The sequence below is a fragment of the Amborella trichopoda genome, chromosome 8 (assembly GCF_054954075.1).
Source record: "Amborella trichopoda isolate Santa Cruz 75 chromosome 8, AtrichopodaSantaCruz75HAP2 v2.0, whole genome shotgun sequence".
In the NCBI taxonomy this organism is placed as follows: domain Eukaryota; kingdom Viridiplantae; phylum Streptophyta; class Magnoliopsida; order Amborellales; family Amborellaceae; genus Amborella; species Amborella trichopoda.
In genome coordinates, this window is record NC_142343.1 from 44,689,199 (window position 1) to 44,745,126 (window position 55,928).

The 55,928-nt window shown below is 35.1% G+C and overlaps 3 protein-coding genes, 1 non-coding gene and 1 pseudogene across 8 annotated transcripts; 2 read left to right on the forward strand and 3 right to left on the reverse strand.

Annotated features, from left to right (window-relative positions):
• The first annotated feature begins 534 nt into the window (after positions 1–534).
• RPT3 (regulatory particle triple-A ATPase 3) lies at positions 535–12,201 on the forward strand. Its single transcript, XM_006842523.4, has 6 exons — positions 535–1,259; positions 8,951–9,181; positions 9,377–9,535; positions 9,731–9,883; positions 10,569–10,652; positions 12,051–12,201. Exons 1-6 carry the CDS (start codon positions 771–773, stop codon positions 12,183–12,185), a joined length of 1,251 nt encoding a protein of 416 aa, XP_006842586.1. The 5' UTR covers positions 535–770; the 3' UTR covers positions 12,186–12,201.
• Positions 12,202–17,753: 5,552 nt separating this feature from the next.
• Positions 17,754–17,825, reverse strand: TRNAM-CAU (transfer RNA methionine (anticodon CAU)). Its single transcript has one exon. It is a non-coding gene; the product is annotated as a tRNA-Met (tRNA).
• A 4,236-nt stretch (positions 17,826–22,061) lies between these two features.
• On the forward strand, positions 22,062–24,227 carry LOC105420516 (putative pentatricopeptide repeat-containing protein At3g08820 pseudogene; annotated as a pseudogene).
• A 944-nt stretch (positions 24,228–25,171) lies between these two features.
• LOC18432419 (uncharacterized) lies at positions 25,172–28,517 on the reverse strand. 3 transcript variants are annotated; one of them, XM_020666044.2, is made up of 3 exons: positions 27,935–28,508; positions 27,295–27,411; positions 25,172–26,487 (listed from the first exon to the last, which is right to left on the reverse strand). In XM_020666044.2, exon 3 carries the CDS (start codon positions 26,415–26,417, stop codon positions 25,449–25,451), a length of 969 nt encoding a protein of 322 aa, XP_020521703.1. In that variant the 5' UTR covers positions 26,418–26,487; positions 27,295–27,411; positions 27,935–28,508; the 3' UTR covers positions 25,172–25,448. The 3 variants fall into 3 exon arrangements, with proteins under 3 accessions (XP_020521703.1, XP_006842588.1, XP_088730177.1); XM_006842525.3 differs by lacking the exon at positions 27,295–27,411 and having other exon boundaries at positions 27,935–28,517; XM_088874051.1 differs by lacking the exon at positions 27,935–28,508 and having other exon boundaries at positions 27,295–27,419.
• Positions 28,518–30,245: 1,728 nt separating this feature from the next.
• On the reverse strand, positions 30,246–44,659 carry LOC18432421 (RING/U-box superfamily protein). Of its 3 annotated transcripts, none has more exons than XR_016060890.1 (9): positions 44,146–44,659; positions 43,180–43,832; positions 42,031–42,107; positions 36,818–36,986; positions 34,084–34,285; positions 32,768–32,932; positions 31,856–31,933; positions 31,018–31,121; positions 30,246–30,697 (listed from the first exon to the last, which is right to left on the reverse strand). XR_016060890.1 is itself a non-coding variant. In XM_088874050.1 (9 exons), exons 3-9 carry the CDS (start codon positions 42,073–42,075, stop codon positions 30,592–30,594), a joined length of 756 nt encoding a protein of 251 aa, XP_088730176.1. In that variant the 5' UTR covers positions 42,076–42,107; positions 43,180–43,638; positions 44,146–44,659; the 3' UTR covers positions 30,246–30,591. The 3 variants fall into 3 exon arrangements, 2 of the variants coding, with proteins under 2 accessions (XP_088730176.1, XP_088730175.1); XM_088874050.1 differs by having other exon boundaries at positions 34,084–34,172; positions 43,180–43,638; XM_088874049.1 differs by having other exon boundaries at positions 34,084–34,172.
• Between the last annotated feature and the right edge of the window lie 11,269 nt (positions 44,660–55,928).

Sequence of the window (55,928 nt, forward strand, 5' to 3'; positions counted from 1 at the left end):
TGTCGTTTTGAAAATTGGTTTTAAAGTCATTATAGAGATTTCCGTAAAGTTACTTGTAGATGAGGATTTGAGGCGAAGCTTTATTTTGCTTTCATATACAAAAAAAAAAAAAAATTATATAGAGCCAAGGCTCTAAACAATCTAATTAGAGTCTACCTCAAAATTTTTACTAGAAAAAGGTGTTTTGATGCTCAAATATCATCAAACTGATCATCTCGGCATCAACGTGCGTGGATATGAGAAAAAATGGGTTTCAAGTTTTGAAAATTGTGCCTCTTGTAATACATTTTGAGACCATCAATTTTTAAGATTTTTAAGTTTTCATAGATTTGTTCGATCTACACTCTTATTGAAATTTTAAAATTTATAATTAAATATAAAAATACATTTTAAAGTTACCACAAAAATTTTCAATATCAAAACTACATTTCTCGACACGGTTTGAAAGTGCAGTTTACTTTAATTGTTTAGGGCCTCGGCTCTATACAAACCGCACCCTTATTTAATAGGAATCTGTCTCTGCACCCAATTTCTGTCCATGCTTCTCCTCTCTCTCCTAGGCATAGTTTCTCTCTCTAGTTTTTTTCTCCACCTCTCTCGCTCTCTCTCTACAATATAATGGCACCGACTCTTCACCCTATTCCCTCTCAATCAAGAAACCGACTGTTTCTCTCGCTTTTTCTCTGACACCGGGAAACTCGAAAACCCAAAATTCGACGGCGTTTTTCAACCGGGAAAACCTAGGTCTTCCTCTTACTCTTTTCTCAATCATGGCGGTCTCTGTAATGGTGGAACCTAAAACCCTAGACCTGCGATCTGAGCCTCCTCCAGTTCTCTCTAAATCTGAACCCCATCTTCACTCTGATTCAGAGGAAGACGATCTTTATAGTCGCCTCAAGTCGCTGCAACGCCAGCTCGAATTCATCGATATTCAAGAAGAGTATGTGAAAGATGAGCAGAAGAACCTCAAGAGAGAGCTTTTGAGGGCTCAGGAAGAGGTAAAGAGGATACAGTCTGTTCCCTTGGTTATAGGCCAATTCATGGAGATGGTGGACCAGAACAATGGAATTGTTGGTTCAACTACTGGTTCTAATTATTATGTAAGGATACTGAGCACCATTAATCGCGAGCTTTTAAAGCCTTCAGCCTCTGTGGCTTTGCATAGGCATTCAAATGCTCTCGTTGATGTGCTTCCTCCTGAGGCTGATTCAAGTATCTCTCTTCTAGGGCAGTCTGAGAAGCCTGATGTCACGTATAATGTGAGTTTTTTGTCTTAATTGTTTGGTTTTTCTTCTGTATTTTGACCCCTAGGATTTCCATATTTATCGGGAAGGAATTGTCTGTATATTGATTGTCTTCATTGATGTGATCAATTCTAGGGTTGCAATTGTTTTTCTCAATATGTAATTTTTTTTGTTCTTGTTGTTTGTGTATGAAGATTGGCATTTTCTAGGAGGAATTTCTTTATTCGTATGTTGTTTTTGTGTATTTTTGATCTCTAGGGTTTGCATTTTTCTGGTTAACTAGTTTAGTTCTTGTTTTTAATGTGTATATTAACTCCCAGGGTTCTCAGTTCTTCTTTTGATAAGTAATAATTTCATTGAACTAAGAGCAATTCATGAGCTACAAATAGGTGACCAAAGCCCCTTCATGGCTTTCAAGACTTTTCTCAGTTACATGGATATTATGTAAAGTTGTAAACTATCAGCCTAGGGCTTCATCGGAAAAGAATAAAGAACAGGGTTTGCAATGCTCCTGTTTATTCTGTTACATTTTGATTTTTTGTTAGTTTCTAATTTTTAGTTTTAACACTCAGATAGGGTTTGTAGTGATGATGTACAATAGCCTTACATTGGAATGTAATTGTGGTTTAGGTTTTAATTTATGGGTTTTGTATATCGGAGATGCTAGGGCATTGAGATTTCCCATCTAGCTTCTCTAAAACCCATTGAGCGTTTCTGTGGAAGTTTTTTGTGTGATTACACTTGCCTCTGATGTACCTTTTAATATGGTCTTTAGGGAAATGTCACATGCAGTATGATCTTTAAGGAAATGTCAGTATTCCCAATATTTAGATTCTATCTAAATTTGCCCTCTCTGGTCAGGAAAAGATATGTGATCAAATCTCTTGGGCTATGATGGAGTTGTTGGATGGATCAGGATTACTTATATCATAAATCTCTTATCCCCAAACCATACTGCTTTTGTCACTATCGGGTAGATTCTTGATGATGTCCTCATTGTGCATGAAGTGTCTAGAGAAAAGCTCCCTCTCTAAGCTGAATCTAGAGAAAGCCTTTGACCATGTCGACAGGTGGGGGGTGCAGTAGAATTTTGCATCTAATGGGCTTCAGATCCAAATACAGGAAGTGGCTTCCAGGTCCTAGGCGCATTTCTCAATCCTAATTAATGGCTCCCGATAAGGATTTTTGCCATCCTCTTGGAGCCTCAGGCAAGGGAACCTTCTATCCCCTCTTCTCTTTGCAATAGTGGTTGAAGTCTTCAATAGATCCATAGTCGTCGAAGTCTTCACTAGGGAGGGATGTTTTTGGGCTTCTTCTCCTCTCATCATGGTCTCACCACCATATCCCACCTCTTTATATGCAGATGATACTCTGGTTTTCCTAGATGCATCCCTACAGGAGGTCGACTCTTCTTTCACTGTCTGATCTAGCTACAGTTCTCAGGTTTAATATGCAAAAACTAAACTCATGGGGCAGGCTTGGACCATGAGAAATTGCAAGTGTTACCACAAAGGTTGGGAGTGGTACAGGACCATTCCAAGCAAATTCCTGGCATACTCTTATCAAGTCCTCATTGTTAATATAAACTAGTGTTTCAGATGCCCATGCCCCTCTTCCACATGACTGTAATGGTGTCCGAAAAACTAGAATAGCTCATGATTTGGAATGGTAGCTCAGCGACAAACAAATTCCATTTGATTAAATGGGACCAAGTCTGCTTGCTTAAGTCCGTTGGCGAGTTGGGGTTTTGAAATGTACAATTATCAATACTGCTTTTCTTGGCAAATTGTGGTCATGGTTTGCCACCAATCAAGACCACCTCTGGGGAGCAGTGATTGAAACAGATATGGAACCGATGGATCTGGTTGGCTTCTCAAGGGTATCGGGTGCTTGGAGTGCGATTAGACAGCTTAATTTCAGTTTTTCAGCTTTTTCACATTGGGATTCCACTGTGAAAAAATTGAAAAGAAGCTCACCATTTGGATGCATCACTTACTGTCTTTTAGGGGTCATATTACTCTTATCAAGTCCACATTGTTAATATAAACTAGCGTTTCAGATGTCCTTCGTCCACATGACTGTAATGGTGTCCCAAAAACTAGAACAACTCATTATTAAACATGGTAGCTCTGCAACAAACAAATTCCATGTGATTAAATGGGACCAGGTCTGCTTATGCAAGTTGGTTGGCGAGTTGGGATTTTGATATCTACACATTACCAATACTTCTCATCTTGGCATTTTGTGGTCGTCTTTTGCCACCAATCAAGAGCACCTGTGGGGAGCAATGATTGAAAACAGATATGGAACTGGTGGATCTGGTTGGCTTCTCAAGGGTATGGTGCTTGGAGTGCGATTAGGCAGCTTAATTTTAGTTTTTCAGTTTTTTCACAATGGGATTCCATTGTGAAAAATTTGAAAAGGAGCTCACCACTTGGATGCGTCACATACTTTCTTTTATTACGCTTATCAAGTCCACATTGTTAATTTAAACTAGTGTTTCAGATGTCCCTCTTACACATGGCTGTAATGGTGGCCCAAAAACTCGAACAACTCATGATTTGAAATGGTAGCTCTGCGACAAACAAATTCCATGTGATTAAATGGGACCAGGTTTGCTTACGCAAGTTGGCTGGCTGGTTGGGGTTTTGAAATCTACAAATTACCAATGCTGCTCTTCTCGGTAAATTGTGGTCGTGTTTTGCCACCAATCAAGAGCACATGAGGGGAGAAGTGATTGAAAAAGATATGGAAAGATCTGGTGGGCTCCTCAAGGGTATTGGGTGCTTGGAGTGCGATTAGGCAGCTTAATTTCAGTTTTTCAGACTGCACGTCCTCCAAATCTGGGAATTGTACTAGGTTATGGAGAGACCTTTGGCTTGGCAATCAACCCCTAGGCCTTACATTCTCAGCCCTCTTCTGTACTGCCATAAACAGCGATGCTACCATTGCTTATCATGTGCGCAGCAAACTGGTCTGGACTCTTATTTGACCAGGCCTCACCTGGATTGAGGAATCTCAACTTGTCTCCCTTCTGACCCACCTCATTCCTTCTTACCCCTCTGGGATCTAGACAAAACCATCTTAAATCTGGACTCACTCCTAAAATTGTATGTTCTCCATTTATTCGTTCTTTAAGACGTTGTCCAGAAGAGCTAGATACCAGTTACAGCAAATAGAGCATGGCTTTCTCGGCCCCACCCAAGATTTAAGCCTTCACTTAGTTTGCCTTCCTGCAATAGGCTCTCATTGTTGACAAGATCAAACGACGAGAGATGCCACTTGCAAATAGGTGCATCATGTGTGGGCCTGATGAGGAGTCTAATCTTCATCACTTGCTGCTTTGCCCACAAATCGCCTTAATTTGGACTCGTTTCCTTCACCTCTTTTGACTGAGCGGGGTTTCGCCATCATTGGTCGTGGAACCCTGTATTAGGTACCCCTCGCAGCACCCAGGCGATTGCTATGGTGCATTTCAGGCGATAAACTGATCCATTTGGCTTGAAAGAAACTGATGGGTATTTGATAATTCTTCCTGCATTTCCGTCATCATCCAATCGCACCTAAACTATCATACCTTGGGTTTCCTCAAACAAACTATTTTTAGCAGTTTCTTGTCCTTGGACTTCCGTACTCATTGGCAGCCCTTCAGCATATCATTTGTTCTTCATTATTGTCATCTCCAGATCCTCTGTTTGCCTTTTCTTTGGTCGTAGAAGTCTGTAAATAGCACTATTTGATTCACTACCACGTCAGATGCCAGGCGATTTCTATGGCACATTTATATTCAGGTGATAATGTAGTCCATTTGGCTTGAAAGAAACTGATGGGTACTTGATAGTTCCTCCTCTCGCATTCCCGTCATCATCCAACTGATTATTTTTATTATTGTATTTTGGGCTTCCTCGAACAAATCATTCGGTAGCTTCTAGTCCTCGGACTTTTGTAATCATTTCCCACTCCTTTTTCCAACTCTAGGTCCTCTGTGTGGATGGCCCCTAGCCAAGGTGGCATAAAATTAAACTTTGATGGAAGCGCCTATTGAAACCCTGTCCTGGCAGGCTTCGGCAGTTTATTTCATACCCACAATGGGGATGCCATTCTCTCCTCCTGTCCAGTTTACTCTGCGGTGCCTCACCCATTGAGTCCCTAGGGTTTCTGCACAGCCTTTCCCTCTTCAACAGAGACTGGGGGTCTTTGATATTCATTGAAGGCGATCCTCCTATCTTTATTTCATGGGCCAGCAAGGGCTGCCCTGTGCTACAGGAGACTAGAGAACATCTTAGAGCAGATCTGTCATTTGAGCCAAGGTCTCTACGTCACCTTTCAGCACACTTGGCGTGAAACGAACTCCGTGGCTGACACCCTTGTCCTCTGAGGGGTCTCCCTGCCCTCTATCCATTACCACCCATCCCCTTTCGACTAGATGCTTCCAACTTGGCCCCTGTTGCATACACCTGGTGCCATTTTGTACTTGTGTTCACCCTGGTGCCACATTTTTGTAGCCCTTTCTATAATTCCATGTGCTAGGTGGTGTCATCCACCCTGCCAAATTGCACAAGTTTACAGTTTTAATGCGATTCAGTTACTCATCAAAAAAACTAATGTCATCCGCATATCCTCGATCCCTCATATTGCTCTATTCTCCTGTATTTCTCCTAACTTATCGCATTCATTTACTTCCCCTCCACTATTAGAGTTGTAAGCATAAACTACTTACTTTTTGTCTTGGTGGAGTCAGAAATCCTGAAGGTCCAAGGGAGACCTTCAGGAACTAATCCATCTCCATCCATACCAAGATAACCTACATCAGAAGGTCCAGGATTCTTATGATATGTACATCAAGTTGAGCTTTAATTCTATAGTTGGGTATTGTAATTTTGTTTAGTGCAATCTTCCTCATCATTTGAAAAAATAGTAGTCAAACATGGTCCATGTTTTGAGTGGATGCCGAGGTACAGTCTTAAGGGGCATGCGGAAGTGCTTCATGTGGGATTTCCTAGGTACGTGTATACGTGTTTGTGTGTCTATCATTCCAAACCTTGCCTTTTCATTTTTTTTATTTTTTTTTATTTTTTTATTCTTAACTGCTCTTGTTGCGTAGTGTTCATGAGATTGTGGATACATAATCCTTTGATTGAACATGTGTTTCCTCACATCCATGATAATTTTCTACTTTCTTGATGATATTCCTCAAAATATTGCTAAAGTGCAAATCCTCTAAATTACACACTTTTGTTTTTGGAAGGTCCAGGGAACCATCCACAAAATAATTCTAGGAAGGAAGAGATTCCAGATCGTCTTGCATAGGCATTTTTATAAATTGAGGCACAACTTTTTTCATTCACTAGATGTTTATCTTTGTGCTGCTGCTAACAGTTAGTAAATATGCCCTATATAGTATTTCTTAGCTGTTGGGCATAGGGTTGTGATTGGGGTCACTGAGTTCATTGGTATATATGTATGGTCTAAATTCTAATCAATAAAGTCCATAACTAAGGAACACATGGAGATGCACTCAAGAACTTGTAAAGATACAGGAAGTGTAGAAATTCGTGAAGTAAGAAATTTTGTACTATCAATAAAGAATAAGTTTGTTCCATGGAGGAGTTTCTAAGGGTTATGGAATATTTTAGAAAATATAGAATAGAAGAGGCCTTTAGGACTGGGTGGTCAGGATTTATTTTTTTTTGGGGGGTTGGCGTGGGGTTGCAACATCGTGTTTTTCTGTTTCCTACCTAAAGTATGTCATAAAAGGACTTGCTACAGACTGTTTTGGGTTTCTGAAGAAGTCTAAAAGATGAGTAAGTTTTTGGATGAAAATATTCTGGGAGGAATAATTTGGAAGTTAGATCTGGTTTCTGATTGTCAAACCTTAGAGTTCCTTTATGCTGTGGTTGATAATGGGAAGGCGTGGTTTTGGAAACTGCATTTTCCCAAAGAATGGAAATGGCCTCTTCCATGGCCCTTCATGGAAGCTGCCATTTCCTCCTTTCAACGTTGTTTTGCTTGCCATGGGATACTGTGGCTTTCAAAAAACATGTAGTACTTCCCATAATCAAACTGGGACGTAATACAGTTTTAGGATGTGGCAGTTTCCAAAACTGCTGCTTCCAGAAATTGAAACGCCCCCTTAGGGATTCCAAACAACGGAAGAGCTTCTCCAATCGAGACTCGAGAGAATTTCTCATTTCGGTGGCCTATAATGTTTGGTTTGAGTGAAAAGAAATCCAAGAGAGCTGCTAATGTTTGCTATTACTTGAATAAATATTGTGAGCTAAATGGGTTGTGAAAGAAAGCCAGTGGAGATAAGTCTATTTTGGAGATTTTATAGGTTTTTTTACGGGCGAGTTTTGATCAAGGCCTTATTGCATGCCGTTCTATCAATATGGCATTCTGTTACTGGTACTCTTAAGCGTACACTATTATCTGGGTATTAAGTAATCGTTATAGGCATTCTTGATTTTCTTGTTGCTGTCAGCTCCATTTAAACCACTTGCTACAAATTTGATAGCACTTTTTTCAGAAGGTGATATGTGGCCCACCTTATACAATGACCTGCTATTTTTGCATATACCATTTCTTCCAACCCATCACTGGCATTGTTCCCCTGTAATCCAATTTATGATTGGTGTTTCAGTTCATGCCAAGTTTTTCTGGTAATGTATCTTGTTTATATTTAGTTTTAGTTTTATTTTAATTTTAAATGCCTGAAGTATGGCCGATCTTTAACATTTTCAATGTGGGCATGATATTTTTCAGAAGTTTGCAACTTATTGTGATGTATTACGGTCAGGGTTTGGGTACTTGCTCCTGATGTTTCTTTTATTTGGATTATGAATGTGATTAGGGTGTTATGTGTTTGACATTATGATTTTGTTTGACATTATGAGATATTACTTGTTTTACAATTTTGGGGTTTGGAGAGTTTTGAGCTTTGAACTAAGGGAGAATTTAATTCTCGTCTTTAAGAGACTTGTATAATGAAATTTGTGGTTGCCTTATTTTGTCTGCCAGTGCCAAATATTTTTAAACCTTCTTGAAAACCATGGGTTTTTCTTTTTCCTGGGAAGCTGTTGACTTGTAGTAAGAAAATAAAAGGAATTACAAGGTAAGAATTTTCACCCATAGCGTGGGTGAAGTGTACATGAACCCCTAAAGGGGCGCTTTACATTAAAAGGCTAAGAAGAAATGCATGTACAATATAAAAAACAGGTGGTGTGCAAGCCCCCAAGGGCTGTGTGAATTATAGCCATTAGGATGGGTGACTATGCTTGAGTGAGGGCTTGAAAACTGTGGTATTTTGGATATAGTAATGATCGAAGCACATCAAGATGTTATTGTTTGAAACTTCGAACTCAAAGATGATATGCTATGTTTCCTGGAGTTTTCAAAGTCAAATAAAAATGTGCTTGGAACTTACTATAATTAGATTTGGTGGACTCTTTTTCAGCAAAAAAATGTGCTTGCAACAATTGCAGTTCATGTAGTGCAAATGTCTGAAACACATCCTGAATCCTTTTAAACCACCAATTTTGGAAGAGAAAAAAAACTCTGTTATTTTTAAACTTGAAGAGCTAGTTGGATTTTGATGTTTCGATAATATATGCCTGTCTGTTGTGTAAATGTTCCTGCTATTGTTTGATTTGTGTGACAGATTTTGCAAAATAAATTGGTTGCAATTTAATTTTTTCGTGATGGTGTAGGATATTGGAGGCTGTGACATACAAAAGCAAGAAATTCGTGAGGCTGTCGAGTTACCATTGACACATCATGAGTTATATAAACAAATTGGTATCGACCCGCCTCGTGGTGTTTTGCTCTATGGCCCCCCTGGTACTGGGAAAACCATGCTTGCCAAGGCTGTGGCCAATCACACAACAGCAGCTTTTATTCGTGTCGTTGGTTCTGAGTTTGTTCAGAAGTATCTTGGTGAGGTAAGTTGAACTTTTATTGTTCTCCTTTGTTAAATAAAAAGAATGTTATTCAAGAGTGAATTAAGCAGAACATTTGTCCGAAACCTAAAATTCAGTTTTGATCCACAGTTGATATCAAATCATATTTTAAATGTTGAAGCTTGCATTTTTTTCCTTACTCTTCCTTAATTAAGTTGGATTGGTCTTTATATTTAGGGTCCAAGGATGGTCCGTGATGTTTTCCGTTTGGCCAAAGAAAATGCACCTGCCATTATATTTATTGATGAAGTGGATGCCATAGCAACTGCACGTTTTGATGCACAAACTGGAGCTGACAGGGAAGTGCAACGTATTCTCATGGAGCTTTTGAATCAGGTGGGCTGATAGAAATAGGGTGGTAGAAAAAACACTTGAAAAATGACCGGAGAAATCCTGATTTTCATGTGTTTGTCACCATCTCTCTCTCTCTCTCTCTCTCTCTCTCTTTTATCAAGTTGTCGAATTATCTCTCTCTCTCTCTCATTTATCAAGTTGTGGAATTATGTGTATTTGATTGAATGCAATATGCAGATGGACGGTTTTGATCAGACGGTGAATGTGAAGGTGATAATGGCAACCAATAGGGCAGACACCCTGGACCCTGCTCTTCTAAGGCCTGGCAGGCTTGACCGAAAAATTGAATTCCCACTGCCAGATAGGCGCCAAAAGAGGCTTGTCTTTCAGGTGAATTTGGTTTCCCTAGTCTCTGTGCCTCTAATTCCTGTCAATTTACCTGCTCAATGTGTTTTGTCTTTTTTAATTTTATTTCCGTTCTGTACATAAAGATTTTTTATTGTATGAATGAAGAAGTTTACCAACTTTCAATGTGGATTATGGAAAACCATCGTCCATTGGAATGATGGATTGTGATGGAGAGAGTGAGATCGACCATTGGAATTATGTCTTCTGCTGTGTTGTGTCTTCTCCATCCACCATTTCCATAGGAGTTACTGAATGGGCAGTGGTCTTTCTGTTGTCCTCATTGTATGAAACCAAACTAGGGATATAAGGACTGGGCTCTATGTGCTAGGTTTGTAAATTTAGTGTCACTTAGGATGGATTACCAATCTCGAGTTGTTCTCATGAGTTTATTCAGAATCTCTTCATCATCTTAGGAAACTTAGGGGTATCTTTGCCTTTTTAACTGTTGGGAACAGTGAGTGTTTGCATTTTACTGTAACTGGGAGTTTTAAGTGTGTTTCGCCAGCTAGTTTTCCATTTATCGATGTATTTTATATGTGATGGTGCTGATTTATCAGGACTCATTATATTTGGCAATTTAAGGGGATAGTGGGTAGCCAAAGCTGAGTTCTGGCTGGTATAATCTGTATTTCTTTTTTCCAAAAAGTTAACCCTTCTTTATTTTCAGGTGTGCACTGCAAAAATGAACCTAGGTGATGAAGTCGACTTGGAAGATTATGTTTCTCGACCAGACAAAATCAGTGCTGCTGAGGTAATTTCTACTCTAAATAGCTAACTGGATATGCTCTTTCTTTGACTCTGTTTTCGATTTTATATTTATATATATATGTATATGGGAAAGGCTAGCGATAGCCCACCACCTTCAGCTACAGTGTTAGCTAACGGCTTAGACTGAATTCTGGACCCGATCCAATCGTCACGATTGTATTTCGTATTTGAATTTTCATTTTTTTTCTACAAATCCAAATAACTTAAAATTTTGAGCGTCTATTCTTTAAAAATAGGATAATCTAATAAAAATATAAAAAATAATTCATAAAATATAAATTGATCAAAATACCTTTAGAAAGTTATTTTTTTAATATTTTTATTAGGGGTGCTTTGATGTGAAGAATGAATTTTTAAAATTTCAAGTCATTTGGATTTGTAGAAAAAAAATGAAAATTCAAATACGAAACGAGATCGTGACCATCAACTCATCTGGGTCGTTGGCTAACACTATAGTGGTTAGCCCATGGACTGACGCCAGCCTTTCCCCCTATATATGTATGTATATATATATAATCCAAGCCATTTCCAGGATAGTCCGCACTAGCATGTTTGATTTTGGAGTTTAAAGTGGGAACTGATCTCATCTCCTCGCGCACACACAAACTCTAGATAGACATGATAATTGTAAAACTTGTGATCACACTTCACAAACAAATGGAGATGGGCATTTTAGGGGAGATATATGAGCATAAGAACCGTTAAAATGGAATAATCCTACCGATCTCTGAGAATCAAATGGAAAAAATGAAACATAATCCTGATCCCTATAGGGCTTTCCCTGGCCCTAAACGGGCCGGGCCGGGCCAGACCAGGCCAAATGAAAAAACTGAAAAATTAAAAAGAAAATCTAAAGAACAAAAGTGAAGGGCCACCCAGGCCCTGCCCTCAAGCCAAGGAGGCTGGCCCTTGGGCCACATTTTGTGGCCCAAGCCGTATTTTTTTGGGTCCGAGCCAGGCTACAGGGCCGATTGCCACCTTTAGATTTAGCTATTACTCTAGCTAGAATCTATTATGGGGATCATAACACAATTTGTGACGTATGCTCTACTGAAACATTTACATAGGAATTGCAATGTATAAACTGCAGTATATCATGACAATGAAATTCTGAAGAAAGAGGAAGGGGAAAGAGCGTGAGGAAAATATAAGGTCAATGAATTATGAGTCGGTTTCTGAATGAACCAACGTCGCCCAATCCCCTTTGACAATTATGTGAATTTAATGTAGTATGGTGCTTTGTCATGGAAGAGGCTAAATTTAAAATTTATGAGAAGATTCATTGCTTTTCTTAAGACTACTTGGGATAAATTGAATCTCAAGAAAAAAAAAGCTGGTGAAATTTGGTTGTGGAATTTCATGTCTTCATGAACTTGTACAGATTGCTGCAATTTGTCAAGAGGCTGGGATGCATGCCGTGCGGAAGAACCGTTATGTAATATTGCCGAAGGACTTTGAGAAGGGTTATCGAACAAATGTCAAGAAACCGGATACCGATTTCGACTTTTATAGATAGGCTTGAATTCTGTGTCTTCCTTCACGGTGCTATGTTGTTTTGTTACAGTGAGCATTGAACTTTAAGTTACCTGAATGGTAAGATCTATTTGGTTATCTTTTTGTCTTCCGTTTCCAAGTTTTTCGTTGTTACAATGGTAGTTGGCAATATGTATAGCAAAACGGATGCTTATTTTTGTTAGAATTTTCTTGTGGGATAATGGTAAGCCTCTCTTTGTGTGCGCATGTGTAAAAAATGCAGTTTCGGTGCCGTAAAGCCTTGCGATAACATAAAAATATATTATTGTTCCTAATTATGAAATTTAAAAATCCAGTAAAGTGATGATCAAGCAGATCCATACACACTTGAAAGTCTTGAAAAATGGGTGGTTTAAATAATGTGCTAGAAGATAAACTATTTGTAGGACTAAAAACTTTTTCTTTTTTAATCTTTTTTTTCATGTCTATGAATCTCGAGGTCGAGATGATTGATTTGAGGGTTTTTTAGTGTGGGAGCAACCTTCTCTTAAGGGTTTTTTAGGTGCACTTTACCCATACAGCATAAGTTGATACTTTATATAAACTTTTTTCGAAAGCTTTTCTTAGTCATATTGTTATAAGGGAAAATTATTTAATACAGAGTAAGTGTAGAACTAGGTACTAAGGCTGAACATATAAGAAAATATTATGTTTTTGGTTTTTTAAAAATAAAAAATATCAAACTTTCGGTTCTTGAAAATATTGGTTCTTGAAAAATCAAAAATTTAAAAGTTTCGGCTTTTCAAAAACTGATATTGCTTGATTTCGATTTTTTAAAAACTGAAAATGAGTTTAGTATTTTTTAAAAAAATTGTTATGAAGTCCAAAAAAATAGATATCAGTAATAATCGAAAGTATTCGATATTTTGGTAATAACAGGAACTAAAACGGATATTTATGTAAATTTCTTTAAAAGTTATTTATTGTTCGGAAAATGTTTATATAGAGTCGAGGCTCTAAACAATCAAATTATAGCCCATCTAAAAATTTGCACCTTAAGAGGTTGTGTTGATGCCCAAATATATTCAAAGTGATGATCTCGACATCCAGATGCATGGACATGAAAAAAAAAGGATTTCAAGTTTTAGAAATAGTGCATCTTGTAACGGATTTTTGGACCGCTAATTTGCAAGACTTTTATAGATTTGCTCGATCTACTCTATTTTTTAAGCTTTAAATTTATAAATAAAAATAAAAATATATTTTAGGCCTATCACAAAGATTTTTAGTATTGAAACTACATTTCTCGACACTATTTGAAGGAGCGCTTTGATTGTTTTAAGGCTTTCACAAAGATTTCTAGTATTGAAACTTTATTTCTCGATACTATTTGAAGCGACACTATTTGAAGGAGGGTTTTACTTTGATTGTTTAGAGCCTCGGCTTTATACAAATTGCACCCTTATTGCTTATAGGTATAAAAGTAACGTTATTTATTTTGCCAATATTTATAGATATAAAAGTTATTTATTGCTTATAGGTATAAAAAGTTATTTATTTTGCCAAAATTAATTTATTTCACCAATATTTATAGTTATAATATTTATTGCTTATAGCTATATAAAAGTTTTAGAAGTCAAGTAATTTAGTTCGCCAATATTTATAGATATAATATTTATTGCTTATAGCTATATAAAATTATTTTTCCAAAATTGATTTATTTCGTCAATATTTATAGATAAAAAAGCTATTTATTGCTTATAGATATAGAAAAGTAAAGTTATTTATTTTGTCAAAATAAATTTATTTCGCCAATACTTATAGATATTTATTGCTTATAGGAATATAAAATTATTTTGCCAAAAATAATTTATTTCGCAAATATTTATAGATATAAAAGTTATTTATTGCTTATAGATATAGAAATGTAAAGTTAATTATTTTGCCAAAATTAATTTATTTTTTCCTGTATTTATAGATATAATATTTATTGCTTATAGGTATATAAAAGTTATTGATAGCTTATTAATACTACATTATTAAGCCAGTGTTAAAGGGTGACACATGTCGTAAAAATAAAAAAAGATCTTGATACTAGATATGTTGTAGGATAGTTACCAATCTTTAAGGGGGAGAGAAACCTAAAGTTGTACGCCCTCATTTTCTAAGGGAGAGAGGGGCTAAATCCTTAGGGGAAGAGAAAAAAAAGCATTTTAAATTAATATAATTATAATTTTTATAAATATTAATAAATAATTTTTTGTTAATTTATTATTATTACATTAACTTGTTTTATATAGCAATAAATATTTAATATAATTTTGAAAATAATAGGATAAATCTAAAAAATGCAAAAAATTATTCTAATGGTAGTTATCTTTAAGGGATATATATTCATACCTATTGCATGTAGTATTTTTAGAAACTATATTTGCAAAAGTTTTGTATATGCACGATTTAAAACAATCATTTCTTTGTAATTCTTTTTAAAAATATTAGAAGCAGGTTTTTTTTGGTAATCCAATACGGAAGACAGGCCCCTACCATTTCTCAAACTTCTCTATACCATTATTTCGAATTTCAATTTGTTTCATAGGTCGTGTTCCTCCTCTAAGTAGTACAGTAAACTCCATTTTCTTTGATTTTTTTTGCTTTTTTCTTTTAATTATTTTTTCTTTCCTTTTAGGTCTATTTTTTTCTTGGTCTATTTTTTCCTTGATCCATGAATGTAAATGGTTTTATGTAATATGACTTTTTTGTTTTTATGCACTAGTTGAGACTCTTAATGAGAGGTTAGAGAGAGAAATGTGTTTGAGAGCATTAATGGATTCTTTTGCAAATGAGAGTTTATTTCTTTGTTTTTATGGTTTATACTTTGACTAGAATGTAACTTACTTCACTGCTTTACTGTTGGTTTTTTTTTTTGTTTCTTTGTTGGATGAATGTTCGAGAGAGACAATTGGGTAACCTCAACCTGTTGCACAGGCCTCTCTCCGATCGGAAAAAAAATCCATTATATGGATATCCTCAACCTGTTGCTCAGGCTTCTCCGATCTGGGAAATGGGCTACCACATATACAGAGTGGCCTGAGGAAGTATATGCCCCTTATGCCAGTGGGCCCGGGTACATCATTTCAATTAACATTGCAAGATTTATCATCTCTGAACATGCTAATCACAGCCTCAAGCTGATCAAGATGGAGGATGTAAGCATGGGGATGTGGGTGTAAAAGTTTGTTGATCAAGATGGAGGATGTGAGCATGGGGATGTGGGTATAAGAGTTTCACATCACTTATCTTGTTTAGTATGCTGGAAGTTTTGCCAAGATGGTGCCTCGAGGACTACTATACGGCCCATTATCAGCCACCACGACAGATTATTTGTCTCTAGGACAAATTGTTGAAGGGCTGTGCACACTGCTGTAATTTCAAATAACATCTTGAGATTCCCACTCTTTTTTTTTATAACCTCTCTCTCAAATATTTGTGTAGTATTACATCGGTTTCATGGCAATTTTTTAATGAAATTTTTCGTCCACATATTTCTCTTTTTCCCCATGTCAAACTTTCTCGATGACATAAGAGATTTGATTGTTGGTGACAGTTGGAGAGATGTATTTGTGATGTTAAAAAAAATGATTGTCAAAAAAAATAAACCAAGAATTGAGTTTCAAAGCATTGATGTGTTCCTTGGTAGAGGAGAGAGCAGAGAACCGTTAATGATTTTTTTTTTTGAGTTTTTATCAAAAATATAAGATTCGATTTTAGAGAGAAAAAAAGATGGTTGGGTTGAAAGTATTATTATTGTGTTCCTTTAGATGTAAACCCACATAAAATAAGAGAGATGGGTTGGGTTGAAAGCACTAAAAATATGCATGATATAAACCCAATATAGATGGGGTTGGGTTTTTTAAAGAGAAGGCTTGGTTTTATTTAGAGAGAGACCCATGTAAAGTTTATAGTGGGTATCGACAATCTTTTTAGAATCATATTTCATCCAATATTGATTTGAGTTTTGGCTGGAAGTAGAGGAAATTGTTCGGCTCTCTCTATAACCATATGAAATTGTTGGGCTCTCTGTATCTAACCAGTATTCTCATGCTTACCACGTGAAATTGTTGGGCTCTCTATAATCAGTATTCTCATGCTCAGAGTAATCATTGTATCAGCAGATTCCCTTTTTGAGTTTTTTACTGGCTTATAATACTATGTTATATATTATGAAGAGATTTGTTTTATGTATTTTCATATGAGTAAAGCTTCTACACTTCTTTTACAACATAGAAGATCTATGCTTCCCCTACCATCCAGCCATCCAATTTTGATCAAGAGAGCCACTCATCGTTTGATCTAAGATCTAACATCTCAAAGTATTTTATTTTTATTTATTTTTATACAAATTGTATGAGAATGAAATTTGGTACTTGCCATCTTCTTATTGGGGCACACCTATAAAAAAATATTAAAAATAATTTTTTGATAAAATATCATGGCCAAAAACTTTTAGGGCTATTTTGGCTATTTTATTTTATTAAAAAAAAATTATATTTTTTGCTAGTGCGAGTTTAATAGAGGATTGAACATACAAAATTTGGCATTAAAATAGTTTATAGAAAAAAATAAAAAATAAAATAGTGTAGAGATGTGACATTGTGATTGGGGCAATCTTAGCCCTCCATTTAGAATGAACGGTTGGATAAGGGGAAATATATAAGCTCTATGTTGTAGAGGAAGTCTTGGCCCTCCATTCCTAAGGAGCTTTGATGCATCTTAAAAATGCTTATTAAAATTTTACATTTTTAACTAATAAATTTTAATTTTAAAAATATTTTAACTTTTTAAAAAAAATATGCACATTATTGTTTCAAAATTTTAAATGTAATTGTATGAATTAATATGCATCCATAATTATTCATAATCAAATTTTACTATTATTATAAATTTAAGAATGTTAGAAAGTAATGTTTTGTCTTTACCACAAAGTAGAATTTCAACTTTGCATCTTTTAGAAGTTTGTTTAATAAATCTATATTTGATAGTGTGATGTTTAAAATTTGTCAGATTAAAGATTAATTTTTACATTTTCACAAGGGATTTTAAATTATCAATTTTTTTTATGTATTTTCATGTTTCTTTAAATTATATATAAAAAAAAGATGTATTTTCAAGTTTCATACTTACATACATAATCCAACTAGTAGGTATAAAAGTAAAGTTATTTATATCGCCAATATTTATAGAAATAATATTTATTGCTTATAGGTATATAAAAGTAAAGTGATTTATAATACTTATTGCTTATAGGTATGTAAAAGTAAATAACCCAACTAGTAGGTATAAAAGTAAAGTGATTTATAATATTTATTGCTTATAGGTATATAAAAGCAAAGTTATTTATTTGTAGAAATAATATTTATTGCTTATAGTTATATAAAAAGTAAAGTGATTTATAATATTTATTGCTTATAGGTATATAAAAATATAGTTATTTATTTCGCCAAGTAAAGTTATTTATTATATTTATTGCTTACAGGTATATTAAAAGTAAAGTTATGTATTGCTTATAGGTATATTAAAAGTAAAGTTATTTATTTCGCCAAAAATAATAGCGTATCAGAGCCAGGTTTCGATCCTGGGACCTGTGGGTTATGGGCCCACCACGCTTCCGCTGCGCCACTCTGATTTTGTTGTTAAACCTCTCAACCTTTTAATAATAAAATATAAACACTTGACATTTCGAGTTCTACCGAAATTTCAGTGGGCGATGCGGTCGATTGCGCTGCCGATTACGGAAAGGTCTGCCGAAATTCACTTTATTTTAAAAAGCCAAAAGCTTGGAAATCTACTCATTGGTGATTCTAATGTAGATCACAATTTTTTAGGTCGAAAAATTAATTTGAATTAGCTCTTTTTCCTAAAGAAATAAACTATAGTATTATCCCATAGGAGTATGCTATATGTACTCAAGGCTAACAAAATATTATGAGACATAAAACTTTTATACTTCTCCTTATCCAACCGTCCATTCTAAATAGACGGCTTAAATGGCCCCAATCACAATATCACCATTTATACTATTATATTTTTTAACTTTTTTTTATACAACACATTTTGACACCAAAATTTGGGCGTACCATTCTCTCTTGAAATTGTACCTATATAAAAATAAATAAAACATTCTCAATAAAGTAAAATGCCTAAAATGCCTTTGAAAGTTTTAGGGGTATTTTGCTCATTATATTTCATCAAGAATATTTTTTAATATTTTGTTTACGTGCCCCCCATTGAGGTGATGGCACATATCAAATTTTATATAGTTAATAGAAAAAAATTAAAAATAAAATATCGGGTCTAGATTAAATGATTAGTGGCTCACTTGATCTAAATTGGACGACTGGATAAAGGGAGAAGCATATATCTTTTATGTTGTAGGGGAATCATAGAAACTTTTCCCATATTTAAAAAAGGTAATATAGGCACATGTGTCCGGCTTTGAGTGAGTCGATACACCAAAAATACGACACTTATACTTGGAAACCTAGAGATTACTTTTTAACGTTTATTCATGAAATCTCACTATAAAAGTAATGAATCTTATCTAGAGTGCCACAACTTTATTTCGTTAAACAATATATAGGTGTGTCGTGTCTATAAACTAATTTTAATATCAATTTTGTTGGCTCTCGTATCTGGGTCATACATTGATACATCTAAATGAAATTGAGGACTTCTCGGTTTGAACATATACCCTTGAGGTGAGCACTTACACACACGCTATCTTGAACACATGCAAACATTATGTGAGAGAGAGATAAGAAGAGGATACTCTCTCTCTCTCTCAAGTGTTATGCCTTTCTATAGAGTAGTCTATATTACGTATACTAAATACCATGTTGATATTGTATACTATAAAACCATTCATTTTTTATACAAAGATATCACAATCATCTCAAGTCGTTGAATGTAAAATACGACGGTTTGAAGTGTGTCACAAAGTTAAAAAAAAAATTCACTTTTGGATTTTATGCTTAGTTAATGGCACATCTCCAATTATCCAATTTCATATCTAATGATCAATAACACTTGCAACTTCTTTATATACAAAAAATGAATTGTCTTATTATATATTTTTCCATATTTTAAACCAAAATTTTAAGGATATATGCATCTAAGTCATCATGTACTACAAGTAAGTGTTTCCACATGGTTATTGGTCTTGTGTCGCATGTCAACACCACATGATATCAAGTGAACTTTTAAAAAGTTCCAATTAGATAAGCATGGGATGGGGGAATTTATTGAAAAGAAACGAACAAACGTGTCTAGTTGTATCACTTCTTTTTTTTTCAACATACTATATACTTTGCAATTCATAGCTTGATTGGTTTCCATGTAACACTGCTACATATATTATATTAGTTTAAGATACTTGCATTTTAGACATCATAGGGCAAAAATGATCATCCGTCTTATTTGATTTAATGATCCAAACTAGGTTTCTTTCTTCACGCAATAAAGTCATAGTGAATGATATTTCCTTGCATATATAGGTTACATATAAAAGAGAGTAGTTTAGTTTTTAATAAAAGCCTTTTGACTATTTATGACATTTTATTACTATTGAAGTCCCAATTTATTTTTGTCAAGACTTATCAGATGGAAATCCATTTGGTTCTAGTTCTTCTATTTCTTTTGTTTTGTTTCTGAACCTTTCTTTCACTTATTCGCTCTTTCTCCTTTATATGTATATGATTTGATTTGTTTTATCTTATCGGTTTATTCATTCAATCCACAGTAATAGGAAGAGCTTATATCATAATCTATCTAATTTTTTTGTAGAAATTATAAACCTTGCAAAAATTATTATTGAAGTACCAACTTTCTTGAAGTTATTAATATTTGTAGGCGATTGTAAGAAGTATACAGTAAGATTGTTTACCTTCAAGAATATCAGCTCTTAACTATTAGATGTGAAATTGGACGGCTGTTAGGGTATTGTAATTGACTATGTTCAGAGTCTAAAAAAAAAAATTTCAAACTTTGTGGCACACCCCTAATCCCTTATTTCACATATGAAGACTAAAATTACTAGTGTCCTCATGCTAAAATCAAATTGTCTTAAAGGGTATACAATTTCAAAATGATCCCTTAGTTGTGAACTTGACCTAGTGGTTATTCACTTTATTTGTTGGGATTGTCTACAAAGAGACCATTTATCTTTTAAACACGGAGATCACAAACATTCTTGTCCCTTAAACTTCAAAATGGGTGATCGTGACAGTGTCATTGAATAGACAAAAAATTCCAAAAAAAAAAAATCTCAAACTTCGTGACTCATCCTAAACCATCCAATTTGACATCTAATGAGTGTGAATAGTTGTGGCCTCCTTCTAATAAAGATAAATGGTCTCTTTGTAAACAATCATTTATCAGTTTTCTGTATCTTTTGTGCTCTTCATGTTTTAAAAGAGCACATTTATATAATATTATTGTATAAATAGTCTTTACATTTATTATATTATTACAAAACTTTCTACAAAATCATACCACTTATATAAGGATAATGTTTATATAAGGGCGAGGCCATAAATAATCAAATTAAAGTGCACCTTGAAATTTTCATTAGAATAGATTGTTTCGATACCCAAAAACCCTCAAATTTCTCAAGATGCATGGACATGAGAAAAAAATAGATTTTAAAATTTGGAATGAGTACATCTTATAATATATTTTTGGACTGTCAATTTTCAAGTGTTCATAGATCTGCTCAATCTACACTATTTTTTAAGTTTTAAATTTTATAATTAAAGATAAAAATAGATTTTCAGGCCGCCACAAAGATTTTCAATATTGAAACAACATCTTTCGACATTATCTGAAAGTGTACCTTACTTAGGGCATCGGCCTTATACAAACCACCACCTTATATAATCCTAATTAAGGGATGAATATGGATAACAAGAATAAGAATAAAAAAAGCAATTACTATGGATTTTGAAAGAGATAACGCCCTTACATTTACATCTTCCAATCAGTCTAGGTCTGGGGTTTAAAAAAACCGGACTGCGAGACGGGCTTAACCCCGCCTCGATAGGCCCGAACAATTTTAGTGATGGTTATATTTGGTGTTGGCTCTCTGCCTAAGCCGGACTAAGGAGACCTAAGCAAAGTTACATAGTATAGAAACATATATATGACCGGCTTGGGATATAATTCAGCCGGGCCATAGTTCAGCATGAAAAACATTGAGCTGATCTTGGGCCTGGCTGGCCCGCCCAGTAGGCAGTCCAACTGGTTAGTGAGGACCTAGGGTCCACATTTCTTTGTTAAAGTTGTCGTAACCGTTGGAAAGAAATCACAGGAATCACCGTTTCGCTGACTTTTACATCGCTTCCATGAGCAAATTTATTTTCACCTAAAAATAATGCTTGTTTATTAAGTATCACTAAGAACCCAATGCACTATAGGATAAAATAAAATAAAAAAGGATCCGGTGTCTATGTGGCCAAGCCCGCATATGTAGAAATGCGGTCCTCTTTATAAACAGGTTTTAAGACTTAATTTTGAACGACATGTAATCTCCAACACTGGGATCATGAATATAAAAAACAAATAAATTTTAAAAAATAGAAATAATAATTCTAGTAATAAAATATTTGGATCTTTAGTTTTCAGTGTTTTTAGATGAAACACCAACTTGCCTTCATCTTTGAAAGGGTCGAGCTGATTTGAAACAATTTTCTTAAAAAAATCTAAGAAGGTGTTATTTGTATGGAGCTGAGGTTCTAAACAATCAAAATAAAGTACACCCTTGAATAGTGTGAGAAACGCAGGTTCAACGTTGAAAATATTTGTGAACTTTAAAATATATTTTCATGTCTAAAATTTAAAGTTTATAATATAGTATAGATGAAGTAGATTTATAAAATCTTGAAAATTGAATGTCCAAAGTATACTATTTCCATTTCCATTAGACCATCTCTCTTTCTTGGTTCCATTTCCATTAGATTACGAGACTTGCATTGCAAAGATGGAGCACATTGAGCAACATAAAGCAAATCCAAGCCCATCTCTACAGAACCAATTCAATAAAGAGAGCTATTACCTCCACTTTCTATTGAAATCATGTTCAGAATCAGGCCAAATCCACTATGGTCGATCAATTTTCGACCAAACCCAAAAACCCAACATTTTTGTCTGAATTCAATGATCAGAGGCTAGGTCTTCCACAATCTCAACATTGAAGCCCTTGAATTGTACATTCTCATGCAAAATTCAGGCATAAAGCCCAACAAATTCACGTTCCCTTTTGCGCTCAAGGCTTGTGGAACCCTTTCAGTACTTGGATTAGGCCCAAGGATCCATACCCCATGTCATCAAACTTGGCTTTGAATGTGATGTTTATGTTCAAACTTGCTTGCTAAGCATGTATGCAAAATTGGGTTCTGTTGCTTCAGCAAGAAAGGTGTTCGACGAGATGCCTGAGATAAATGTGGTTTCTTGGACTGCCATAATTGGTTGTTACGAAAGGCATGGGCAGTTTCAAGAAGCAATTGATTCTTTTCGAGCATTAATAGATGCATGGTTAAGGCCCGATAGATTCACCCTAGTGTGTGTGCTCTGTGCATGTTCAAAATTAGGTGATGCTAAGGCTGGCGAGTGAGTTCATCAATGTATTACTGAGACCTGTATGGGGACTAATGTGTATGTAAATACATCACTAGTCGACATGTATGTTAAGTGTGGGTGCATGGAAAAGGCGCGAAAGGTCTTTGATGAGATGCCCGAGCGAGATATTGTTTCTTGGAGTGCAATTGTAGGGGGTTATGCACGAGATGTGCAACCTATTGAGGCTTTGAAGATTTATTTTGAAATGGAGGAAGCAAATTTGAAGCCAGATTGCTTCACTATGGTGGAGGTGCTATCTGCTTGTGCTAGACTAGGGGCTCTAACATTGGGGGAGCGAGTGAAAGATAGGATTGATTGTAAAGAATTTGTAGCGAACTCGGTTCTTGCGACTTCTTTGATTGATATGTATGCTAAGTGTGGTAGGATGGCTCATGCTTGGCTTGTATTTACTGAGATGGAGGAAAGATATGTTATTGTATGGAATGCGGTGATATCGGGGTTAGCAATGCATGGTCATGGAAAACAAGTGTTAGGTCTATTCGGTCGAATGGAGAAGACATTTATAATGCCAGATAGTAACACCTTTGTCGCCCTCTTGTGCGTGTGCACCCATTGTGGCCTACTAGATGAAGGCCTCAAGTCTTTTGATAGTATTAGTAGAACATACGGTCTTAATCCCTAAGAGCACTACGGATGTATAGTGGATCTTCTCGGTAGAGCTGGGCTCTTGAAAGAAGCCTACAATTTGTTTCGAAACATGCCTATTGTGGCCAATGCAGTTGTTTGGGGTGCTGTCTTAGGTGGTTGTAGAATTTACGAGGACACCCAATTTGCCCAGCTTGCGCTTAAGAGGCTACTAGAGCTAGAGCCACATAATTTGGGTAATTATGTGCTGTTATCAAATATTTATGCTTCGAATAAAAACTGGGATGATTCGGCGAAATTGAGGTTAGTTATGAGAGAGAAGGGTGTAAAGAAGACTCCAGGGAGTAGTTGGATTGAGGTAGATAATGTTGTTCATGAGTTCTTGGTTGGAGATGAATCACACATAAAAAGTACTGAGATTTATTTGAAGCTTGATGAATAGCTTGAGGAAATGAGAGAGGCAGGATATGCTCCAAAGACGGGAGTGGTTTTGTTTGATATAGAAGAGGAAGAGCACGAGCATTGCCTTGGGCACCATAGTGAAAAGTTAGCAATTGCATTTGGGCTTATAAATAGTGAGGAATGTTTAATTCGTGTGGTGAAAAACCTTAGGGTATGTACTGACTGCCACAATGCCATAAAGCTAATTTCAAAGATCACTGGAAGGGAGATAGTTGTTTTAACGAGCGAATTTGTTCTTGTAATTATTATTGGTGAGAAAGCCGAGGTATGCACCTCTTTGTGGAAACCAGAGGGATAGAGAGATCCCTAATTGGCCAAATTAGTGAAAATTTTGTTAACAATAATAAAAGGATGTGGTTTCTAGAAGGTGGCAACCTTAAATAATACAATTAAGGTGCACCTTTAAATTTTATCATAGCATGTATTTTTGGTGTAAAAAATTATTAGGATTATCTAAAAATGTATTTTCTTATCTAATTATAAAATTTTAAACTCCAAAAATGGTTAAAATCATGTAGATCTATAAACACGTGAAAATCTTGAAAATGGATGGTCTAGATAATGTGTTGCAAGGCGCACTATTTTTAAGACTCAAAATCTTTTTTTTTTTATAGGGATTAAATTTGTTTAAAAAACTAAAATAAAAGCAAAAATTATGGGATTCTGGGGAGGGAATCAAATCCCCTACCCACCTCTGGATTGATGGGTTAATATGGATCAAATTAGTCGTTTATTTTTGTAGTCAAGGGTTTAATTAATTTGGGATTGTACACAATGAGAACATTTACCTTTGATATATGGAGGTCACAATTACTTACAACCATTTGATGTGGAATCCGACAGGTTGGATGTATCTCAAAATCCAAAAAAATTTCTTTTGAAGTTTGAACGTGGTCAATGGAATAAATGCAATCATCTAATTTCTCATCCAATGATCAAGATTAATTGTGACCACCTTGTACCAAAGATAGATGATCTTATTGTATGCTTCTCCAATGAATTATCAATTAGTTCTTATCCGATTATTAATTTTTTATTTGGTGATTGCAGGTGATTAAGATTTATAGAAGCTTATTAAGGTATAGTAAGGAAAGATTAGGTAGTGATGACATGTAATTATGAGGACTATGATAACTCAAACTTAAAACTACATTTTTTATTTTACCACTAAAATTCTGGGTATATATGTATGTAAACATTCAAATTTTGGGGATGTAGGTAAACTTGTTAGACCAATGATCAACTAGAAAACAATAACCAAGAATTAAATTCATGGTTATTTACAAAAATGGAGAATAACAACATAAACAGTAATAATTCAAGAATAAATTCCAGCTACAATCTCCCAAAGACACTAAATAAATGCACAAAATCTGTTGCTTTTTTTGAATGGAAGGTCTATACCCATACTCAAAAAACAAAAGAGCCATCTCTTAGTCTCCTCCATTCCAACCCTTCCTTTAATGATTTGAAAAGAATTCTTCTAAAACCTAAGTTGGGAAGTGATAATCAAAACAATTCAAATAAATGAAATAAACAAGGAAACCCCACCAAAAATACATCAGCAATTTCACTGAAAATCTTCATTCTCCAAAGCCGGTCTTGTTCGGATCTCAGCCGCCACAGGTGCTCTCATATTCCCCACCTCCTCGATACGCAAATTCTCCCCTTCAATAGCCTGCTTTTCCATATTAACCAAATTCGATCTCTTTCTATATCGCAAGAACACATATGCAATTAGACCCAACAAACCCAACCCAGCTACCCCTGCAACCACTGAACCAACTGCAATTTTCCACGCTCTCAAATGATCCTTCTTTTTATGGATCGGTTGTGGACTCGATTCAGGAGATGGAGATAAGGATGGAGTTTTCGATTCAATAATCACAGCAAAGTGGCCTTGAGTTGAAGTATAGCAAACATTGGGCAAAACCATATCACTAAGTTCAATTGACCCATTTAAATGGAACTGGACACACTTGGCCTGGGCTCCCCTGGGCACTATCATCCCACTGAAATTGATCGAAATGGGTTTCATGCTTGCTCGTAAACTAAGCTCTGGTAAATTGGTTGCTGAGAGATTCAAAGCATTGTAACCGAGAAGACCCAAAACTGGGGTGATAAAAGAATAACCCGGCACGTCATAATAATACGAAGACCAGTTGCTAAGATTTTGATAAACCAATGCAAGCCTCTTCACGTAAGGTGTCTCTATAACTCCTCGTGGGATCGAAAACTCTCTATATCCGAGGCCTCTCACCCTCATGCTCCCACTCCGAAGCCTCACAACTCTGAGCTCAATGCCAGTCATATTTGAGGGAACAGAAGCTCCATAAATAACACCAGTGTGTGGATGGATGAAGGCCTTATAGGCATGACCCTGAAGAAGGGAGTCTAAGTGTCTTGAGCTTCTAATCAGTTGTTGGCCTTCATAAACATCATTACTTGTAATGCGAGCATGGACTTCAGAGATAAATGATAGAACAACAGTAAACAAAATTAGGGTTCTAAGCTTGAGAAAACCCCAAATAGACTTCATCGAGTTACATTAACTTTCAATTACTGTCTCGGCCTGCTCAAATTCTCGCTCTATTAATCAGAAGATGACCCTGTAAAAGTGAAATCCCGCAATAACTATGAATGTGATATAGACTACGTCTTCCGAAGAAAATCTCATAATGATCATATATTGAGATTTGAGCAAAGTAAATGAAAAAACAAATATCATAAGGAATACATGTCCATTACTGATGGCCTCAATAAGAGGAAACTGTTGTGCCAAAATTATGACCAGAAAAACTATTAACATATGTTGTCTCTTGATCATTTCATGTTCCCTTTTTCTTTTTCTCTTTCCAAATGAATTCTCAACAAAGAATCAAAATGGACCTGTCACCTTTAAAGCTAAAGAATCAATCAGCACTACTCATTCTTGACGTGGCAATTGACAATTTTGATAGGAACTTATATTATCACAAGAACTCTTGAAATATTAAAGAAACTAATAAATATATTGAAGCCCAAAATAATATCTTAGCTCCAACTAAATTGGATCCCTTTTTTCCTTAAATGAAAAGGAAACTGACAAGGGAGAAGAATTCATAATAGTTCAAGTTCCCAAAGGAAAAAAAAAATACTTCAATAGAACAATCCATATTATCAGAGACCCGAAAACCATAGAACCACAATCATGAATTTTTTTCAGAATAAAATTTTCTATAAAATAGAAAATTCCCTGCAAAATCAAGTACTTCTATCTATAGTATCAACTTATTAATTCAGCACTTATTTAACAAAATTAAAGAAAAAAAAGATCCACCGTTTTTTCAGCAAGACAGCATATAAAGAGAAAAATCAAGGGAAAATACCCCAGAAATTACAGAAAATTGAAGAAGGAAAAAGACTAGATTTAACACCTTCATCATAGAAAACACCAAGTATCTTCATCATTTTATTTCTCAAATATGTCATTATTAAGGAGACCGGCAGTGCTATTGAAAATTGAACATTGTAATGAATCCTCGAACATGAACCTGGTTTACAATGCAGCAGCAACATAGATTTTTCAGCTTATTTGAAACAAATAAATAAATCACAAAAGCACCGACACTCTGGTTTATTTAGAAAATATGCTATTTTTGCAGTTTAGGAAATACAAAAAATAGAACTTTGATAAAAAAGAACTGCATTTTTTTCAAATAAAATAAATCAAAAATAGCGACAACCCAAGAAAAAAAAACCATTTTTTACATAACCATTCTCAAATAAAATAAAGCAAAAATAGCCATAACCCAAGAAAAAAAAACCATTTTTTACAGAACCATTCTCTCCTGTTCTGTAAAATTCTTTCAAGAAGATCTCAGTATAATTCAGAACCAAAAATTGCAGAAGAATTCAATATAAAAAATAAACTGGTTTTTTCCAGAATATTTTTAGTAAAAATGAAGGGGGAAATAATAAAGATGACTGTCCATCAGTTATCGGTAAACATCACAAACCAAAACCTCAAAAAAAGAAAGAAAACAGAGAATCAGAAGCCACTGAACTTTAGCACACCTGGTTTCCTAGAGCTTGTGATCGGCTTCAATATCCTGTTTTCCAGCTTCATTTCAAGAAAAGAATCTCAAGGTAGTGCAAAAGCCGAAAACATGCAAACTTATCAGAATTCAGGCCCATTACAAAAATTTTTTTACCGTGTTTCGGTAAAAATGGCGCCATAAAATGTACAGGTTTTTCGGCTCTCGAAAAGGCAGGAAAGGGTAGGTTGGGTGATGGTATTTACAGTTGCAGAGTAGCATTAATTGATCTCCTCTGTCCGTAAAAAATGATACCCCAGAAAAGCTACCATCTTTAAACTTATTCCTGAAACGCCATGATCAGTGGAACTTTCCATAAAAGGAAGGTAGTGCAACGTACAACAGCTGTTTCAGTAAAAGGAAAGAGATAATTACAAGGGCAGCATACACAGCTCAGAATTGTTATAGTTATTGGACCAAAATACCCCTAGGGTGTATCAGTCATTTCCTGTGCCTTAGAAGCCCGAAACACGTAGAGTTGGTCAGTCCTAGGCCTGGGCCGGCCCTAGTCAGTCCAGGGTCGTCCTGAGCTCAGACCAAACCAAAGAACTCCTGGCCTGGCCTTGGCCCTCGCCCATGCCTTTGCCCTTGCCCTGGTAGGGTCACGATTGGGATGGATCCAATTGATGTTTACGTTATTTGGATCCATCCAAACCTGACCCATCAGGTCTAATGTTTGGACTTAGATCCGCCCGACCCAATTGTCAAGAGTATTAGCTAAATTTCTCTTGCTTTTATTACAGTCATGGGAAGAAAAGTAAAAATTTAATGATTCCCCCTCTCTCTCTCTCTCTCTCTAGAATTCTAATCTCTAATGGGATACATGCAAAATGGATCACGGATTGCTTAGGATCCATTTATGATAAGTTGTTAAAATTGAATAACCCAAGATGAGTAGGGATGTTTGTTGCTACTTATTTGGGAGGGCTCATAAATATTCTCTTCTTCAACTCCTTATCATTTATGATTTACTCTCTCTCTCTCTCTAACTTATGATTTACCCTCTCACTCATAGGTTCAGCTCCCTCTCTCTCTGTCTAAACTGATGTAGTGAAGGTAGCTTTAAGTGAGCACATAAATTAGGAAACTAAAGGAAATATCAAATATATTATGGCCAGAGAAGTTATGGAACTCTTTCTTCTTATTATAATATGCATGGGTTTTAATAAGGAAATTGATATTTGTTAATAAAGAAATGTTTCCTCTCTCTCTCTTCCCCTCTCTTTTATTTTTTGGATAATTCAGTGGCGAATACAGCCCCTGCAATTTTTTAAAATAATTAGATTTTCGAAGCTCTTAGTGGGATCGGAGAATGTTTCCTCTTTATCTCTCTTTCTTAATAAAAAATTATTTCTCTTTTCTCTCTTTTTTTTTGGATAATTTACTGAGAATACAGGGCCATACCATTTTTTCAAATAATTAGATTTTCGAAGCAGTCAATGAGATTTGAGAGCACGACATGCAACTATGGTAATGGGGTGCTACCAATGTAACCCGGCCAGGAATCTTTTCTCTCGATCATGGGAGCCATGAATGAGAAAATTAAAGAAATCTATTGATTCTCTCTGTCTAGCATTAAATAAGTCTTTAAATGAGAATCAAGGAATCTGTATCTAGCATTCAATGGATGCTTCAATGAGAATTAAGGAATCTCTCTCTCTCTCTCTCTGAGTTATTCTCTCTCTCTCTTATTTATGCCCATTGACAAAGATTGGTGTATTCAAGTTAATTTCATTTACTATATCATTATTTATGTTCTAAACGTTAATGGATTACTAACTGTATGAGCAACGTATACCGTAGAATCTAATGGTACATCTTTTTTGGACCAAAGAATCAAATGGTATATCCAATGGCATACATTTGACACAAGAAGCCATTCGATAACGCTCAGCCTCCCGATCTCACATCTGACGGTTAAGAATGACTATAATTTTTCCTTAAATATAAATAGCCTTATTGTTTCATGTCATAAAGATTGTGTACATGACTTTGTATCTGATACTAAAACTTCATAATTAGGTGCTCCATTTTCCTCAAGAAAGTAAAAAAAATTTCTTCACAAACAATACAGTCAATGACACACCCTTGGCTACAAAATTTCTCATCCAACAGCTAGAGCAAATTGTGGCTTATCTCTATAAAACATAAATATTCTTTTGGTATACTTTCCCTTTTGTTGCAACCTTTCTCGAGCCTTATATTGATTTATTTTGTTATGCACTTTCAGTCTAGAAAGAGATACGCATAAGCCAATGTAGCGAGAGAGAGAGAGAGAGAGGTCATCTCAGTTTTAAGTTTCCAATCTTCCATTTTTTTCCTTTTTCTTTGAATATCAAGCGCCGAACCCGAATCTCAAACGCTTGTCTCTCGACATATACATAAATCTCAAACTACCACAACTCATGAATACACATCTAACTGTTTTCCCCCTCGAATTTCTCAACTGGAACATATGGGTGTGTTTTTTCAGCTACTATTGCAACATATACCTTCAGCGAACGGATAAATACTGCACCACATTTATACCAAATTGTCAAATTAAGACCCTCGAAATGGCGTCAGTAAGAAAATGGCAACTGCCATTTTCTGGCAAGATATCAGGACATAAAACAATTTTTCCAGCTGGTTGAGTGGTCAAAATATCTGGAAAAAGAGGCTGGTTGAGCCATCGCCAAATGATCTGAGGTCAGCTGGTTTCACCAGAGCTCTGCATAGAGGACATGTTCTCTCCCTCTCAAACCTGGAATGGGGCGAAAGAAGGTATCAAGTTTTCGGATAAAAGTTTTAAGCTTTTGGAGTCTGGTGCATGCAAACTCTTGGCTCAGAGAGAAATACAAAATAAGTAAATGAGTATCAAGACAGTGATTTGTTAAAATTTCCTTCAAAAATAATGCCTTTGAAATGTGCATTTGAAAAGAGACGCATACGAAGCCTGACCATCCCAGAAAAATTCATCAATGACAAACAGTTTAGGGTACTCTCTCTCTCTCTCTCTCTCTCTCTCTCTCTCTCTCTCTCTCACTCTCTCTCTCGGGGGAGGTAGAGGGAGAAGCAGCTCACCATTCTGATACACAATCTTCACAGAAAATATGTTTGCAACGAAGCAAAATTGGCGCATGCATCTTCTCCTGACAAATGGCACAAAGATCCCCAGCTGCGAGGACCTGCATAATTCAAATTCACAATTCACTTAGCTGCGAGGAACCAGGCAAACTTCAAATGTTAAAGCCTATTAAGCCCAACAAAGATATGGCTCAGATCAGAAGTGAGCAACAATCCCTTAACTATTATGTCTGGTTAATAATGCTTGTAACTCCAAAATCCACTAAGACAAATACTTTAGTATGCGTCTCTCTCTCTCTCTCTCTCTCTCTCTCACACTTTTTATTTACAGGAAGTCATCTTTAACACATTACATAATGCCCATTCAAAAGAAAACATAGCTGGTGATAGATGCCACAAATTTTGTATCTTAACACCACACCGCAATTCACAGAACACTCTTATATATATATATATATATATATACACTGACATACTGATATATTGGTAACTATATATATACTGATATATTGGTAACTTGAATTTTCTTAATGCATAATCATGTATAAAATTTCCTATTAACTCTGATAAGATCATAAATTCGGAGTTGCAAAATTATCTTACAAAACTAACATTGACACAGAATTGTATTATGTATTTCCCCTTGGCTATGGTATCAGCTAAGCTATTTGCTTCCTTCAAGTATGTACAAAAATTGCATCAAGTGCATCAACAATTCACAACACATGAGACTGGAAAAGATGGCTATAGGTATAGATGGCATAGCACACTAGTAACATAATCCTAAAACATTAAACATATATCTAATTGCAGATATCACAAAGATTATCCTCACCTGCTCTGTTGTCGCATAAGACCCATAATGGACTTCTTTGCGTGATAATGCCTTCAATGCAGCAAAGAATGATTGAACCTGGAAGTGACAGAATAATTGAATGAAGTCTCACCGAGTCCCTAATAGAAAATGCAGTATCTCTCTTCGGTCACCCATCCTTCGATATGGAACAAAAGTACCATGGGCAACCACAGTTTGGCCATTGGGAGATCACCATCAATTGATATGGGACACATGTATATACCATGGGCAACCATAGTTTGTCCATTGGGAGATCACCATCAATTAAATAATGGATGGTGATGAAGGGAGAGAGAGAAAGGGGCCCACAAGTGCAATAACATCCAGACCTAGTGGGTCACATTCTCTCCATCACTATTCATCATTTCAAAGGACTACAACATGTTTGCCCTTTTAGAAATGGGTAGCAGCCATCAAATAGAAGACATATTTACGCATATATCCCCCACATTCTCTGTTATTCAAACCCACCCAACCCCAAAAAAAAAAAAAAAATTATGACTTCAGCACCCCCATTTTTTCTTCTTTTTTTTTTTAAGTTCCCAATTCAGTACCACTTCGGATCTTCAAGATCCAAAGTCACAAAGTAATTTATGACTTCAAGATCCGAAGTCATACCCCCATGTACCAGTTTTGCATCTTTCCTTTTCCCAATTTGGGACCACTTCGAAATAAAATGGTTTAGTTACTTCAGATCCAAGTCCAAAGTGGTAGAAATTTGGAAACAAACAAATAAAAAATATATAAAATAAAAAGATAAAAAAATGGTAGGTGCATTAAATTAGAAAAATTAGGGGGCTTTTTTAAATAATGGTAACTGTGAGACATAAGTGTAAATTTCTTTGAATAGAACCTGAACAAAGGAAACAAACTTTAACAGCGTTCACTTACCTTCTCAACAATGGATGTCAGCTTGAAAGTGAGATATAGACCAGTAGTAAGAGAAGAAAAGAGGCTCCCATAATCCTTGTTTAAGAAAAACCGGTACCATACAGGTGTGGGTAGCAAAGCACGGTACAGTAAGAGCACATATTCAACTAGGGTTAGCATTTGGCCCTGTAGACATACGCAATAGTGAACCTTAACATAAAACCATTTCCATTCATTCTAACAAGTACATAATAAATTGATGAACGTTTCATCTCAACCATCAGCCATTGACAATGGACAGCAACTATTACATTCAACAAACACTTTTTATGCCCGCATGAATCATGAAATACTTCCCCTTATTCCAAAATTAGAATCTTTCCATATGTGTGTCTGTAACAAATGGAACGCCAGAAACAATTAGAATCAATGTTATTAAAACCAGATCAGAGGTTGAATCAGTGGGGGCCACCAGTCGAACCAGACCGATTCACTAGTCACAACGGACAAAAAAAAAATTATAAACACGAAAAAAACAAAAGACTAAAAAGTTCAAAAGTAGAAAACTAAAACAAATAGAAAATGATTAAGAACAAAAAAAGGATGAGTATAGTTTCATTGAAGTGTTAGAGAACCAATAATAAAATAGAACAAGTAAATGAAAACAAAAAAAAGAAACCCAACATTATATACAAGAAAATGCACATAATCCACCAAATAAGTAAAATACCTACAACATTACACTACTGAAGTTAAAAAAAAAATTAAATTAAATTGAATGCAAGAAACAACCCATTGCATTGAGTTGACCCGAAAATCCTTTCGGAAAAAGCACTAAAATCCAAATATATTTACTACCTTTTTCTAAACTTATAATAAAAAAATTAAAAAAAATATCAAATGGACATAGTTGGGGCTTGAAATAGGGTGGATTAATAGCAGGAATCCCCTCCAAAAGTTGCCAGAATTTCACCCATGATGTGGGATTTTCCAAGAGAAAGAGAGAGTCGCCAAACTTGCTCTCTCTAGAAAGCAACTTTTAAAACCCAAATCCTCATTAAATGGTAAGAAAGACCAAAATGCACTAAATTTTCAAAACAATAAAAAAATCCCAAAAATGACAAAAAATGAACCAAGATGAAATGGTCATCTTCCAGCATTTTCAACTGCTTTGGTCGAACCAGGCCATCGGTTCACCAAATCAACGGTTCTCCAGATTTGGGACCCCATATCCGACTAGTAGGACCATCGGTTTCCGGTCTGAAGATCTGGTCTTGATCACATTAATTAGAATAACAACAAAACCAATAATATAAAAGAAAGGGAAATCCTCATACCTGCTTGCGATAGTTGCGGCCTCTGCTATTCTTGTAATACATCAGCAGTATACACTTAACAACCATCGCAGCCTGGCGAACCATGGTATCTACCAAAATAAACATACAACCAGGAAATGAAGACGGTGCCTCCTTCAAAAAGGAATGAAAGAATACCACTAACTCTAGTGTAATCAAAAGAAATCCATAACCATATTGGAACCTGACCAAAGAAGATACCCAATAAAAGATTAAACTTTCATAAAGAGGTTCTTTATTTCATACAACCACGAGTGCATTCAAGAGATAAAAAAATTTAAACCATATTATTCGGACTCTTTGTAGATAGCCAATAATAGAAATGTTGAAGGCCTAAATTTTATTGCATGTATGTGTGTACAGATACACACACATACTAGTCCATAGCTTGTGCAAATTAAAATCTAAAAAAATAGACATCATATAAATGTTTCTTCGTTTTCATTAGAGAATAGAAAACTAGGGGATTCGAGATAATTTTGAAAGTATTAAATTATTTTAATGAGTTCATATCACTAGCACTTGACTTATATATGACCTTTTTAATGACTATTTAAGATATAAAAATCTATTGCTGTTAATAATTATTGCATGATGATGGCATGCACACGCGCAAACACGCATCCTAATAAATTTCTATATATAGTATGGATTTTATGCATATGATTATTCTTTTTTACCCCCCTTAAAATATGACTAGATTGGATCAGCAAGTCCTACTTGGCCGATTCTTTGTTATAGTCACATATCTAGGCATTGTAATTTTTCAATCCTATGGTATTCTTGTTCTTTTTTGCCCAAAATATGAGAGGAATACATGGCAAATGGGCCCAATAAATCCGTATTTATTTTAGTTTTATTTTCTTTTCTTTTTTTTTTTCATTTTTCATTAAGTTAGAAAATTATGCACTGAATTCACTAGGGATAGGCGAGCTGTAGTTACTAATTAGAAATGGTACAGATGTGCATATTCACACAAATACCTACTGTAAAGGAAGAATGCTCAGATAAAATTCAAAGGAGGGCTACCAAGCTCATAGCTCAAATGCCCATAAATAAAATTAGCACAGAGCTATTGTTGTTCATTATAGTCCATTCTGGTATGTAAGGCACAATCGTTGGTTCTATTGAAACAGCTTCAACCAACTGTCTTAAAATTGTTGGACTTCAGCTTTCTTGTTTATTGTTGTGCCCTCTGGTGTTTTGTATCATTTTAGGAGGATGCCACGATAAGATTGGACATGAGTGAATTCATGGAGGCTCAGAATGTGAGCAAATTGATAGGATCAACCACTCGATAAGTGGGCTATGGTGAGGGAGCCACTCGCACCGATGCAGTTCGTAGGAAACCTTTCACTGTGATAATTCTCGATTTGATCGAGAAGGCTCGCCCTCAAATATTTTGCATCCAGCTAAAAGTGTTTGTGGATGGCCACCTCACTGATTTTCAGGTATGTCTAACAGAGAAATTTGGTTTTCTGTAGGAATTTGGAGCTTCCATTCATGAACCCAAGTTAATGTTTACTTTTCTATAATTTTATTTTCAAAATTTAATATCATCAAAAAGAGATATGACCTATAATATTTCATTGCTGTAATTAACTTTAATGATGTAAAAAACTAGGTGTACATAAGATATTGTATAAACTGTACAGCCAAATCAATACTATTGTGTGCAAGTGAAGTCTAGATACTCAAACTCAACTTGTATTAAGGTGGAAACATGACCTGCCCTATTCATGGATCTCTCGGTTAGAGGAATAAGAGGATTGAACCATTTCTTCTGACTCTTTTTCAAATTCATAGATCGTATATTGCTTTATAGTTATATGATTCAGAGTATCATTTCCTATTTGATCCCTTGGAGATCTAGGTCCTTTATTTATAGTTCTTGCATTAACCGGTCTGGAATTAGGTGTATCTATATCACAAGCTCATGTTTCTACAATCTCAACATGCATGTGGTCTCATATCAGTTATCTAGGCCACAACTCATGGAAAGGAACTCACTGAGTGTCACCAGGTGGAAGAGAAGCAGAAATAAACTTCAAGGGGTCACATAAATCCTGGTGAAGATTGACGAGATTATTGACCAGTTGGTTGCCTCCTTTTATCATATCTGTAGAGATGCCAATGAGTTCACCGACATTGGCCAAAGAGGGATGTTTTAATAGATGTTCGTCATCAGAACCACTAAGACTGCCCCCTTGATTCTTAGTGCAGTATCCTGGTCCCCACATCAATGGTTTCACACATATTCTCATGTATGACTTACATGGAAGAATTCTTTTTGTCTTTTCTTTTTTTGATAAATAAGGCAGAAAAAATTTCTCATGTTATTGGATAGATGAAAGTCCAATGCACAAACTACACTATCCTCAGAGCAACCCAATGTATATTTAACTTTTCTCCCACCATTCAATAATAGTCATGTAGAAAGTCCAGCACAGTTTCTGTTCTGCTTTATCTCAATCATTAGTTCATTGATATTACCAATTTACTATAGCCCGAGATCAAGTTTTAATTTTAATGATATGGTTCAAGAGAAGCTCGAACAGACATAAAATTTCACATGCAAGAATAGACAAGCTACAGGGCAATCTGTTACCAGAAAAAGAGGATAACTTTTCATTATCTAATTGGAAATGATTTATTTAGGTCAAGTTATCGAAGAACAAATTAAAAACAAAGGAAAAGGCCAAAGTCAAGTCAATACCATTTACAACAATGGTGAATATAGCATGCCAAAATGGGGGTATTGCTTTTGGAGGAAGCATCACAAGTGGGTATAGAAGGTCATCATTTCTGTACCAATAGTAAACCCCCACCACATGAAGTACAAAAATCAGAGTGATACCAACAAGGATGGTAATCCTTCTTTCACCCTGCAGAAACCAAAGAACACTAGTTACACCACATAAGATAGAAGAGCAAGAGAAGCACTTCTAATCCATTCCCTCAAATACCAAGAATTCATAGAAGTCAACCATATCAATCTAGGCCAATGTCAATGAAGGCCAAGGCCTGCCATCACAAAAATTTTAGTTGTACTGCATGATTAACAAAGCCATATAAGCATAACACTGTATGACATTACCTAAACACCATTGGACAAATATGGTTCCACAAAGGAAACAAAAAGTTATAATTCATTTACCTCAAAAAAAAGTTATAATTGAGAGTATTCGATAGGACAAATATGGTGCCAAAAAGCAAATGAAAAGTTATAATTGAGAGTATTTAATACTGTTGCAGCTAATTTGTCAGCGTCAATCACACAAATACGCATGAAATGGCGGTAAAAGAATGTTTGGTGGCTAAAAAAGGTACTCAACATTACAACTCAAGGAAGAAACTATAAAGGAAAGGAAATATCACGGATATGGATCATGGTAGATAATTACAAACAAGTTTTTGTATTTTGAGAATGTTCACCTTGACAATTACAAACAAGTTATGCACTTGATTCACCAAACAGCAAAAAAATACATATATCACTCAAAGGTATGCATCAAACATCATATCGACATTCATTCATCATAAGAATAGTAATCCCTAGAAGAAAAAAGTACGGTTCCAATGTCATATGAAGCTTCTTCTCTGTTTCTGATCACGTTTTTTTTTTTTTTTCATTTTGAAGTTAACTTCTGTTAAGTAGGTTAATGATGGAATTTGAACTCAGACATCATGGTTTGGCCCCCAACGCCATAACAATGGACCCAGCGTTCCAATCCCATTGAAAGTTCAGCTTCATTCTCATAACTATTGCCCTTCTGATAATTCTTGTTTCTGATAAGTAAAATTGATTCCACTATACAATAAGGCTAAAAAATAACAATGGAGTTACATTGACATAAAAAATGTCCAGACATCCCATCCATCCCTAGTAACCCCGGTACGGCTACCTGTGTTACTCTCAACTTTTCCACAGACACAGGGGAATGACATGTCCACGGACCTGCAAAACGTTTTTAGCACATTACAGTCATTGGCGATGTTGTCGCAGTGAACTTATTATTAAAATTAATCCAACCCGTCAATCAGCTCATCCAACACATTAATGCTGCCATTGAGAGTGTTATTTGTACGGCCAGCTGTTTCAAAATGTCACATCGATAAGCTATGACTACAACATGAAAAAAGTGTATTAGAAAATCAGTTCGGTTTTATGCGAGGGAGGTCCACAAAAGAGGCAATTGATTTAGAGAAAGCATACAATACCATATCTAGAGAGTTAATTTGGTGGGTGATGAAAAAGAAAGGATTCTCATAAGATATATTGACATGGCGAAAGATATGTTTGAGGGGCAGAAACTAGTGTGAGGACAACTAGTAGAGAGACAAGCAGTAGGCCTTCATTAGGGGTCAACATTGAGCCCATATCTCTTTGTTTGGTTATGAACGAGATAACTAGGCATCTGAAGTATAAGGTACCATGGTGTATGTCGTTTGCAGATGACATCGCTTTCATTGATGAGACCAACAACGGTGTCAACATGAAGTTCGAACTTTGGATGGATGCTCTAGAATCAATATATTTTAAAATTAGTTCGACTAAGACAAAATGTATGAAATGCAAGTTTAATAATAATAGGAGTAGAAATGAGCAATTAGTTAAGATTGATGGCCAAGAAGCATCTAAAAAGGATTACTTTCAATATCTTGGGTCAATAATCCATGAGAATGGAGGAGCTGATGAAGATGTAACACACAGAATTAGAGATAGGTGGACAAAGTGGAGATGTGCTTCAGGAGTTTTATGTGATCCTCACATACTAATGAAACTGAAAGCGAAGTTACATAGGACGGCTATCGGACCAGCCATGCTTTAACGGATGGAATGTTGGGCAGTCAAAAAACAACATATTCATAGGCTGAATATTGCTTAGATGGGGATGTTGAGATGGATGAGTGGAAAGACAAGAAAACACATTCAAAAAACTTAGGGGGGAGCGCTCCAATAGGCGATAAGATGAGAGATCCAACAAGCAATAAGAGGAGGGAAACTAGACTTAGGTGGTCTGGCCATGTAGAGCATCGATCTAGAATAGCACTGATTAGCGCAATGATGATTTGGTTCAAGTAGAAGGTGCCAAAAGGGTAAGAAGAAGGCCCAAAAGGAATTGATAGAAGTAATGAGAAGAGATATAGTAACCTATGGCTTGACTGAGGGTATGGCCCTTAACAGAGCAGAATGGTAGAATAGTATTTGTGCATGCAACCTCGAATAGTTGGACTAAGATGATGATGATCATTTTAGATATCAATATGATAATATATTTATATCAATTTTTTAAGTTTATCACATATCATACCATTGTGTTATATTTAGGAAAAATTATAGATACCCCCACCCGCAAAATCAATTTTCTAGACATCCTAACCCCCAATACTTTTTGCATCACACCCTAAACCCCATAACTATTTTTCCTTGTATTTACCCACCCAATCAAAACGTCAATAAAATTTAGACAAAACTATCATTTTCCTCACTCTTCCCCAATACCCTTTTCAAGTCACATGGCCATCTCTCTTAACTTCTCTCTACCTCTCTCTTTGCTCACCCTGTCTCCCTTTCTCTCTTTGCTCACCCTCTCTCCCTTTCTCTCTCTACCCACCCTCTCTCTCACTTTCTCTCTCTACCCTCCCTCTCTCTCTATCTTTCTCTCTATATATATTTAAATATATATATATATATATTTAAAATATATATATATATATATTAAACTAAAAGTATTCATTTGTTACTAAAAATGAATTTATAAATAAATGTTTATCAATTGTGATAGAATGATAGTATAGTAGGCTCTCATAAACGCATGTTATACAAATTTCCAAAACAAAAGAGTATAGCATTTATTGTTTCTTTTGCCACCTCATGTGGCAATAAATGCTATATTCTTTTGTTTAGGAAATTTGTATAATATGCTCTTATGAGAGCATACTATACTATCATGCTATCACAATTGATAAGCATTTTTTAGATCAAATATTTATAAATTCATTTTTAGTTACAAATGAATACTTTTGGTTTAAAAAATAAATTTTTAATTTTTAAAAACAATATACATGTACTTTTCAATAGAAATAAAATATACCTAAGAGAAGACAAATAGTTTTATGTGAATTGATAGAGAGAGGACGTGTAGAGAGAGAATGGGAGATACATAGAGGGTCGGTAGAGAGAAACAAGGAGGGTAGAGAGAAAAAGTGAGAGAGAAGATGAATAGAGAGAGAGAAAGGGAGAGAGCATGGGCAAAGAGAGAGAGAGAGAGGTAGAGAGAGAAATTGAGACTTGAGAGAGAGAGAGAGGACGAGTAGAGAGAGAAAGTGTTGCCACGTGACTTTTTTTTTGGGATAATTATATTACCACTTGACTTGAAACGGGTATAGGGGAAAAGTGAGGAAAATGGCAGTTTTGTCTAAATTTTATTGACTTTTTGACTGGGGGGTAAATATAAGAAAAAATATTGTTGGGGTTTGGGGTGTGATACAAAAAGTATTCGGGAGTAAGATGTCTAGAAAGTTGATTTTGGGGGGGTATCTATAATTTTCCCCCTTATATTTATCCGTTTTATATTCAAATAATCAAAGCATTTAAAAAAGATACCAAATATATACATACATGCATTCATAAATACATAGATACATATATAGAAGCATTATAAATAGAGTGTTTGTATAGATTTGTGTATGTATAACAGTATATCATTCAACGACATAAAAACCTACGAAGGGTAATACAGCCACAATGAACTATCACGTACAAAAGATATGCTTTAAGCTCAATGCGTATTCACCAAACCTGTTGTTGAACCCGTCAAGAAGATGATCCCCACCGTCCAAATGGTGGAGTTTTCCACTAGTTGGAGAGTGACAATCATCCTGCCAAATGGTCCAACAACAAGTTGGGCGAAAGTCCAAAATTTTTGCATGAGCCATCACCCCCATATGATTATTTCCCATATCACTAATAATAGCATATTATCGTTTTCAAAATGAATACCATTCAGGAGAACTTTGGTGTAGCTTCAGTAGGCAATAAGATGAGAGAAAGTAGACTTAAGTGGGCTACACATGTGGAGTGCAGATATTAAGAGGTGCGAGTTAGTTCAAGTGGAAGGCTCAAAAAGGGCAAGGGGTAGGCACAAAAGCACATGGTTGGAAGTAGTGAAGAAAATATGAGCACTTATAGCCTCACAGATGATATGGCACTTGATAGAGCAGAATGGCAGACCACGGTTCGTGTAGCCGACCCCAATTAGATGGGAAAAGGCTCTGATAATGATGATGATGATATTATATGTATGTTTATACTAAGTTTCTTAGATTGTAGTGCAGCTGTGATGGCAAATTTTTGTTATGTACTCTATAAACCATAGATGCGACAGCCATTTGCTTGGATTTCTTTTGTCAATTTAGTTGTCTACTTAGAAAACAAAGAAAAACCCAATCACAACAACAGTCAGTGAACTTTCACAAAAGAGTCAATAAGCAATAAGCAGCAACTAGTCAGAAAACAGCTTTAACAGCCATCGCAGTTCGAACAACCTATTTTATCAAAATCCATGTAGAAACACCTTGTAAAATGAACAATGTCAACTTCACCATAACATATTCCAAGATATATTATAAACAACGATCGATGTTTTTACTTTTTCGGCATAGAGGGACTTTGAACAAACACTTCCCATGCTAAAACAACTGTTGTTTTTTCTTTTTTTACTATTCAAGACAATTTTGGCAACCATTCCCAGATACAAACCGTTATTTGTACATAGAACTCGGCAAAGATTATCTTTGAAAAATGAGGAGATCTAAAATATATCAAAGTAAACAACATTATACCGTGATAGTCATAGAAAAATAATGCACACAAGCAAGATGGAGAAGAGGGATGAGAACACAACAGCGTAAAGGAAAATTCACCTTTAGAGCTGTCTGCTTTCGAAGAATGTCATTCGACTTTATCATTACCGCAGCAATCCAAAATGTGACAAAGAAACCTGCAAGTCCTCCAGAAAAGTAACACATCACTACTTTGTAAAAATTTGATCACAAATGTGTTGTTCTATAAGTTCAAGATCATCCTCCATAGCGAAATTAAAGTCAGGAAAAGCACTAGCACCCCAAGATGCATTGCAATGTTCTGCATATAATCCCTGTTAAAGCATGTCTAGAGAAACTAGAGAATATGTTGTGTACTCACAAAAGCAAACTGGTCTCAATCAATCAAACAAAAACTTTAACATAAAAAGTCTATCGATTGTCTCTCTGACCAAGGGACTAAATAAGATAAAAGATACTAATAAAGCAAAGCAACTAAGACAAGAAACCACATGCGCAATATGCAAAAGCAATATGGCACGCCTTTTGACTCAGCAGGTCAATATGCTATAGCAATTCCAAAAAAAGCCTAAGAAGGGCCAAGAGAAACATAAGTTCCAAACTGAAAGACTGAAACAAACTATAAATTAGTAAATATTTGACGAATTAGAAGCACTTTAAAAGTTCACATCTTGCTTATGGGGGACAGGGTTGATACCCAGCAATTTGATGAGGAAGATCAACATATACTCAGCATTAATAGAAAGTAACATAAATTTATGAAGTGGACAGGGAGAAGTGTAAAAAGAAGCAAGGATAAAGCGAGTCGAATGGTTGCCAATGCTCTTGGGGAGTCAAGGCTGGATGACAAGTGCAAGGAGTGGTTAATGAGGTGGAATGTAAGATAAGGTGGACTCCCTCCAAGAGCTTGTTGAGAAATCTCCATGGACAATTGAGCAAAATCAAAGATCATGTTTTTTAAGAATTGCCTGTCACTGAATCTTTTGATTACTGTTTCTCAATTCCTAACCAATTACTCCAATGGAAGTGTGATAAAAAGACCAACAACAAGGCATACCTTGCAAATGAAACAACAACAACAACAACAAAAGTGGCAAGTAACAACAACAACAAAAGTGGCAAGTAACAACAACAACAAAAGTGGCAAGTAACAGCAACAACAACAACAACAACAACAAAAGCGGCAAGTAGAGGATAAAGAAAAAAAGATAACCCAACAATGGAGATTACCTTGCAAATGTTGTCGAATAAAAACCACCAACAAAAGCAAAGAGAATGGCAAAATCTGCTCGATCCATTTCGCCAGCTGCTGTATATCATACCTCTGATATGAAGACTCTCTCCCATTCCCACCCCCAACACCACTACCCACCTCCTCTGAAGGATTTGAAGCTCCTGAATCAATACCTGAAACCAGAGGAGCAGAAGAAGAGGAAGAAGAAGACGCCCCTTCGCCTTCTCCGTGGGCACCAATATTTGGCCCTGATATTCCAGCAATTGGGTCACTGGAAAAACCCCTGGCTTCACCAGAATCTGCCGACCCTGACCTCAAATGCTCTTGTTCTCCTGCCCCAATTATACGAATTGAGACCTCAGCCCCACTTGAATCCTCTGATCGCGAAATTATTCCAGCCAAATTTTCCCCAGATTCTTGATGGCTTTGCCTTCCTCGCAAAATCCCCGAATACTCTAGTAGGGCAGATAATGGAGACTGGATTAAATTTGAAGCAGAAAAATTCATGCCATATCTTCTTGTATTTGTGTTTCCCCGAAGGTTTTCTGTACCAGTACCAGACGTCTCCATGGAAAAAGAATCACAAATTTGTAACCCTAAAATGACAGTCCTGGACCTAATCTGAAACCCTGAGATAGATTTTGAAACCCTATAATTGGACACCAACCTTGCTGTCAATAATTAAGACCTAATATGGCTATCAGAGACTCGGACTGAAAAAAATTAACCCTTAATTTGAGGATTTAGACCCCCAGTTGAGGATTTCAAAAGAAGTTTAGTATTGGACACCATCCAAGGCTTGATGTTAACAAGAGGTTCAAGGTTGACCTAGAAATGAGGGGGAAAACTATAAAATTACAGACTTATCAGAGATGAGCCATCAAAGGCACGAAACCGAAACCAAATTTGAAGGTTTTCTACAAAGGGAAAGCTAGAAAGAGAAAACCATGTAAGAGATTTACCTTATCAAATAAGAGCGAGAGGAAACGCAGAGAGATCTGATTTCGAAGATTCATCAATTGGAACAATTAAACCCACATTCGATGATCGTTACAGAGAAGGAAAAGGAGAAAAGATGAGAGCGAAAGGGTTTAGAGTCCCAAAAAGAGGACAAAAGTATCTCCAGAGATTTATTGGAGCTGAGGCATCATGAGGTGGAATTTGGGTTAGGTGAGAGAGACACGATAGAGAAAAATAATAAGAAAAGGAGGGAGAAAAAACATAAATGATGAGAGATAGAGAAATGGGGAGAGGGAAGAGTGAGAAAGTATAAGTGGAGAGAGAGGGATAGGGAAATGATAAGATATGAGAAGCTAGAGAGAGAAAGGACAGAGAAATACAGAGGAGAGAGAGAAAAAAGATACCATAGAGACAAAAGTGGGCAGAGAGAGAAGGATGAGAGAAAGAGGAGAGCGGGAAGAGAGAGAAAGAGGAGAGAGAATGTTGTCTGATTTCTCTGTCTTCCACGGTTTCTCTGACCTTTCCCATGTAAGAACGATTAAATATGATTACAGTTTAAAAGAAAAGGTCACGCATACTGTGCTCCCCAGGGAGCAACGTGTATTTCTACTCTCTCGGTAGGTGACCAGCTTTGGAGGATTTTTTTTCGAGGAAAAGGTTTATATGAGTGCGCGGCTCTAAACAATCAAATTAGGGGACATTTCAAAAATTCATTTGAAGAGCTTGTTTTGATGCTCGAATATCTTCAAATTAATCATCTCGACCTCAATATGCATGAGATGAGAAAAAATAGATTTCAAGATTGGAAATAGTGCATCTTGTAGTGAATTTTTTTACCACCAATTTTTAAGGTTTTCGAGTTTTTATAGATCTGCTCAATTCACGCCAGTTTTTAAACTTTAAATTTTATAATTAATGATGAAAATATATTTTTAAGCTATTATAAAGGTTTTCGGTAATGAAACTACATTTCTCGACACAATTTAAAGATGCACTTTATTTCGATTGTTTAGAAGCTTGGCACTATACAAACGATACCCGTTTTTCAATGTCAAACTTTTTTGTCACTTAAGAATTATTAGATAATGATTCTCAAAAAAAATAAAAAATTCAGTTTTTAGTACTTGAATCTCACCATCTAAAAAATTAGATAGTCTCTATTTAATCTTGATATATCATTTTTTTAAGTGCACGGAAGATAAGCATATATGCTATGCTCCCTTAATAGCATAGTTTATTTCTATTCCCTCCGTAAAAACATTTAGGACGGTTGTTTTAATGCGAAATTTTGGTAATCCTATAAGTATTACTAAATGATTATTTTATATAAAAATTAAAATTAAATTTTTCTAACACTTAGATCTCACCATCTAAAAGTTTGACAATTTCAAGTGCATAAAAAGTACAATTAGGATAATATTTTATTAAGATTAATCTATGATGTCATTTCAACACCAAAATTTAAGGTCCTTAAACTAATTCTAAATGAAATTTTATCATAGTGAATAAAAGGACATTTTACTCCCGCGTCAATGGAATATCTTTTAGCTTAAGAAAAACTTTTAAAGGTCTCTAACTCATTATCACAATAGCCCCTGAATTTGTTGTTTGTATACTTTAAAATGATGGGGTATTGTTTGTATACTTTAAAATGATGGGGAATGATGCAAAAGTCCACGTACAAGTTGGATATTAAGCAAAATTACAACAATTATGTATTTCATGTTTAAGTCCTAATATTTTTAAAAATGATAAATTCAAATAAGGCTTAAGCCTTACTAAAAAAAAGAAAAAATAAATAAAAAAGACTAAAGTCTTAACGATAGTTATAGCTCTAGTGTCAAATAAACTTCAAATTAACCATCTCGACGTGAGGAAAAAAAAATTAAGCTTAAAAATAGTGTATTATGTAATGTATTATCTAAGCTATTTATTTTTTAGTGTCACGGATTCACTAGATCTATACTATTTTTAGAGCTTCGAAAATGTGGAAATACATTTCTGGACCATCATAGGGGTTCTCATGTTCCATTAAAGTTTTAAAGCGAGGCTTTACTTTTCTCCATTAGACCTATGCTTCATACACACTTCATCCTTTTATAACTTTTTAGTTTTCATAATTTTCTCCAAGTTCATAACTCTAAGGTTTGAACCACTTGTTCTTTAAGTAAAAATAAGTTCAAAAGTTAGACAATGTGGACTCTTGTTTTGGGTCAAACTTTGGGGTTTGGAAGTGGCTATGCACAAATTTTACTTACATAGAGGAAAAGTATGCAACGAAATAATTTATCTTTGATGTAAGGTAGTTACAATTAGTCTTGACTATTAAATGTAAAATTAGATAGTTGCTTTTATTCTATTAACTAGGCTCAAACTTCAAAATAAAATTTTTCGAATTTTGTGACATACCCAAACTATTAAATTTCATATCGGATGACAGTAAGTAATTGTGACCTTCTTGTATCAAAAGTAAATGGCCACATCTTAGACAATCCCTTAATAAAACAGGTGAGTTATGATCCAACACTAGCACTTAGTTTTTTATTTTGGAAAAATGGTGGATTCATAATTCAAATTTTTGTGCTCATTGTTATATTTTTGTGGTGAAGTGGTAAATTTTGAACTTCATATTTTTAAAATTGAACTTCATATTTCAAACACAACATAAATTTGTTGAAAACGGAAGTTTTGGAATCGCAAAAATGGGTATAAAATTTGTATTTATGGACTAATTTTTCACACAAAAGATAAAACAAAAAAAAAAAAAATTAGGTATGGAACATGAAGTTCCAAATTGGGAGAAAACTGAAAAATACTAAAATAATAAAAAAAATTGAGACTTCGGTAAGAGTATAAAATAGGGGGATTTTTTTTTTCTAATATATCAAAAATATGTTGAGAATTTTCATAATTTTCCCTTAATTTAATCAAAACAACTCTAAGAGGTTCTAAACTATAGTAAAAGAGTTTATATAAGGTGTCAACCTTATGCAAAGTAAGGAGCGTCTAAAAATCCATTAAATTATTGCTCATGTAATGGAAAATCCTAACTTTGACATCTCAGCCTTATGGAAAAAAAAAAAAAAAATCATGAAAATATTACATCTTTTAACATGTTATAGGAACCGTTTATTTTCAAGATTTATAGATCTCCACGATCGGACTTATGTGAGCTAGCCATGTGTGCCGCCATCCTAGCACAACATGTGTCAAGAGATGCAAGTTAGGTCGAGCGGAATGATTGAAAAGGGCAAAGGATAGGCCCAAACGGACGTGGTTAGAAAGATTCCGAAAAGATATGGAGACTTGTAGCCTCACTGAGGGTATGACATTTAATATAGTAGAATGGCATATCAGGATTCATATAACCGACCCCAATTAATTAGAAAAAAAGCTACGATGATAATAAATCTTCACAATCTATACACGTTTGAAAGCTTTTAATTTCATATTTAGCCACGACAAAATATTTAAAGATGTGTATGACTTTGATTACTCGAAGTTGATACCTTGTATAATTCACACCTCTTTGTATGCTCGTTATAATTCTCTCTAATTTCATGACAATTTGTCAGTCGCAAATTCTCTCTCCATGCATTGCGAATAAGACCAAAACTCTCACTTTTGCTCCCGTATTTTCAGTGCTATTGATGATTTCATGACAAGTTATTTCTTTAAAACTTCCATTAAAGAATCTTGCTTTTGTTTCTAGGATAAAGTTATAGCTTGGTTTATACTAGCTTCTTAGGTTAAAGATATGGGGATGAGAGGGCTGAAGCTCTATTGAAATTCTAGGTTTGAGAATTTGGGGTTGAAGGAGCTGAAGCTCTATGAGAAACTTGATTTATGAGGTTAGGATCCGAGTGAGTGAGAGGGAGAGAGAGAGGGGTATCATAGGGCTGGAGGTCAAAGGAGAAGCTCAATTTGGTGAGGGATCTGGAGAGAGATGGGGGTCACCATCTGGGAATTGGGTCATTGGGTTTGAAATACATACAAGCCCTTGATTTTCCTTTAGAAATTGCATATCTTTAAACCAGACATTCAAATCCTAGCCCCATGAAACCATCTTCAGAAAAGCCTGAAACTCTCCATTTCTCAATTGAACAATACCCACAATCATCACCCGCATTCAAACAAAAAAACCCCACCTTTTCGACAACAAACAAAGCAAAAAGCCCAAACCCACCAAATCCCTCAACACTCCTCCTTGTTACTAGACCCCTTAAACAAAACACCAACACCAGCCATGAAACCAGGGCTCCATGAAACCAACCCACCTTCCCTTTACAGATACCTAACCTTAACTTTCAAACCCAATGACCCAATTCCTAGATGGTGTATGAAAATCGTGGATGGGGTATGAAATACTCTCAAACTTAAAGTATTTTTCTCGTACTTTACAGAAGATTGAGAGCCACTCTATTGGACTTTTGATGATTGACATTGTTGTACTAAAAGCCAATAAACATTTATTGAGCAAACAATTAAGAAATATTATAAGGGAAACGTATACAATAGGACCACTTATCTTTTATACAAATGGAGTCACAATCATTAATCGGATGGTTACTGAAATGATGGTTAGTGAAATGTCATTGATGCGCCATAAGGTACAAAATAAAATTTTACGAGTTTTTGTGATGCATTTTGAATCGTTAAATTTTATATATAATGGTTAAGAATAATTGTGTCTCTCTTGTACTAAAAAACACACAAATTCATGATTTACAATATTTTTCTAAATTAATTACCCCTCGGATGACTTTTAATTGGATGACATCATGTCTACAGTATAAAGAGATTGGGTATTTTTTAATTTCTAAATTGTCTGTAAGATAAGTTGAAAATAACACAAATACAGTTGGATATAATGTTCCTTTACTGCGGGCTTTTAGGCGCTAAACCACCTAATTAGGTGGTCATGTATGACTGCGATATTTTCTAGTACTGGGACTCACCTTGACCGGGAGACTTGCCCTTTGATCAAGACGAGTTACTCAACCAAGTCATATTATCCTTTATTGTAATGGGACCCGTCCCTTGGCTGAGACGAGTCACTCAACCTAGACTTCAGTATTCAAGCAATTACACATGTCCAAAAGGCCTTGAAATGATATAAAAATACTATATATATATATATATATAAGAAGTAATTCAAATCTAAAACACCTTAAAAGGTTAAAATGAGGTTAAAAAAAAAAAAAAGTAGAGAAAATATGGATTTTGAGAAACCCAATTTACATTTTGGAATATTTAAAAAAAATCCAGAAAGAAAAAAACAAAACCTATAAAAATGTGGTTATAGCGAAAAAACACTCACCAATCTTTGCCGGGTACATCTAAATGATATAAGAAAAAGTTATATAACACGACTTTATTTTTTATTTTTTATTTTCTATACCTTTTCCATAATTAGTTCAAAAAATAAGATAAAGGCTAATTTGGAAATTACAGTGATGGTTTGGGGTGTTTTTGCATCATCTCACAAACGCGTGAGAATATTCATGCTCTACTCAAGGCACCAAGCTTTGAAAAAAAATTAAAGAGATGCCAAAGGATTTCTGCTCTCGCAAGAGCATACTGTCCATTTGCTCCCTTTGGTAAAACTTGAACCAAGACCCCGAATTTTGGGGATCTAACCTTTTTAAGACTAGAGACCAACCTCTGAAAAAAGAAAATCAATGCGCTTGAAAAAAACTATCATCCTAAAATTGAACAAGGGTTGTCCAATATTTGGAGGGTATGATATGAGGGTTAAAAAACTAAATTTTTTTTTTTTAAAAAAAAATAACCATTTGGTGATTCTTATATGGATCCTAATAAAATCAAAAGAATCCTCTCAAGCAGCTCTTTTATCTAAGGGGTTCAATGGATGATAGGCTCCCACTAGGTGCTCGAGACGCCAAAAGATAATCTGCTCCCGTTACTAGATGCTCTTGCAAGAGCGTGTCATGTCAGGGATCCGATATTGGCCAATCGACTCGAAATCACCGGCATGGGTTTGACCCAGTTTCATTAGTTTCATATCTAGATGTCATTCAGGCTGTATAAAATATGAGGAAATTTGATGATCACTATAATAATTTAGAATGATTTTTCCTTCAATCTCATTCATGAATATTCAGATGCCCCAGGTAACCCATATACGAGCTCATAAAAAACGGTTTGACTTCTTTGGATCAGTGAGTGTTGGTTTGTACTTGTGTTTTCAAACCTGAATGAAACCTTAAATAGAGGAGGACTTCAAATTTTTTTGGATCTACCTCTGATGTTAATAGGTAGTGATCCCAAAATAGATCCTAATGATTCATATACGGAAAGGAAAAAAATCATGGCATCTAAATAATCTGTACATGTGAATAGTGCATAGGCATTTTTCTAATAGTTACAGGGGGTAATCATCATTAAAAATTTTTTCTAATTATTTGAGGTCGGCTATATGAATTTTGATCCATCATTCTGCTCAAATTACAAGGCATCATAATTAACAATTTGATTGCACTTAAGGAAAAGTGTTTTGTGCGTAGGGTGCACATGATTACATTTATGTCTCGTGAGGCATCTCACATCCATCTTAACGATGGATGTTGAGCGGTGATTCCTCAAAAAAGGATAAAAATCAATGGTCTAAATTTTTTTTAAAAATTTTTTTTTTTTGACATACATATTAGTGATCTCCTTGTTAGATATTATATTTAACTAAAAGGTTAAGTCCAAAGTCCATATAAACAGCATATCATGAAGAGGGGAGCATATCTACATTTGAGTCCAAAGACTCGTAAAAATTGAGTCCCACATAATTTGTAATTTTAATTCCTCTTCGAAGAGGACTAACTTAAAATTTTGGGCATCCGCACTTCATTGGACACCTGAAAATGTACAAATTGTTTTTGGAGAAATCAACTAGAATATCCCTAAAACATTTAGGAGTATTTTAGTCAATTTACTTTTAGTCACTATTTTATAATTTATTTGGTGCGCATGGATTTGTCACATACAAAATGTAAACATGATTGTCTATTTTTTTGTCTGTTTTCTTCCATTAAAATCTTAATCATTGAAGAGTGCTTGTTCACCTTTTGAATGCCCATATTATTTCAAAAAAAAATTGAACAACAGATCTTTGCTTAAAGAACTAAGTATACAATGTGCTCCCCAAAATAGGGGCAAATGGGTTTATCTGTCCATTAAATATGAACAATTAAGGCACATCACGACCGTTACTCTTTCTAAATGAATGATTTAATGCAACGGTTGTATAGTAGTATAATGCAACCATATTAAAAAACCATGTTAAAGATGTTGATGATTGATGTCTTGTATTTTAAGGAAATAGTTATTCCAAGGTGGAGTAAAAAAGACGACTCCGGAGGGCCGTTAAAAGCCCAAAGGGCCAAAGGCCCGTAAGGCTTAAGGCCCGGAGCAGTTGTCTTGACAGGTTGACTTGACGGATTTGGCCATTGCGGGAGTTCGGGGGTGGCAGCCCTGAAAAAAAATTCGGATATATCCGTACATGGGATTCGATATATCTGGGACTTGATATATATCACTATAAGGGTATTTCGGTAATTTATACCATCTATCTGGGACTCAATATATATTGTTGCGATTAGAAATTCATCCAAAGTTAAGGGGTTAAGGGAAAAACATACATCTCTTTGTAATTAGATAAAAACAGAGAAGGGTGAAGAAGAGAGGTAATTGTAACCCTATTTTCATTACCAGTAAAAAATCTCTAATCTCTCGTGGACGTAGGCACGTTGCCGAACCATGTATATCTTTACGTTGTGGTTGGTTGTCTTTTTTTTTTGTGTTTGTTTTTTCTTTCTTGTTTTTGTGGATTGTTTTTCGTTTCTACAAAATACATTTGTTTCGCATGAATTTTTAATGTACATTATTTTCATTATGAAGAACAATCACAAAAATAAAAAAATCTCAAAAGGATTTTTTTTATTCCTGGAATTTCTATATAGTGTCATCATCATCAGATTAATAATGCTAAAAAAGAAAAAAGTGATTTTGAATTTGTTAAAGCCTAGATCTTGAAATTCACCAAATGGATGGTCGAGATTTATTGTTGGATGGGTACTAATTTTGAATATATCTAGAGTGCAAATTGATTTTTTTTTTTGTATGATTGATTATGATGATGAAAAGAATATATGTGCAAAATTTGAGGTCATACAAATACCAAAAATATAATTTTCTAGATATGTGGCCGTTGCATTAGATCATTTCTCTTCCTAAACTGTACATAAAACCTCAGTTGTGTCTAGGGCAAAAACACCCACCTGTGTTTATCCTTGAAAGATAAACAAATATGCATCAAGAATGGCTCCTGCGAGTGCATTCTATCGCCTACTCTTGATCGACTTGCAAGGATTATTTCGGTCTGAAATTTAGGGAACCACATAAGAGTCATTAGATGATTATTTTCAAAAGAAAAATTTTGAATTTTGGATTTCTAACCCCTAAACCTCACCCAGGCTGTTTTCGTTCAATCTTGATACTTTATTATTTTTTTCAAGTACACAGTTCAAGATGTTACATCCCAAAAATTGGGATCATACCATTATACTAAATCGGGTTTTATCCGAGGGAGTAAGTAGACAGTATGCTTTTCAAGGGAATACAAAATCTTATGGCCATCAAGAGAACAAATTGGGGAGAGAGAGAGAGAGTCGTTTTTGGTATTTTCTTAATGAAGTGAGAGAGAGAATTTCATACCTCACCAGTTGTCTAATACTCTAATTTAACCCCTCACCAGTTGCCGAGTTATTGTGTACAATTTCGTTAAAATAAGGAATTTATTGCTAATTCATACTTTAAATTAATGTATAATTAATTTATATATTTTTTATGATGATTGATGAGTGATTTTTTCTTGTCATTTTTTATGTTTTATTTGATTTTTTAGATGTTTTCAACTGTAAATCTAATTATGTAGATCTCTATATATATAAATATTATTTGTCTTTAATATTGTTTATAATTGGTTTTGTGTGGTTTTTCTAAAATGTATTTTGTAGATAGATAAAGGTGTCCATGTCTAGTCCCACATTGAAGATGAGATAATGGATTACTTTTAGTACAAAGGTGTGAGTGATAGTGTATGTGCGGAGCACGTGAAGCATGCGACATGCACTTGTAGGCGCAAAGGCATTTGATAGTACACTTTCCTGCTCGAGTAATGGTTGGGCTCGATGCTCGAAAACTTTTTGTAAGTGTGGCTCGTGTTGACGTTCAACTTTCACTACCCATTGAGGAGATGGAGGTTGTGGACATCCAATCTTTTTGTTTGCGTGGCTCGTGTGGACATCCATTGACCACTAGCTGTCAAATAGATGGAGGCTTGTAACCACAACCATTGAAATTAAGGGTGCACTTGTGTGGACATCAAACGCTCACTAGCCGTTGAAGTGCTAGAGGCTTGTAACCGCATCCATCAAGATTAAGAGCGTGCATATAACCTCTTAAAGCTCTATAAGAAGATGCTCTCTCTACTCATTTTTCTCGGCCTCTTAGAGCTCTATAAAATGTTGCTTTCTCTACTCATTTTTCTCTCTATAAACAATACAAGATTTTGGTGTCTATTGTGGGCTTTGAGCTTGGGTGCATAGAGTTTTTGAGCATCAAAAGAGAGCCTTCTATTTTGCTTTATCCTGATGACGAGTTGCTTTTCTTATGCGCACCTATTATAATACCGACGGGGGCCAAATATCGTATTGAGATAACTCTCTTGTGTGTCCAAAAACAATAATGATTTAAGCATCAATTTTCTTATTTTGTACTATCTTTTTGCCCCTGTTTAACCTAACCGACTTCCAAACTTTTTAAGCTTTGCACTCGTCAGGTATGTCCACTCAGACTCTCCCGAGTTACTCATCGAAAACTAGGCCAAGTCCCGACCTGAATAAATGAACCTTGCTTTTTTAACGTGAGAGGGAGATGGGTGTTTTGGTCTCCATCTCAATGGATTGAAATTTCAACGTATAATGCGAATAGAGGTTATATTTTTCCAACGGAAAAAATTTATATAAGGTTGCAACTTTATAATGTAGAGCTACGGATGCACCTCAAAAATCCATCGGAAAATGTAGTTTTAATGTTCAAAGGCCCTTCGATTGATCATCTCGACATCGACATGTATGATCATGAAAAATAAAAAGATTTTAAGGCTTAGAAATAGTGCATTTTACAACATATTATCTACACCATTATTTTTCAAGATTTTCATATCTTTATAGATCTACTTGATTTTAACCATTTTTTAAATTAAAAATTTTATAATTAGATATAAAAATAGATTTTGAGATAATCTAAGAACATTTTATATCAAAATTATATACCATGATAAAATTTGAAGGCACACCTCACCTCTACAGCTACGGATGCATCCGTATGCCAACTACACCCTTTTCCAACCGGCCTACCATTCATTTTTATATCAATGGGCCCTTGGACTTTAAATTCATGGAAAATTACATAAAGGGAAAAGTTTATATAGAGCCCAGGCTCTAAACAGTCAAATTTGAGCCTACCTCAAAATTTTCACTAGAAGAGGTTGTTTTGATGCCTAAATATCTTTAAATTAATCATCTCGACATCAAGATGCATAGACATGAGAAAAAAATGGATTTCAAGTTTTAGAATAGTGTATTGTGTTACACATTTTTTGACCGTTAGTTTTCAATATTGTCAAGTTTTCATATATATGTTGATCTACACTAGTTTTGAAGCTTTAAACTTTATAAATAAATATAAAAATATGTTTTAAGGCTATCATAAAGATTTTCAATACTGAAACTACATTTCTCGACACTATTTGAAGGTAGGCTCTAATTTGATGAGCCTAAGCTCTATACACACCGCACCCTTACATAAAAGTCTCTTTACAAGATGGAAGTTTAGAAAACCTTGTTGATTTTGTATTTCCGTTGAAGTTGCAATTTTTAAAATTGTGATACGTACAATGAATTATTAGAAACACACTTAGAGAAAAAGAGTCATGAAAATGGGGCTGAAATGGCTTCCTTATTTCAAGGCTTGAAGATTATAAAAAACAAACTGATGGGTACATTGTGTATGGTGGAAGGGGAGCAAAAGTCTTATTCTCAAATTGGTTCATACTACACTGTTATCGGTTATGTATTGTATTTAAATTTAAGATGCCTTTAGAATAAACTGTAGAGAGTTAAATATGTAATCTCTATTAATAAATAAAGGGTGCGGTTTGTATAGAGCCTAGGCTCTAAACAATCAAATTAGAGCCTACCTTCAAATAGTGTCGAGAAAGATGGTTTCAAAACTGGAAATCTTTTTGATAGCCTTCAAATATATTTTCATCTTTATTTGTAAAGTTTAAAGCTTCAAAATAGTGTAGATCGAGAGATCTATGAAAACTTGAAAATTGACGATCCAAAAGTGTGTTACAAAATACACTATTTTCAAAACTTGAAATCCATTTTTTTCTCATGTCCATGCATCTTGATGTTGAGATGGTGAATTTGAGGATATTTGAGCATCAAAACAATCTCTTCTAATAAATTTGTTGCGGTAGGCTCGAATTTTATTATTTAGAGCCTCAGCTCTATATAAACTTTTCCCTTTTTGAAAACATCCCAAAATGTAAATTGGGTTTCTCAAAATCCATGTTTTCTCTACTCCCTCATTTTAACTTTTTAGCTTTGAATTTACTTCATATATATATATATATATATATATATATATATATATATATATATATATATATATATATATATAGAGAGAGAGAGAGAGAGAGAGA

Coding starts and splice junctions, on each gene's coding strand:
- LOC18432419 (XM_006842525.3), bottom strand. CDS start 26,417: ATGAAGTCTATTTGGGGTTTTCTCAAGCTTAGAACCCTAATTTTGTTT.
- LOC18432421 (XM_088874049.1), bottom strand. CDS start 43,753: ATGGAGACGTCTGGTACTGGTACAGAAAACCTTCGGGGAAACACAAAT. Junction 42,108..43,179: donor TATTCGACAACATTTGCAAG/GTAATCTCCATT, acceptor GAGGACTTGCAG/GTTTCTTTGTCACATTTTGG. Junction 31,122..31,855: donor CTTATGCGACAACAGAGCAG/GTGAGGATAATC, acceptor TGAATTATGCAG/GTCCTCGCAGCTGGGGATCT.
- RPT3 (XM_006842523.4), top strand. CDS start 771: ATGGCGGTCTCTGTAATGGTGGAACCTAAAACCCTAGACCTGCGATCT. Junction 1,260..8,950: donor AGCCTGATGTCACGTATAAT/GTGAGTTTTTTG, acceptor GTGATGGTGTAG/GATATTGGAGGCTGTGACAT. Junction 9,182..9,376: donor TTCAGAAGTATCTTGGTGAG/GTAAGTTGAACT, acceptor CTTTATATTTAG/GGTCCAAGGATGGTCCGTGA.